Genomic DNA, 64845 nt, shown 5'->3' on the forward strand with positions numbered 1-64845 from the left:
CATTGATAGTGCTCATAATAAGGCTAGAAGATGTTTTGATGATTTTAAAAATCAAAGACAGAGTGTGTCACATGTAATGTCACAAGTGAGTAGGAAACAAGAAGAAGAATATTTGAGACGTCTTATTATTGTCTTAGGTGTTATCAGATTTCTTCTATTGCAAGGTCTGGCTTTTCGTGGTCATGATGAGTGTACTAGCTCAAATAATAGAGGCAACTTCTTAGAAATGTTTGAATGGTACAAAATGAAGGATTCAAGTGCTAAGAAATTGTTTGATAGCACTCCTAAAAATTGTATGTTGACATCACCGGAGATTCAAAAGCAAATTTGTGAGGCTTGTGCAGAAGAGACCAAAAAAGTCATCTTAGCTGAAATTGGGGATAAGAAATTTGCTATAATCATCGATGAGGCCCGAGACACATCTATCAAGGAACAAATGGCTTTGATTTTGAGGTAAGTTATTGTTGTAATTATTAAATTTTTATAAACAGTGCTGGTAATTTTTACTGATTTACTTTCCCATGTAGATTTGTCAACAATCAAGGCCAGGTGATTGAGAGATTTCTTGGAATTGAACATGTTACAGATACAAGCTCATCTTCACTTAAACAAGCTTTAGATGGTATGCTCTCTAAACATAGTCTCTCTATAAAAAACTTACGTGGGCAAGGATATGATGGAGCATCAAACATGAGAGGGGAATTCCATGGGTTACAGAGAAGGATATTGGATGAGAACCCCTATGCCTTTTATATTCATTGTTTTGCCCATCAATTACAATTGGTAGTTGTGTCTGTGGCCAAGTGTTGCTCTTCAGTTATGGATTTCTTCAACTATATCAATTTGATTGTCAACATAGTTAATGTTTCTTGTAAGAGACATGATCAACTTGCCTAATGTCACCATGATAATCTTGTTCAAAGGTTAGAGAATGATGACATGTTAAGGGGGAGGGGGAGAAACCAAGCAACTAATTTAACAAGAGCTGGGGATACTAGATGGGGATCACATCATAAAACCTTATGTCGTCTTCAACTCATGTGGAGTGCTGTCTTAGAGGTGTTAGAGAATGTATGTCAAGATGCCACTAATCTAGCACAAAGAACCACAGCGACAGGTTTATTAGAGAAAATGGAGAGCTTTGAGTTTGTTCTTGTGTTACACCTCATGATCAAAGTTTTGGGTAAGACAAATGACCTGTCACAATGCTTGCAAAAGAAAGATCAAAATATTATTCGTGCCATAGGATTGGTTGGTGTCACATTGCAAAAATTAAATGAGATAAGACACCATGGTTGGGATGCTATTTTTGAAGAGGCCAAGGATTTTTGTCTCAAGCATAATATTGTTGTCCCGGATATGTCAGCGGAAATAGTTAGAAGAGGATGTTCTAGAGGCCGTAGAGGACAGTTGGTTACTTATTATGAGCATCTTCATCATGAAATATTCAATGTGGTGTTGGATCAAGTTATAGTTGAGTTTAACAATCGTTTTGCTGAAAGGTCTACTCAACTCTTGAGATGTGTTACTTGTCTTGATCCTAGTAATTCTTTTGCCAACTATGATGAAGATAAGCTTGTTGAACTTGCACAAATTTATGTTGATGACTTCACAGAATATGATTGTATAGTTCTTAGAGACCAACTTGATACATTCATTACCGAAGGAAGAGAAGATTCAAGTTTCCTATCATGTTGTGATCTTGGTAATCTTGCTATGAAGATGGTTAAGACAGATAGACAGACTGTATTCCCATTGGTTTATCGTCTAATTGAATTGGCTTTGATTTTGCCTGTTGCAACTGCAACTGTAGAAAGAGCATTTTCAGCCATGAAAATCATCAAGACAGATTTGCGAAATAAGATGGGTGATGAATGGATGAGTCATTGTATGATTTGCTATATCGAGAGGGATATATTTGCAAGTATTGAAGATCGTCAAATTATAGAGCATTATCAAGCCATGAGAACACGAAGGGAGCAAATACCAAAGACAAGTAAGAGTGGTACATTTAGTTCAAACAATTCTATACTTTGTAGTTTGTTTTCTTTGATTACTTATGTAATAACGTAATGTCATTCAATTTCAGGAAATATTTCTATTGTTGATGAAAGCAATCTAAGTAATTGATGAATTGGTCATTGAGACAAAGATCTATCATTTTCTTAATTAGGTAACCACTTGTTTTAGTCAATTTTACGTTATTTTAGAATTGTTGTGTTCATATGAATCTTATATGTGTCATTATCTATGCATTTTTATGGTTTAAAATTTTTAGCCGATACAAATATTTTTTAGTGTTATTTTCGGCCCTACCCTTAGAAGTATCCTGGCTCCGCCACTGGTGACAATGTAGCAACAATAATAGACGTAGGATTCAATCTCAACTGCCATAACATCTGGAACCAATGGAATATCTGCTTTACGTATGAGCAACTCATGGAACATCTACTTTACTTTGAGCATGCAGCAACCGATCTGCTCCCTACTTTGAACAGCAAACATCTTCTTTACTTCGACAACCATCATGCATCGCTGTGGACAGATTCCAAGACCAGCTGTGTCGATCGAGAACCTAAAAAAAAAAGACACAAACACAAAAACCCACTGTCAGCTCAGCTCTCTTCTCATTAGAACGTCTGCTTGGTGTTGAGAATAGCAGCATCGTCTCTTCCACAAATCGATTATGTGATTAGAAGAAAGTCATGGAGGCGACGGCGCTGAGCTTGGGCAAGGCAGTGCTGGGCGGAGCGCTCAGCTATGCCAAGTCCAAGGCCGCAGAGGAGGTCGCACTGCAGCTCGGCGTCGAGGACGACGTGACCTTCATCACGGACGAGCTGCAGATGATGCAGTCCTTCCTGATGACAGCCGATGAGGAGCGAAGCCAGACCAAGGTGGTCACGACCTGGGTGACGCAGGTCCGCGACCTGGCCTACAACGTGGAGGACAGTCTCATGGATTTCGGCATCGACGTTGGGAAGAAGCCGATTTGGGGGTGCATCCCCCGTAGCTCGTGCGATCGACGTCGCATAGCCAAGGAGGTGAAGAAGCTAAGGTCCAAGGTCGAGGATGTGAGCAACAGGAACCTGCGCTACCGCCTCATCAAGGATGGCTCAAGATCCAAGCCTGCCGGTGCGGCGGAGCAAACTACTGCCTCTGATGGTGTAGAGCGTCAAAAACCAAAGGCAGACCTGCTGCAGCTGGTCACTAGCAAGGAGGTCGACCTGAGGGTCGTGGCTGTGTGTGGAACAACCGGTGATCGTGGGAAGACGGCCGCCATCCATGAGGTCTATGATCACCCAAGTGTGGCATCAAAGTATGGACTCAGGGCATGGGTTAGGCTGATCCACCCTTTCAATCCAGAAGAGTTTCTTCGTAGCATGGTACGGCAATTCTTGGAGAATTTCCATGATAAGCCTCAAGGTGGAGAAGAAGCAACAAATGTTGGGGCTACTGTCCTTCTGAAGATGGACAAGATGAACCAAAGTGATTTAGTGCACACGTTTACTACACAGTTGAGTAGCAATAGCTATCTAATTGTAATAGATGACCTATGCACAGTAGAAGAGTGGCAACGCATCAGAAGGTTCTTCCCTGACAACAAGAAAGAGAGCAGAATCATAGTGTCCACTCAGCAAGTTGAGGTTGCAGGCTTATGTACAGAGCAACCATACCAAATGTCCGAGTTTAAGCAGCTCCCGTATGACCAAACACTTTATCTGTTCCATAGGAAGGTAAGTCTCCATCTAACAATTCCTTCCGGTTATTGTTCTGTTTATTAAATTGCATGCACCAACCAGTTCAATCCAAAAGTTTAATTTGATAGGAGGAGGTGAACAATTCACTTATATTATATTCCTTATAGTTAATGGGTTTAGTCTCAAATTTAATTGTACTGAAACAGGAAACAAATTCAATCATTTAACACAACTATGGTTATTCTTTCTTCGTCATGCATGTCATGTCCTCGATTCCTCATAAATGTGTGTGTTCATCAGGTTATTAGTGAGATACAGGAAGAATATCAACCACCAAAGAGTACAGGAAATAGTTTCTCTACCTCAACTACTGGCAAAAAGTTTGATCGCATGAGGACAATGACACTGAATGATGATGTACTTGTTGGGAGAAAGACTGAGAAATCTGAAGTTATTGATTTGATTGGTCAACCTTCGGACAAGCTCTGTAAGGTGATCTCTGTGTGGGGAATGGGAGGACTTGGGAAAACTACTCTTGTCCGAAGCATCTACAGAAGCCAACAGCTTGATGACTGGAACTGGAAGCGCGCTTGGGTCACTGCTACGCGTCCTTTCGACAATGAAGTGCTCATCAGAACCCTAGCTTCGCAACTACTCCACGATTCTAATACAGCAAATATGAAGTTGGATGTCTTAAGAAAAAAGATAGACCAGCTTCTACTGAACGAGAACTATCTCATTGTTCTTGATGACCTATCATCTATTGAAGAATGGAACTTGGTTCGAGACCAATGGGCAAAGGCTAAACGCATCATAGTCACCACAAGAGAATATAGTGTTGCCAAATATTGTTCGGGAGGAGACATGAACACGCACAAACTTCAAGTCCTACAAGAAGAGGATGCACTTGCCCTCTTCCTAAAGAAGGTACTTCTGAACATTCCTCTGTCAATTATTACTATTAGTCCATCAACCCGTGCTCTCACACCGGATAAAATTTTAGAAGATATAAGTATATTGTAATGCCAAATAATCCTTTCGTTCTAAGTTATAACATATTTTGTGTTTTCTAAATATATATGTTTTTAATATATCTTGATAGTACATCTAAATATATAGCAAAAGCTAAAAAACTTAAAGCATCTTATAATATAAAATAAAGAGAGTACATTTCACTGATAAGAATTACTTATTTTTTTTATTTATTTTCTAATATGATAGATATAATAGATACTTTATAGTCTATGTCTAGTTATCATGAACATATTAATTACTATATATTTTAAGGCACTAAGGCTGCCCGCAGTGGAGGACTGGGTGCTGGACTCTATCCCATATAGCGTAAAGAAACACCTGCAGCGGGTGACTGGGTGCTAGACTCTACGCGTGATCGAGCTGCAAATGTAGAGTTCGGACGCACATGCGCTAAACGAGGCATGCAAGCAAGCAGCCGGCGGAGGCAGATGCATGCATGCACGCGGAGGTGGGGAGGCGGGCCCACATGCATGCACGCGGCCGTTCACAGCACATGCATGCACGCGGAGTGGGAAAAATATAATATAATATACGGTAGTTGGTATAGGGTTGGAATATAGAGTAAATATGAGTGCGGAGGATTGTGGTATAGAGTGCTGATCAGGACAGAATATTCTTTTTAGGGTAGAAATTTAGAGTAGTATGAGTGCGGATAGCCTAATTATATATTTTTATCCATATACACATCTTTACTGTTCTGTGGCATCTCTCTATATTTTGATAGCAATTACTTTCAAACCTTAACATTAAATGGTGGCTCTTATTGCATCATAAATCAAATCTAAATTTATATTTTTGAAATTTTATTCTTTTCTATTGATATTGAAATTTTCCTCTCTTCAAGTTAAGTTGAAACTCTTGTGCCTATTTTATTTTTCATTAACTCTTTTTTCCATTTTTCTCTACTATATTAAAGATGTTTTTGAGACCGCTCTAGGTTTCAGCTTCAGCGTGGAGCTATTGTTTATAATTTAAATTTTAAATAGTTTATTTAAATTTAAATAATAAATAAAATGACATATCTAAGGATCTGTTTGGTAAACTCCAGCACTTTGTTTGGTACTCGGAGTAGCCGTGTCATACGGGTGTTTTTTAAACTGATTCTCACATAAGGATTAAGAGTCGTTTTGAAAAAACCTGTTCTCCCTCGTCAAAATGGCTTCTCAACCAACCAACTATAAATCTCTCCTTAGAATTTACTCGAAATTACCCGCACCTGCCATCCAACAAACATTGAGCGCCTCTCTCCCGTCCCGTCCGTTCGGCGCTCATCCCAACAATTTTTTTTTTTTTGCGTCGCCGCCTGGGATTCCTCCCCCGTCTCTCCACCTGCGTTCCCCACGCCGGCCCTCACCTGCGCTCCCCTGCCTCCCCCGCCTGGCGTATCAGCAGCGCGACCATGCCGGCCAATCAAAAGAGCTCCCACGCTTCCCAGTACGTTCTGTCCAGGCCGAAGCCGCCAGTTCTATCCAGCAACAGGTGCGGTTCTCTCTTGGAGAGAGTGGTTCTACCCAATCAAAAGTCGTTTCGTATATGCATTCTTGTTATTGGTTTGAAACTAAGTTGTACTGCAAAATGGTAAAATAGACAATTGCAATAAACCACAACTCTCAGACGTCAAGAATTAGTTTACTTGGCAAACAGTTTTTTTTAAAAAAAAATGATTCTGATTCTCTAGGAGAATCAGGAGTATCAGCTTTCAGCTCCTCAGGAGGATTAGGATCTGGAGCTAAGAATCAGGAGCTGAAGCTGTGCCAAACAGGTCTGTCATCTAAAGGTTCGCAATTTCAGCTCCACGATTTTCTAGAACACCTAATGTCCTACTCCACCAACTCCACTAAATTTCGAGGAGCTGGAGCAGTCCTAAACACCACCTAAAGCACCAGCTTTCTCAAGCCCCCCATATTTAAATAAAAATGCTAAAATTATGTATAAATAGAGATTTGAACCATTGTTTTTAACTCTAAACCTACATTCATATCCATCTAGCCAACACAATACATATACTTTTCTGTTTTATATTCTATACTTAAACATAAATGGTAAGCGTAGTAACGTACGATACGTTCTTAAGTACTAAAACAGCATATGTCAATATTCAGGTTGTGGTTAAAAAAATCCCCATGGGTTCGACGTGACTCCCCATGGGGCGAATTTCAGGCTGTGGTTAAAAAAAATCCTCTCGTCTGTTCCACGCCAAAGCACGGGTCTAAGGCTCAACCCCAGCCGCGGTCGTTCTCACATGGGCTTCGATGCCGCGTGTGTATGAGTGGCGCAGGGGTTTGGGGGTTTTCTCGACCTGTGTGAGAAGGTCTTCTTCTTAATATAATACTCGGGGGCTGTCTTACCCCCGCAGGTCGAGTTTTTCAAAGCGTCCTATCTCGCGCATCGCGGACGGTCCGACATTTTTGTCCAGACATTCCGGAGCCAATGCGGACTACTATTAGAATGGAATTAAATTCCAAGAATCCAAATGGTGCGTTAGGAAAAAAATTGGATCAGAGATAAATGTCGTTGAGCTCACATGTACAGTGGCGACCTTTCTGTATTTGAGTTCACATGTACGGTGGACTTAAAAAGATAAACTAGAATTTATGATGTGAAAGTGTTAAACACTTTAACATGTTAATTAATGCCAATTATCTATTATTTGTTATATACTTGTGAATTTCTGGATTATGCCTAAAAGAGATGATATGTTGTCGATATTTTTAAAATTGTGTTGTTGTTTCTATAATTTTCTTCGTGATTAGTAACTTTGAACTGCATGATGTCAGTTTTATCGGTTTACTTTTCTATATTTGAGCTATCATGTACATGATTATATATTTCTTATTTTATTTGTTTGTTGGACGGTTGGGCAATTAATATTATCAGGGCGAACTACCCAACAAATATCTGTTATCTACCCAAGTAATATCCGTTATATGTTTCTTACCCGCCTGAATTATTATTCGGTCCCGTCTTGTATCCGTCTCGAATTTTAACTACCCGTATCCGATCATGTATCTGAGAGAAATATATTAGGGTAGGATACAAAATAACCCCATATCCAAATGTATCTGTCTTGTTTTCACCCCTATTTAAAACTCAACCAAACATCAATGGAACATATATAGCTAGGTTAGCTTCATGGTCTAGAATAACATAGAGATTGGGAGAACTAGAATAGGGATGGGAAGAACACGAGGTGGCGTTGGAAGATAGGATAGTTATAGAGAATCCAGTTATCTTTTATCTGTTACTAACCTTAGGATTGACAAATGATGATTAGTCCCTAAGGACTATATAATATATATATAGGCAGTAGACCTGGGCCTAATGGGCCTTAACACCCCTCCTCAAACTCAATGTGGAAATGGAGGATCTGAAGCATTGAGTTTGATCAAGTGGAACTGATGTTGTGCTCTTGTTTGTGCTTTGGTGAAGAAATCTGCTAATTGAGATTCTAAGGGTACATATTGAAGATCAATAGTCTTCTGCTGACAATGAGACCGAGTAAATGATGCATCAACACCAATGTGTTTAGTAAGTTCATGCTTCACTGGATCATGAGAAATCTATATAGCACTCAAGTTATCACATAACAGAGGTGTAGGAGTGTCACAAGAGACACCAAGATCAGCCAATAGCCAGCGGAGCCAAATAATTTCAGCAGTGGTAGTAGCAAGGGCACGAAGTTCGGCTTCCGCACTGGAACGAGATATGGCCGCTTGCTTCTTGGATTTCCAAGCAATAGGAGAGGATCCAAGAAGAATACAGTAACCAGTAGTAGAACAACGATCAACAGGATCACTTGCCCAAGTGGCATCAGAATACGCATGTAGCCGAAGGGGGCTATCAGAAGCATAGAGTAAACATCTGGATCGTGTCCCACGTAAATATCGAAGCACCCGAAGCAAATGACCATAATGAACTGAAGTTGGTGTAGATACAAATTGACTCAACATATGAACAGCATGAGCAATATCAGGTCTGGTGATGGTGAGATAAACAAGACTACCCACAATATGACGATATCGAGTGGGGTCTGCTAGAGGTGTCCCATCCTTCGGACGAAGTTTTAAATGAATATCCATTGGTGTTGCAGCTGTGCGAGTATCAGTAATTCCAGAGCGATCAAGAAGGTCTTGTATATACTTGGACTGCGACAGGTAAAAACCTTTTGGAGTCTGCTGAACTTCAATGCCCAAGAAATAGCTAAGTGGACCCAAATCAGACATCTGAAATTCCTTACTAAGATGCTGCTTGACATGAGAAATATGTTCTGAGTTATCGCCTGTAATCAGCATATCATCCACATATAATAGAAGTAAAGTGCGGCCTTTTGGAGAGACATGAACGAACAATGCAGGATCATGTTCACTAGAAGAAAAACCAGCAACTGTGATGGCAGAGATGAATCTCTCAAACCAAGCATGAGGAGCTTGTTTCAGCCCATACAATGCACGACGGAGACGACAAACGTGCCCTGATGGAGTATCAACCCCCGGAGGAGGATGCATATAAACTTCTTCATGTAGATCACCATTGAGAAAAGCATTCTTAACATCCATCTGGGAGATAGTCCAAGAAGATGAGGTTGCAACTGCAATCAAGGTTCGAACAGTAGTCATATGTGCAACAGGTGCAAAAGTCTCATCATAATCAAGTCCTTGAGTCTGTTGGAAACCACGAGCCACAAGACGAGCTTTATACCTCTCAATGGAACCATCGGATTTTGTTTTAACTTTGAAGACCCATTTACATGTGATAGGAACAACATGTGAGGGTAAAGGAACAATATCCCATGTACCAGTGCGTTCAAGAGCAGCCAATTCATCAATCATTGCTAGCTGCCACTCAAGAATCCCAGAAGCTTCCTGATAAGTAGTGGGTTCAACAATTGCCACAGCAGTCCGAGGGAAACCATAACGATCTGGAGGTTCAATAGTACCACGATCACGAAGACGATATCCCTGATTAAAAAAATCATTAGACTCAGAGTTGTTAGTACAAGACTCAGGTACAGGATCAGTATCAGGACCAGCCGTAGGGATAGAGCGGGAACGACGAATGTAGGTTTGGATGATAGGTGGTTTGGAAGAGAAAGAGGTGGATGACGTGGAGGTGGAAGGTGGTGTTATGGGAATGAGAATATCAGATGTGGATGTAGAAGATGATGGTTCAGATGGAGGAATGGAAGGAAGACACATGAAAGAAGTAGATTCTGTGGGATAATAGGTGGAGTGAGTAGACTGGTTGTGAAAGAAGGGGCGATTTTCATTGAAACTCACATCTCTAGAAATCCGAATACGACGAGTAGATGGATCATAACAACGATAGCCTTTGTGTTCAGGACTGTATCCAAGGAATACACACTCTACAGATTGAGCAGTCAATTTAGTCCGCTCACGTGGTGGTAACAAGACATAGCATATACATCCAAACACTCGAAGATGATCATATCGTGGAGAAGTCCCAAAAAGAACTTCACCCGGTGATTTACCAGAAAGTTTTGATGAAGGTTGTCTATTAATGAGATACACGGCAGTGGAAACAGCTTCACTCCAAAAGTGTGAAGGCACAAAAGAAGATATCAAAAGAGTACGAGCACTCTCAATAATATGACGGTGTTTGCGTTCAGCAACACCATTTTGGGCATGAGCACCAGGACAAGAAAGTTGAGCTAGAGTACCCTCTATGGTCAATATCTGGCGAAAATGATCAGATAGGAATTCACCACCAGAATCTGAACGAAAAACTTTAATAGTAGCAGAAAACTGGGTGTGAACCATGCGAGTGAAGGACTTGTAAATAGAAGGCAATTCCGAGCGACGTTTCATGAAGTAAAGCCAAGTATAACGAGAATGATCATCAATAAAAATGACATAATATTTATGACCACCTTTAGAAACAAACGGAGCTGGACCCCAAACATCAGAGTGAATTAGATCAAAAGGTTTAGCAGAATGGGAATTACTAGTAAAATATGGAAGTTGTATTTGTTTTCCAAGATGACAACCTTTACAATGAAAACTAGACTCAACATGAGTAGAGCCTAAACATCCTGACTTTATTAGAGTAGACAGACGGGATCCACATAAGTGACCTAGACGATGATGCCACTGGGCGAATGACGTCGTGGGGCCCGAAGCAGCGAGCACATGAGGTGTAGTTGTAGGGGATGAAGGAAGGCGCAAGGTGTCCAAGATGTAAAGGCGAGGCGAAGATTTACGGCGACGGCCAGTCCCAATCACATCCCCTGTTTTGCGATCCTGTACAAAACAAGATGAGTCATCAAATCCAACAAAACAATTGTGATCGGTAATTTGACCAACTGATAGTAGATCCATGGATAATTGAGGTACAAAAAATATATTTGGGACAGTATAAGTTGAATCAGAAAGAGAACCCTTGTGGGTGACATGACATAAAGTACCATCAGCAGTCTGAACAGAAGTACCCTCGGTGACAGGTGTAGTAGACGTCAGCCGTGACTTATCAGATGTCACATGAAAGGAAGCTCCAGAATCAAGAACCCAAGATGATGACAAAGCACCAGCAGATGAAGTAGCAGCAACCGCAACTGAGCCTCTAGAAGATGGTCCTGTACCACGACCACGAGTAGCACGACGGACACGAAAATCAGCCAGCTTCTCTGGAAACTTAGCAAAACAGTTCTCAGACCGATGAGTGGTCTTTTGGCAGTGTTCACAAGGCGGAAAGGAAGTGTTCCTAGACCTCTGAGTAGCAGCCAACACACTATGAGAACTCACACCAGTAATAGAGGACATAGACTTCAGACGAGTCTCTTCAGCAAGCAATTCGGACAAAGCCTGAGCCATGGTGAGAGTATCTGAACTGTGAAGGAGCCTTGCACGAAGGGAATCAAATTCAGGTCGAACTCCCATAACAAATCTGTAGGTAAAGAACTTGTCAATGAACTTGTGGGCTGGACAAGGCACAGCGGTACAAGCGGGCACCATGGAGGTCAATGCACTCATAATCCGATCAAAAGCTGAATAATATTCATCAATGGACATATCATGTTGCTCAATCACATGAGTCTGTTGCATAAGGGTATGTAGAAGAGCACCACTATCCTGAACAAATCGATCCTTCAGATGTGACCAGATAGCCTTAGCAGTGGTAAATTTGGACAGACTCATAATCATAGTTGGTTTAGTGCTGTTGACCATTGCAGCCATTACCTTGCCATCATTTATCTGCCAAGTCTTGATTGCAGCAGCATTGCTTCTATCAGCTGCTAAAACTGGAGAATCTTCAGTCAAATGAAATAGTAATCCGTGACCTCTTAATGCAGTCTCGACACAAAAAGCCCATTCTGGATAATTCTGCCCATCAAGCACAATATTGACAACAATAGCGTTGGTCGACATAGTGAATAGCAATAAAATGCTGAAGATTAGCAGATCTGAAAAAAAACTGGCTTGATGGTATCGAGAGTCCGAGACTGTGCGAAGTCACAGGACAGCAGCAGATCTCACGGGGGCTGCTGCAGCAGATCTGGCCGGGGCTGCAGCAGCAGATCTGACCGGCGCTGCAGACAGTGCACAGGCCTGTGTGCGGCTGATGGCACGCAGGAGTCCGGACGGATCCGTGCAGGAGCCTGCGGGGACAGCGCGCAGGAGACTGCAGCGACAGCAACGGCGCAGCAGACGGGCAGAGATCCGCGCAGAAAGAAGGATCCGCGCAGGGGCAGAGATCCGCGCAGAGTGGCGGGGCAGATCCACAACGGTGCAGGCGACCAGCGCAGATGGATGACGCAGAGCAGCGGGGCGGAGATCCGTGCAGGAGATGGCGCCGCAGAAGCTAACGGCGCAGCGCGGGGCGGAGTCCGCGCAGGAGCCGCCGCAGAAGCCGACGGCGCAGCGCGGGGCGGAGTTCGCGCAGGAGCGGCGGCACCGGGTGGCCGCGACAGCAGGCCGCAGCAGCCGACGGCGCAGCGCAGGGCGAAGATCCGCGCGGGCCGCAGCGCGGGACGGAGATCCGCGCAGGGACGGCGGCGCCGCGACTGCAGCGGAGGATGGGGGGACCGCGACGGCGGCTGAGGATGGAAGGCCGCGACGGCGGACGGCAGCTGAGGATAGGGAGGCCGCGACGGCGGCCGGCGGCTGAGGATGGGAAGGCCGCGACGGCGGCCGGCGGCTGAGGATGGGAAGGCCGCGACGGCGGCTAAAAAATTAGGAAAAACCCTAATCGTAACCTGCTTGATACCATGTTACTAACCTTAGGATTGACAAATGATGATTAGTCCCTAAGGACTATATAATATATATATAGGCAGTAGACCTGGGCCTAATGGGCCTTAACATTATCATGTACAGTGGCGACCTTTTTGGTGTCATTTTAGTTGTCGTTTAGACGACATTGTCTCCAAAATATAATTTTGTCCAATGTTTTTTTGCTGAAATATAAAAATAAACTCTTAAGACATTTATACTTCTATAAAAGTACTTTTTAAGAGAAATCGGTTTATATAAATATTAGGTTTCAAAACTAAATAACAAAGTAGTTATTTGTAGTCAAAATTTTATAAGTTCGACTCGAATCTTGTCCAAAACGACAACTAATAGGACATCGGATGGAGTACTCTCGTAGTACTCCTCTTTAATACAATAGGCTCAAAACTAGTTTCTCTTTCTACTGTCCTGGACGATGTCCTTTCCGCTCCCGTCCCTTCCGCTCCCGTCCCTTCCGCTCCCGTCCCCTGACCTTCCACCTCCGGCCGACGCCTCAGCCCCTCCAACCCACAGCCTCACGCCGGTCATCCTCCCAAGGCCGGCGGCCACCCAACCTGCTACCCCGGCGTCGGCCTCCTCTCCTCTCTTCGCCCAGTCTGTAGCGGTTCTTCCTGGTGGCCGTTCAAAGGCACAACGATGGTTTATAAGGAGGCGTTGGTGGACGGAAGGTCCACTGCCTGCGGCGCTGATGTTGGTGACGGTGGTTGGGTGAAGGTTGTGGGACGTCGGTCTCGCCGTCGAAGTCCCTGCCCCCCTCTTCCCTTGCACCCCCAGACCCGTTCCTGTTGATTTACGTGGGAAGTGCTTCAACTGTTTCTCACCGTCCCACCGTGCGGCTGACTGTGGCAGTTTGGTGCGGTGCTTCCATTGCCGCCTGCCTGGGCATCGGGTGCGCGCGTGTCCACGTCGGAAGAAGACTCTGCATCACCCAGCGAAGGTGTTGGTGTGGCGTCCAGTTCCCAGGAAGGTCGTCCCGGAGAAAGTTCCTCTCTGTGATATGGAAGGTGTTTCGCGGGTCGGCGGTGATGGTGATGGAATGAAGAAGATGAAGCGCACTCGCCGTGGACAGAGGCGTCGAAGGATGGACCGGGAGGACTTGGGCGCACCTGGTCGGGTCTCATCATTGGCTTCTTCTTCCTTGCCTTCGGTGGTGCACCCCCCTCGCTCGCATATCCTTAAGCATTCAAGGTTGATCGACCAGGCGGAGGAGGATTTTCAGCGTGCTCTGATCGTCAATGTTCTTGGCCAAGAGGGTTCTGACTGCGCCGCTGTGATTTTGGAGGCGCTCGCCTCGAAGTATGGTCTTGAGGCTGATGCGCTCCAAATCCGACGTGCTGCGTCCAACTTGTACCTGGCTTTCTTCCCCTCCGTGGAACACGCTGTTCGCGCCTTGGCTGGTGGACATTCCTTTCAATACCCCCCCTCCGGCTGCATCTTAGGAGGTGGTCACGTCAGGCATCAGCTTCTGGTGGAGGTGCCCTCCCTGTGCTTATGGATGTTGAACTTGGCGGGATTCTGGCACACCTCTGGGGGATTGATACGGCAGAGCATCTACTCGGTGGACACTACATTGTTCAGGGATTACATCCGGATTCTGTTGATGGGACGGATTTGTCAGTTCTGAAACTGAAGGCTTGGGGTTTCTCTATGGATTGCTTGCCCTCTCGCTATGATCTCCATGTTGAAGAGCCGACGTCTATTGGTGAAGATGGATCCTGCTTCCCTCGCACATTGATTTACTCCGTTTCGGTGAAGGTGACTACTCCGGTTGCATTGCCGGTTGAGGAGCAGCCTCTGTTTTCCTCCCCGGATGATGATGAAGATCGGGATAGCAAGCATCAGCGTCAGAGGAAGCACCTTCCAAATCATCAGTTCTCTGCGGTCCGGACCTCCGTTCATGCACGGTTGGGACCACGTATCACTCCTTATGGGGGAGGTGGAACAGTTGATGCCGCTCCTCTTCCAAATTCCTCGGTTGATGAGTTGCAGGCGCCTGTTCACTCCGTCCCTGGCAATCCTTCATCTCCTGCATTAGGGGCGCCAATTATTGCCAATATTAGACCCCTTCCTGCTTCAGTTGGGGATTCTGTAGTTTCCACCGGTGGGAAGACTGCTGATATGACTTTGGCCATTTTCCGGGAATGCTCTAGTTCCTTTGGAATCAACATTTAATTTGGAGGAGCAATCTGAGTCAAGATTTCTGGTTTCTTCATGGGACTACAATATCAGGGCCAAACCTCCCTGCTTCAAGGTTTATGCTCGTAAAAAAATCTCGGTTCAGCTAGCACAGTCTGAGGAGATTGGAACTTCTACTCCTTTGCAGAAATTTAAAGATGGAATTACAAAACAGATCAATGGAATCCTGCCAGCCCCTATCCAACCAGTCAAACGAAAGAGAAAGCTGATTCCTAGCAATTTCAACCAAAGGCGAAGCAGGAGGGTGGCCAAGATACCACCTGAATTAGGCTCTCCCTCTGCTGCAAAGGTGTGCAAGCATCTGGGGTTCTGTGACGAGAGAGAGAATATTTCCTTCACGGATGCAAGAAGATATGCTAAACTGTTTGATTCACCTCTTTCTAGAGAGCATATTACTGCGCTGGCAGCCCTGTTCGGTTGGGAGGTGCCCCCACCTGGGCAGTCCTGAGCTGTGCGTTTTGGTGGAGCTGGCTGAATTTGTTTTTCATGGATTCAAATGGTATTCTGATATGGAATGTGAGGGGTCTCAACGATCGTGTTAAGAGAGACTCTATTAAATCTTTGGTTCTTGACACAATGCCTTCTATTGTGTGCCTGCAAGAGACCAAGCTGTCATCCATCTCTGATTTTGATATTATTACAATTCTTGGGTCGGCATATGGTAATTTTATTTTTAGCCCCGCCATTGGAACCAGGGGGGTATTCTTGTAACATGGCGCGACAGAACTCTTTCCACTGGAGTTTCTGTCATCAAGGAGTTCTCAGTGTCAGTTCAATTTCAGTTGCTGTCAGGTCAACTCTGGTGGTTCACAGGTGTGTATGGGCCTCATCAAGATAACCTCAAACTAGCCTTTCTTCAGGAGCTCGGTGTGGTCAGGAATGAATGTGAAGGGCCATGGATCATTGCTGGGGATTTTAACATGATTTATAGAGCAGAAGATAAGAATAATTCCAATATTAATCGACCTTTGATGGGAGATTTCAAAAACTGGATCAATTCTCTGGAATTAAAAGAAATACCGTTATGTGGGAGGAGATTCACCTGGTCAAATCAGAGAGAAGACCCTACCCTTGTCAAGCTGGATCATGTATTCTGCACTAACAGCTGGGAAGAGTTTTTTCCGGATTGTATGCTCTTTAGTAATGCCACTGAGGCCTCTGATCACTGTCCCTTGACTCTCAAACTCAAGATGGATCTTAGGGGGAAGCGCAGATTTCATTTTGAAAGTTTTTGGCTTAAGCTCCCTGAGTTCCTTGAGGAGGTTGCTGCCTCCTGGAATCAGCCAGCTCATTGTTACTATCCTCTTGAGAAAGTGTCCATGAAGCTGAAGAGATTGTCCAAAAGACTACAGTCTTGGGGGCATAAAATGGTGGGTAATGTTGAGACTCAATTGGGTTTGGCTCGCGAGGTGTTGCACAGACTGGAGATTGCCCAGGATATTAGGACCCTGGCTGTGGAAGAGGTTTGGTTGCTGCGAAAACTGAAACAACATTGTCTCGTCCTAACTTCTTTACAATGGACAATCGCCCGATTAAGGTCTCGGATCCAGTATTTGAAGGAAGGGGATGCAAATACAAGATTTTTTCATATGCAGGCTTGCTTTAGAAAAAAAGAGAAACTTTATTTCTCATTTGGAGGATGAGGGTAGGACTGTGACTAACCATGACCAGATGCAGGAGCTGTTGGATAGTTTCTTTTCAGATCTTTTGGGGACTGAAATCCAGAGACCTTTCACTCTTAATTTGCTAAATTGCCACAGGGATCCAGTTGACCTAAGCGATTTAGAATCTCCTTTCTCCGAAAGGGAGGTTCAGGATACGATTGCAAGCCTTCCCAATGATAAAGCACCTGGCCCTGATGGTTTCACAGGAAGGTTTTACAAATCTGCTTGGCACATCATTAAGACATATATTATGGCTGTGCTGGAATATCTTCGTTTTGGAAATGCTCACAGTTTGGGGCTGCTGAATTCAGCATATCTTGTGCTTATCCCCAAAAAAACGGATGCCTTGTCAGCCAGGGATTTCCGGCCTATTAGCCTAATTCACAGCTTCGCTAAATTGGTTACAAAGTTGCTAGCTAATAGGCTCGGCCCCCACCTTCAGAAGTTGGTGGCTGCTAATCAAAGTGCTTGTGAAAGGAAGATCGATTCATGATAATTACATGATGATGCAACACTCTATTAAATCTCTTCACAAAAAAAGAGTCTCAAGTTTATTTTTAAAATTGGACATCTCCAAGGCTTTTGACTCCGTTTCTTGGGCTTTTCTCATTGAGGTGCTTTCTCACCTTGGATTTGGAAATATTTGGCAAAAATTGATTTCGAATCTGTTGGCTTCATCTTCCACTCAAGTGCTGCTGAATGGGTCTCCTGGTCTTCCTATTAGGCATCGGAGAGGGCTTCGCCAAGGTGATCCCCTTTCCCCCATGCTATTTGTGCTAATCATGGATGTCCTTAGCAGTATGTTTTTGCTAGCCGAAGATAGGGGGTTGCTTCATAACCTTCAGGAAGGGAATGTCCAAAACAAAATTTCTATTTATGCCGACGATGTGGTTCTGTTTGTTAAACCTATAGTGGAAGATCTGAACTGTGTTAAGGTAATATTGGACTGCTTTGGTTCAGCGTCTGGACTGGTGTGTAATATGAACAAGAGCTGCGCCATCCCAATTAAATGTAGCGACCAAGCTGTGCAGCAGGGATGCAACCTTCTCCTTTGTAGCTCGGCGTCCTTCCCTTGTACTTATTTGGGTCTCCCAATATCAGATAGAAAGCTCAGAAAGGCAGATCTTATGGACTGGGTTTAGAAGATAGCAGATAGACTCCCCAATTGGAAGGCTTGGCTACTTAATCTCGCTGGCAGACGACGTTGGTGCGTTTTGTTCTCTCTGCCATCCCTATTTATCTTCTCATTGCCATGAGTATTCCCAAGTGGGTGATCAAATCGATTGATAAGATTCGCAGAGGGTTCTTATGGAGAGGCAGAAAGGACGTGAATGGAGGTAACTGTTTAGTCTCTTGGGATGTCGTTACAAGGCCGCTTTTATTTGGTGGGCTTGGGGTCCCAAATTTGTATTATCAGAGCTGGGCACTGCAAGCTAAATGGCTGTGGCTGGAGAAAACAGATTCAAATAAGCCCTGGCATGGGCTTAAGCTGCCTGTGCCTTTGCAGGTCAGGAAGTTCTTTCATGCTTCGGTTATTACTGCGGTGGGCAACGGAAACAGAACTTTATTTTGGACTGATAGATGGATAAATGGCGGCTGCATCAATGATTTTGCTCCTAATGTCGTTTCCAAGGTTGATAAACTTATTGTCTCCACTAGAACAGTGGCCCAGGCTCTTGGAGGACAGCAATGGATCAGTGACATCTTGACACCTCTTTCCTGGACGGGGATCCGACAATTTTTGCTGATTTGGGATGCTGTAAGCAATATTGTGTTAACACAGGAGGCGGATATTCACACCTGGCTGCATACTTCCTCTGGTCAGTTTTCTTCTAGGTCTTGTTACAGGGCTTTTTTTATGGGAGCTATTATTTTTGAACCTTGGAAGAGGCTTTGGAAATCGTGGGCTCCCCCAAAGTGCAAGTATTTCTTGTGGTTGGCTATTCGGAATAAATGTTGGACTTCAGATAGATTGGAGAAGAGAGGTCTGGACCACCCAGTGTCTTGCCTACTCTGCGATCTATCGCAGGAAACCATACAACATATTTTGTGTACCTGTGTCTTTGCAAGACAGTTTTGGCATTCCATTCTGTTCGTGTTGGATGTAGGTAATCTCTCTCCATCAGGAGATGAGACCTCCTTTGCTGATTGGTGGCGAAAAACAAGTAAGAAGATTCATAAAAGTAAGCGAAAGGGCATGAACAACATCATCATTTTGGGGGCATGGTGTTTATGGATCCACCGCAACAAAGCTGTCTTTAATGGGGAGACCCTTTCGCTAAGCTCTATCAGATGCGTCTTTCTTGATAAGATTGGGTGTTGGATTACGGCTGGAGCCAAGCATCTTCAGAGCTTTGGCTTAGAGCTCGCGCATAACCTTCACAGGTTCTAGGGAGTGGTGTGAGTTTTTTGTTTTTTGATTAAGCCTGCTTAGGGCATTGTACCTTGGTCCATTATGGACCTTTTTTCTTCTCTAATTAAAATGATGCGCAGTTCTCCTGCGCTTTCGAAAAAAAATACAATAAGCTCTACCGGCATTGTGATCTCTACAGCGCAGCTGCAACTATGGCTTAGAAATCACAACCAAAAGTTGACATACTGTTCTTTTAGACTCAAAAGTTGGCATGCATACTTAAACTAGAAAACTAGGACACGTTCAGTCTGGTGGCTCCCATATAAGTGGCAAGAATGGAATAACCGAGGTAAGACCTAATCCATCATTTTGCAAAGAGACTGCTCGAACCTAGGACCTTTTGGCTCAGTAGGAAGACTTCTCACCACTGAGCTTTCTAACTACGAATCTATTAATGTTAAATACGAATAAGCGGTTACACCAATTAACTTTGAGCTAGATAGCCTAATAGTTTAATGACCATTTCGGTTTCAATAACTATGATTTGGTCAAGTCGTCATCTTATTGTTCTTACATTTGTTTCACTCTAATGTTTGCTCCCCAATAATGCTAGTAGAAAGGCTGTGCAAGCTTGTAGAGTAAGACAGATCCCACAGTTTTTTTTTTAATGTTGCTTCAGCTTCACAAAAATTATTGGTCAAACAATGACATGCATTTTGTATTTTCAGTTAAAAACAATTGTTTTTTCCATTTCATGTTGTATTTAAGCTTAGCTACATTTGCTGCAGGTGTTTAACAACCACACTGAAAATACAAATTTAGGTACTGATATGTTGGATCAAGCAGCACTAATCATTAAGAAGTGTCATGGACTTCCCCTTGCAATATCTGCAATAGGTGGATTCCTAGCTAATAAGCCCAAAACTGCTACTGAATGGAGGAAGGTCAATGATCGCATCAGGGCTGAATTGGACATGAATCCGGAACTTAGGAGTATAAAGACAGTTCTTATGAGGAGCTATGACGGTTTACCATACCATCTCAAGTCCGCTTTCTTATACATGTCCATATTTCCAGAAGATTACAAAATTAAGCGGAAACGTTTGATAAGGAGATGGATTGCTGAGGGTTACTGTAGAGGAATGCATGGCATGAGTGCAGAAGAAGTTGGTGACAGATATTTTGAGGAGCTTTTGGATAGGAGCATGATCCTGCTGTTGGAAGAGGACACTAAGTATGGTGGGGCCATTGATTCTTGTCAGCTTCATGATATCATCCGTGAAATATGCATACTAAAGGCTAGGGAGGAAAACCTTGCTTTTACTCTGGAGGAAGGGTGTTGTTTGAGCGACGCACAAGGTACAATACGTCATCTTGCTATAGGCAGCAACTGGAAAAGAGATAAAGATGTACTGGTGGAGAGCATGCTGGACTTGTCGCATGTGCGGTCATTGACCGTGTTTGGAGAATGGAAACCATTTTTTATTTCTGATAAGATGAGGTTTCTCAGAGTGCTCGATTTGGGTGATACATTTGGGTTAAGAGATCGTCATCTTGATCAGATTGGCCAGCTCCTTCACCTGAAGTACCTGTCTATACGAGGATGTTACGATATCTGCTGCCTTCCAAGTTGTTTGGGAATGAAATCTGAGGCACCTCCAAACTCTGGATGGTAGAGGTACAAGAATAGCTAGTTTTCCATCTGCGATCACCAAGCTACAGAAGCTAGAGCAACTTCTTGCATCTGGTGCTGATGATGGATTCGCCTATGACTATCGCCATGATTCATCTAGTAAAAGCTGTCTCATTCCAGATTTCGAGAATCACCTGATATATGACCCCAGATCTGTATCCCATGATGCCATGCCGAGGATAGTCCAAGATGCTTTTCTTTTGTGGCATAGTGAAATGTCAGATGGCTCCAGACGAGTAAGGGAGTATGTTCCCATGAGAAAGAATAATTGCTGCACATCTTTGCTATACCACATCCGTATGGGTCTACTACGGTTCATCTTTGGCTTGTCAATTTGCTATTTCTGCTGGAGGCCAGAAGCTATGGGTGCAGGTTTCAACAGGCGAGATGTATTCAACTTCAACATGATATCCACCTTAAATATGATTCTATTTGGGGGCGTTAAAGCTCCTAGAGGAATCAGGAAACTGAAAGCCCTGCACACACTAGGAGTTGTCGATGTTTCACGGAGCAAGACCGCTCTGAAAGAACTTGAAGAGCTTACTCAGCTACGTAAGCTTGCTGTGGCTGGGGTGCACAGCAAATACAGCAACAAGTTCTGGTCTGTCATTTCCGCTAACAAGCAACTCCGATCTCTGTCAGTGAAGGGTTTAGGGTTAGATAGTTGTTTCGGTGGGGATTTGTTGCCACCAATACACCTTGAGAGCCTCAAGCTGGAAGGCAAGCTGGTCAGAATAAATGAGTGGATCCATAAGCTTCAGAATCTATCCAAGTTGCAGCTGTATAATACCAAAATTGACTCAGCTGATCCCATGCAAGCTATTGGACAGCTACCAAATCTTACAATGCTGACTCTGTGTCATGGTTCTTTTATGGACAACAGCGAGCTCCTTTTCCATGGTCCATCTTCTTTCCCGGAGCTCATGGTGCTGAAGCTCAAAGACGTAGATTGCGAGATAGTATCTTTTAAAGAACAGGCAATGCCGAAGCTCGAGCTGATACACGCTGATTTTCAGGGGGGAATTTGTGGGCTAGCATTTCTCGCGAGCCTCAAGGAAATTCGGCTGGGTACTAGAACCAGAGACACATTGAAGAAAGATCTGCAGAAGCAGCTCACAGGAGATCTAGAACGTGTCAGTCTGAAGCTGTTGTAACTGATCCAGCCGGCAGGACAAACACCTTGCTGTTTGTGACAACGGTTCTGAGGTTGGACCGTTGGAAAAGGTCCAGACTAGGGGGTGGAAAAGGTCCAGACTGATCCCGTTCTGCCATTTCTACATTCAACCTGCTCAAATTCGTATTTGCAGTTATCCCAATCGTTTTCGCATTTTTTTTATGTATTTGGCAAATTTGAGAACAGGATATAAACGACGCAACTGCTTTTTTTTTAACGAACTTAGACATGTTCATGTTTAATTTAGTCCTAAAAACTGTAACATGTTTATGACAACATATATGCATGTATGTAATATAACTACTTAGAATGGTTGCAAGCACATGTATGGACTCTATTTACCGTAGTACCCTCTCCGGTGTCCTATTATTTATCGTTTTGGACAAGGTTTTAGTCAGATTTTAATTATAAATAACTGTTATATTAATTAGTTTTGAAACCTAATATTTATATGCACCAATTTATCTTAGAAAGTACTTTTATCAAAGTATAAATGTATAGAGTTTATTTGTATTTTAACAAAAAACATATTGTTCAAAGCTATTTGGAGACTGTGTCGTTGTCCTAAATGACAAATAATAGGACACCGGAAGGAGTAGAAATTATATTGAACTAGAACATTGGGGGGCGTGTTGTGCGCCTCACCTAGGCTCAATATCTATAAATGTTGAATTCTGGTTCTAAAATGGAGGGAGATCCTGAGCAGTTTGTGTACTGAAATGTTGCTTTGTGAGCAGTTTGTGTACTGAAAAGTTCTTTGCTTGATTCTGGTGCTGGTATGTTCACAAGAAGATTTGATGGTTCAGTTGATTTAGATATAGGACTTGAAGGTGCTTGCTTGATCTCCACCTCACCATCGTCATGCCCTGCATGTCAAAGGCCCGCTAGTGAAACTGCGGTGACTTTTTACTGCAAGGTATTCTATAATGGAGAACTAAATTCATATTGTTTAGAAATTCTTTCATAGGCACACAACGGTTTTGCTAATTACTAACTCTCAATTTAATGCCAGATGAAGAAAATTAACACTTTGTACAGGTGCAAGGTTCTGATGAGCAAGGTATAGGCAACAGAGCATGTTAAAGATACAGTAAATTCAATGAACCGATCCATTCCACGTCTCCTATGTTCAGCTTCTCTGGGATCAAATTCTTCTCTGCTCACAACTAGCAGGCCCATGCTTATTCCCATAGCGTTAACTGCCAGTTCAGAAAGATAACATGAGTGAGTTGTAGCTACAGCGTACTTAGCAAACCTAAAGTTGCTGCTAAAGCGTGCTTAGCAAACCTAAAGTTGCTGCTACAGCGTACTTAGCAAACCTAAAGTTTAACAGCAATACCAGATGACCATTAAAAGTAAGAGAACATATCTGGTGCACATGGAAGATTGGCGCACATGGTGCACATATTAAATTAGCACCACTCATTTTAAATCTAATGTCTCTAGTTGTTTGATATATTTTGTTAAGAACAACCTTTATCGTGGTGATGTGTAGTGGTGGAAGGTGTTATTTGTAAATTGAATGATCAACTAAAGACATTAGATCTATAATGAGTGATGATGATTTAATATATACAACATGTGCACCAATCTTCTATGTGCACCAGATATGCCCTCTAAAAGTAAACACAAAACCTGTTATTGAACATACGAAACAGTTTGATATACCATGTAACACTTACGCAAGGATTTTCCTTCGAATGAAAATAGAGGAGCCACAGCTGACCAGACAGAATAGGATATGGAGCTGAAAGGGTAAAGATCACTAGCAGGGAGTGAAATATCTTTTGTGGCTGTTTGGTTCAGCTTCTCGCGGGATTCTGGCCGCCAGAAGCTGAAGCCCTTCCCAAACGCGCGGCTTCTGCTCCCGCTTCTCTCCGGCGCGCTTGGCTGAGAAGCCAGCCGACTACGCGAAGACAGAAGCGCCCCTGAGGTCGCTTCCGCGCAAAGCCGCATCAGTTGGGTAGGGTTCGCACCCGCGCCGCTCCTCAACTCTCTCGTCCCCATCGCTAATCCCATCGCCGCCGCCGGTGTCCTCCATCGCATCTCCCTCCGCCGCGCGGGTCCTCTTCGCAGGTAAGCTACCTCTCATCCATGCCGCCGTTCGTCCGCCGCCGCACTGGTTTTCGCTCCGTAACCCGTTCTCAGCGCTAGGGTTTCACCGCGGACCCGCAAATCCTTCGTGACCTCCCTCTGCTATCGTCAACCAGTGGACTCGTCCCCCCCTTTCCTATCTCGGCGACGACGCAGGTACAATCTTCCTCTTCGCAACTCCTATTTTGATTATCCGGATCCGTTGCATCCCCATGACTTCATTAGGGGTTAGGTTTCATTTACGTCCTTGGTTAAGATGTTACTGCCTCGTGTATTACCTCGTAGCAACGTCATGCACATATGCAAATAATCGATTGTTGGTTACGGTTGAGTGGAAATCATTGATTGGTGTTCATGTTTGTTGCAGCCGACCCAATATTACATTTCAATAAGTGCATACTAGTAGGTTCACACATGTCAAGTTTTTGAGTACATGAAAACGGATTACCATCGACTTACTTACGTTTATGTTCTTCAGATTTCCCCAGCAACTCGGATTATTCGTCTGAGGATCCAAGAGCCACTTCAACCAAGGTTTAGCCCTATTCTTTGCTCATGCTTTGTTTCTTTGGTTTGTCAATGTAGTGATTACGAATTCTGGTCATGTTTTGGGTAATCCATGCACAGTGTGTTCTAAGTTTTACTACTACACAGTTGCCTATTTAATTGTGGTAATTGTCCCCTACTTTGGTAGCAGCCTAGGCACAGGACATGGGACTACACCTTTTTTTGTAGATAGTCCCCATGTCTGCTATACTAACGACCTAACAAATCCACATCAGATGGACTCAGCAGACTCCATAGCCGACAAGGCAATTGGAAGGATGCAAGAGATTTCCGACAAGATATTTTCCGTAGCGAGGGAAACAATCCGGCCTGGACGCGGGTTGACCTCATTTGATGCTACCAAACTACGTGTAGCTTTGGAGGAGATAGCTTGCATGCTGGAGCAAGACTCCCTGGTGTTGCAAGAGCATTTGGACATCGTGAACAACTTTAACATCCCGGTTGACAGCAGCTATGAACCTTCTACCTTGTCGTCACCACCCCCATCTGACGACGACCTGACTCCACATTGGGACTTTACGGAGCATTTCGAAAACTTCTGGGGAGTTGAATATGACTCCGATCAGATGCCTTCGTTTAGTGACAATGATGTTTAAGGAAGTAGGGAGTGAACCTTGCAGTTAGGTCTTTGAATAACAGGGTTGAAGTCCCTTAGCTTTTGTGTAGTAAGGGCGTAGGAAACAGGGAATCAGTTTGTTCTTTTGGTTAATGGGCTGCTGTAAATGTGTTCCCTGTCATTTTGTGTCCAGTTCGAGTTTATTTAAGGTTCTAGTTCTGTAAGTAAGGAAATTGGAATATTCGTACGTATGGTTTTATCTTACCATAATGTGGCCAGTATATTATTCATCGTTTTGCTGTTTTTGAATCCGACAACACTAGTACCCTATGTTGAAAACTGTACACTTGTTATGCACTAGATGGACAAGTCCGGCAAAGTGATTGCTAAGTGGGATAGTAGAGCAACCAAAATTTTCACAGAAATTTGTGTAGAAGAGGTCAATGCTCGCAACAGGCCACAACAATTCCTAAATGCAGAAGGGTATGCTAACCTGATAAGGAAGTTCAAGGAACGCACTGGTCGCACTTACACCAGGGATCAAATGAAGAATAGGTGGGACTCGTTGAAGAGAATGTTCACCCAGTGGAAAACTCTTAATGAAAGGGCTACAGGTCTTGGTCGAGACCCTCATACTGGTTCAATCAGTGCGCCAGATGAGTGGTGGGCGAAGCAAAATGAAGTAAGTTCATATTTTTTTCGTAGACTATCATTAGTATTGGCCATCTAAAAGTAGGACTACGAATTGGTGCAGGCAATGCCAGGTTGTATTATGTTCAAAACAGGCCCCCTAGAGAATGAGGACGAGCTAAAGGTTATGTTTGGACCCATTGTCTGCACAAATGAAAGAACCCTGGTTCCTGGCGTGGAGGACGCTAATTCATCATCTGATGATCATTTGGACCACACTTTTGGTGGGGGTGAAAACAGCACACCTGACCCCTGCACAAATACAACTGGTAAGCGTAAGATGCGCCATGATTCCCCTAAACCAAAGAAGAAAAAAGATTCGAGGGAAGAGTACATGAAAAGACTTGTGGAGGCTTTTGAGTCCCGCTCAATGACCACGAACAAGTCCATTACCTCTTCTGAGAATGACCCGGTCCGATTAGAGATTAAAAAGCAGTTGCTTCAAGTAAAGGAAGATGGATCACCTGAAGGGAGCGAACTACATTTGTTTGCGACTCATCTTCTGATTCATAAGAAGTATAGAGATGTTTTTGCAAACTTGGAGACAAAAGAAGGAAGAATCGCTTGGCTTCGCAATGCTTACGAGTTAGAAACTAAGAAGACCACTTAGCTGCTGGACGTCCGACAAGAGTGTCCAACATGTTTACTATTGTCGTTCGTTGTTTTTTAATGAGTCATGTCGTACATGGTCCTGGTCAGACAACTGAGGCTTATTTGTTCAGTCTGTTAGTTCTGTCTGCTTAATGAGTCCTGTCGTGTCTGTTTTCGTTAGTACCATTTTTGCTTTGCAACAATTTTCCATAAATTCGAGTTGACCATGTATCAGAATAATATGAGTTGTATGTTTGTGAACTATGTGAATGTGTGAACTTCTTATGCCTGTAAAGTCTTGCACTAGTTGAGTATGTGAACTGTGGTTGCATATGAAATTGTGGCTCTTGGTTGTCTCCATGCAGATGTCTCATCCTGATGAAATGGATGCACACTCATCTGATGATGAAATGGATGCACACTCATCTGATGATGAAATGGATGCACACACATCTACTGACGAAACAGATGGAGAATTTCTTGTTGCTCTTTATGCTGTTGACATTTGGGGTAGGCATTTGAGTCGGGCTCCTAGAAGAACATTGGTCGAATCTGGTATTCAATGGGTCCAAAGAACGTTGGAGATTAGTAACGACTGTTTTGACATGTTTCGGATGCGAAGGACTGTTTTTCGACGATTGCATGACACTTTGGTACAAAATTATGGTCTGCTACCAAGTAGGGGTGTGAGTACTATGGAAGCTCTTGGCTTATTCTTGTGGGCATGCGGGGGTCCACAATCATTTAGGCAGATCAGAAATAAATTTGGCCACTCATTGGAAACAATTAGCCGGAAGTATAGTGATGTCCTTAACGCACTTTATAAGATGTCATCGGACACAATCAAGCCAAAAGACCCCCATTTTGTAGAGATTCATCAGCGTTTGCGAGAGGCGAGGTTTTGGCCACACTTCAATGATTGCATAGGAGCAATAGATGGTAGTCACTTCCCAGCGGCAGTCCCGGCTTCAGAACAAGCGAAATATATAGGCCGACACGGTTACACGTCGCAGAATGTAATGGCCGTATGTGACTTCGATATGAGGTTTACATTTGTTGTGACAGGATGGCCAGGTTCCGTACATGACACAAGAGTACTACAGGATACATTATTAACTTATGCGGACAGGTTCCCCCATCCACCGGAAGGTATATACATATTATGTTCTTTAGTATTATACACTACTATTTTATGTCATATGTACGTAACATTTGTATGTTGAGTTTGTGCAGGTAAATACTATCTTGTCGATTCGGGTTATCCAAATAGAAAGGGGTACCTTGCACCTTATAAGGGTCAGAAGTACCACATTACGGAATGGCAAAATGCGAGGCAACCTATTGGGAGTAAAGAAGTTTTCAACTATGCGCACTCATCCCTACGAAATGTTATTGAGCGATCATTTGGGGTGCTAAAAATGAAGTGGAGAATTCTATTAAGTCTCCCTTCATTTTCGCTTGAGAAACAATCGAAGATAATTATTGCATGCATGACACTGCATAACTTCATTAGAGATAGTGCTCTACACGATAGAGATTTTGATGAAGTAGGACCTAATAGCCTAAGTCATGATGTACCTTCAGGTGAGAGTAGTACTAGCACATCTGATGAGTTAGACATGAGTGCTTTTCGAGATGCAATTGCAAATGCATTAGTGTCGTAGTTACCTTAGCGCAATTGTAACGGTACTTATGATGTAATCAACTCCACTAATTAGTTTGTAATGAACTTTATCTGCGTTATGGGTTTCATTGTATCGTTTGTTTCAACAGAATCTGCAACTTGAGAATCTGTATCCAAACACGTAGATTCTGACGAACAGCTTTTCTGCACAGCTGGCGAACCAAACACCTAAATTCTAACCACCAGCTTTTCCCAACAGCCAGCTTTTCCCCACAGCCAGCTTTTCAGATAAGCTGGTCAGAAAAAAGCCGAACCAAACACGCCCTTTGTCTAATATATGAAGTGATGATAATCTTAGCAGGTAAAACAAGAAAGACCACCCAAACTTCGAAGCACTTTTAGTCCTGTAATACAAGTTTAAATAAACATAATGTGAAATGAAGGAAGGTACAATGTGGCAATGTGCATGAATAGACACAGCAGAAACATATACACAACCTCATCGCAGTTTGTGTTATCAGGTTTATCGATAGGCTTTTGCAAGTCATCAACTCTGTTGGGAAATAAAAGGATTGAATATGTATGACCATCTTAGCTTGGTGGTATTCGAAGTTTAAATAAGCAAGGATTCAGGTATAAGAAATACAGCTGTAAAACAGAGTGACCTAGAGCATTTTCTAAGCAATGTTGTCCCACAAATGGGGCTAGTTTTCAATGTTAGGAGCGCTGAAACACAGTGAAAACTTTGATCAAGGAAAAACATATTCTTTTATGGTGTTTCCTGAATCTTATAACACCTTCAAACTGACCAGAATGAAGTAAAACTGAAAGAAAAAAAATTAAATCTTGCTGACATTATAGATAATATAGCACTGTCCTGAATCATGATTGAGAGTGCACAAGAACTTCAACTTTGCACAGGGATAATAAGTTCTGCTTGTGATGCGTTTTTACAAAACATGTAAAGAAGCAGACATGGATACCAAAACACGGAGTGACGAGGAGCCAAGGCAGTGTAATATAGTATTTTAGTTGAGAAAACAGACAAAGAACTTAACTTGATTTTTTTTATGAGAAAGGTAAAATGTAGTAATTTACCAACCTCAGAACCATTAGGCCTTGTTTGGTTATTTTCAATCCATATGATTAGAGAGGATTGATACGAATTGGAGGGGATTTTGACTTACTAGGGATTGAAACCCCCTCAATACCTCTCAATCCATATAGATTGGGTAGAACCGAACAAGCCATTAGAGGGAACGAAACCAAGGAGTACCCCATAATTTATCTAGGTACTTTAGATGACACATCCTTCATAGGAGCATCATCATAATCTGCAAAATGAATGAATGCTTGACATTTCACGAACCAAATTGAGAAAACTTCAATTACACAGAAACACATTACACCGGAGGCAAACTGCAAATGTGACTCTTTGCATATTTTTGTCCATGTAAACTTGAGCAATATAGCATTATCTAAAACATTGGAATGAATGACAGAGCAATAACTTTTGTACTATCTAAAACATTCAAGATCATGTTCTTTGTCTCACCTGAACACCTCAGAAGTGTTAGATTGACTAGTTCAAAATATGAGGTTGGATGACTTAAGAAAAGAGTTAGTCCAGCTTCTAGAAAAGCATAAGAACTGTCTCATAGTTCTTGATGACCTATCCTCTATTGAAGAATGGAACTTGGTTAAAGATCAATTGGAAAAAGCTAAACGGATCATAGTCTCCACAAGACAAAATAGTGTTGCCAAATATTGTTCGGGAGGAGACAATAACACGCACAAACTTCAATACCTGAAACAAGAGTTCGAACAACTGTTCCAAAGCGAACGGCGCCAAGAGGAGGCACTTGAACTCTTCCAAAAGAAGGTACTTTCTGAACATTTCTTTGTCAATTATTATTTACTAGTCCATCAACATGAACACTTACGCAAGGATTTTCCTTCGAATGAAAATAGAGGAGCCACAGCTGACCAGACAGAATAGGATATGGAGCTGAAAGGGTAAAGATCACTAGCAGGGAGTGAAATATCTTTTGTCTAATATATGAAGTGATGATTACCAGTTAAAACAAGAAAAACCACCCAAACTTCGAAGCACTTTTAGTCCTGTAATACAAGTTTAAATAAACATAATGTGAAATGAAGGAAGGTACAGTGTGGCAATGTGCATGAATAGACACAGCAGAAACATATACACAACCTCATCGCTGTTTATGTTATCAGGTTTATCAACAGGCTTTTGCAAGTCATCAACTCTGTTGGGAAAGAAAATGATTGAATATGTATGCCCATCTTAACTTGGTGGTATTCGAAGCTTAAACAAGCAAGGATTCAGGTATAAGAAATACAGCTGTAAAACAGAGTGACCTAGAGCATTTTCTAAGCAATGTTGTCCCACAGATGGGGCTAGTTTTCAATGATAGGAGCGCTGAAACACAGTGAAAACTTTGATCAAGGAAAAACATATATTCTTTTATGGCGTTTCCTGAATCTTATAACACCTTCAAACTGACCAGAATGAAGTAAAACTGAAAGAAAAAAAATTAAATCTTGCTGACATTATAGATAATATAGCACTGTCCTGAATCATGATTGAGAGTGCACAAGAACTTCAACTTTGCACAGGGATAATAAGTTCTGCTTGTGATGCGTTTTTACAAAACATGTAAAGAAGCAGACATGGATACCAAAACACGGAGCGACGAGGAGCCAAGGCAGTGTAATATTTCTATTTCTATTTCTATATATTAAAGCCGAGCGCAAGCCTGAGCGCTCGTGCGTCCACGTTATCCAAAGTTCTATACACGGTCTGATGATAGAATGACGGCTAAGAATGCAAGTGCTAAGTTGTCCTCTTTTGCTTTTCAGCGTTTTATGTGGCCGTGGCATCCACCGGCTCCTAGAAGCATCACTGCCTCCAAAAAAAAAAAAAGATTGAAAAAAAGACACAGGTCGCTCCTGAGTTTGCCGCTCCCTGCATTACCGCCGGCCCGCCACGCTCACCGGTGGCCTCTCCCGCTCGCGCCGCCGGCACCCATCCCACCGCACGCTGCACCACCGTCCGCCTCTCCAATTTGCCTCGCAGGTCCCCGTCAATGTCGATTGCCGTCTGCCTCTCTATCCGTGCGGCCTGACTCCATCTCCATTGGTTGCTGCTCCCCAGTCCAACACCGTGCGACCTCCTCCTCGGCACGTTTGACAACCCGAATTTCGTCTGCTCTCTCATCATCTCGCCTAGCTGCAGGTATGAACACTCTTCGAAATGTGCCTTCTCCGTGTTAGGGATTTCCTTCTATTCGAAGTTGAGCCAGAATGGGGGGCAATCTTGGTTCTAGCGAGGAAGAGGACGAGAGGTTCCTCCCGCCAATACCTAGGGTTTCGGTCGCAGATCGAGCCAACGGCCCCAATCTATGCGCGAGCGAACATTTTTTGGATAATTATTTTTCTCTTCCCCAATCCCTTGGTGTTGATTTTGTTTTCCTACTCATCGACGAGCAATTGCGGCCACAAAGCAGGCGTCAACACACACGTTCTCATAGCTCCCTCCTCCCCAGTTCATAGATTGCTTTCAGCCAACCTTAGAAGAAAAGCAGGGTCTAGAACAGGGGACGACTGAACAGACAATGGCGAAGGCTGACGAGACTGCGACGCTGCAGTTCACACCGACTTGGATTGTGGCGGCAGTCTGCTCCATAATCGTGCTCATCTCCCCCGCCGCTTAGCAGGGCCTCCATCACCTCAGCAAGGTACGTATATGTATAGCAGGTCGTAGGTAGGGCTGGGCGTTCGGGTATACCCGAAAATTCGGGTCGGGTAGTTCGTGTTTTTAAAAATTTGGGTATTCAGCAGTTGAACCCGAACTCAACCCGATATTACTTGATACCCGAAATTTCGGGTACCCGAAATTTCGGGTTCGGGTTCGGGTTAAACCGAGATACCCGACATCTTACCGAGGCAGTCTGTACTCCTAGGCTCCTGGCTTCTTCATTGTTCATGTCGTTCTTCAGTGTGCTTCACTATAGTCCCGTTGCCCCCTGCAGTGCAGTCCTGTACATGTATAGTTGTGCTCCTGCTCCAGTCGGTTGGCGGCGATGCACGGGCAGGCACTGGGCGACATGCTGATGGACAGTTGGTCGGCGGCGATGCGCAGGCAGCAGCATGCAGGTGAGCAGCATGCAAGTGGAGCAGCCGAGCTAGCTAGGCATCTAGCTGCGTTCCTGCGTGTAGCGTGTTGCAGGCAGCAGCATGCGGGTTGTCGAGCGAGCTAGCATGCGGGCGCCGAGCGACGAGCTGGAAGGAAAGCACCGGCGGCCGGCGGCTAGCTGTGGCGTGCTGCACTGCTGCGTGTGGAAGGCAGGTGTCGAGGACTTCTTATTTCTGAAATACACTGAGTATATGGATGTTCGGGTAATTCGGGTACTTCGGGTACCGGTTTGTTTAACCCGAAATTTCCTAAATAATTTCGGGTACCGGAAGTTGCTACCCAAATTGTAGTTCGGGTTTTTCGGGTTCGGGTTGTTCGGGTTCGGGTTCGGGTTTTTCGGGTTCGGGTTTCGGGTATCGGGTTTTTTTACCCAACATTCTACATAGGAAGAGATGAACACGAGATGCATAAAGAGTAGACATGCTTCTCTAAAAAAGGCATATTTCCTGTAGTATTCACATGTCGTTTTGTTGTGGTCTTCAGACCAATATTTTGTTGTTTCAGTGAATATATATATATATATATATATATATATATATATATATATATATATATATATATATATATATATATATATATGCTGCCAAGTGTGTTGCTTCATGAACTCCCTATGAACTTCCTTTTGGCACTCAGTTATTTTGTCAAGACTACAAATAATAATTCTATTGGTTCACACAGTACATTGTAATATAATTTCCAAACTACTCATGGCACTATGCTTGCAAACTGCAAGATTTCATTGCTACATATATATATATAACTGATTATATAATGTTGCCGTCACAATGTAACACACTTCCATGATTCCATATATATACCTATAAGTTGTCGATGTATATCTATAACATTTTTTTTCTTATTGTATACATTGACAAGGTCAGCTCTATGTACCTTTCGGAAAAACAAAAACCCGCACAGGGCGCGGGCAATTTACTAGTAGTATTTTAGTTGAGAAAACAAACAAAGAAGTTAACTTGATTTTTTTATGAGAAAGGTAAAATGTAGTAATTTACCAACCTCAGAACTATTAGGGCTTCTTCGGTTATTTTCAATCCATATGGATTGGAGAGAATTGATACGGATTGAGAAATTTTTTGACTTGCTAGGGATTGAAACCCCCTCAATCCCCCTTAATCCATATGGATTGGGGTACAACCGAACAAACCCTTAGAGAGAACGAAACCAAGGAGTACCCCATAATTTATTTAGGTACTTTATGCTGCCCATTTTGAGGTTTTCACTTTATTTTTTTAAAAAAGGAAGGCCAGCCGGGTGGGCCGCTACAAGGCCTGGTGGTCGAGCAGCCCACCAGGAGACACGTTCCTAGGGCAGGCGGACGACACGCGCGAGGAAAAGCTAAGCTGCTGCTCAGGCGGCGGCGCTGAACGGCTCGGCGACTCGTTCGCCGCTCGTCCGATTTCTACGCCGCCCCCGCGCAACCTCCTCGAGGTCGGCTCCTTAAGATGGGCGGGCTATCCCCTGGCTGGAGGCATGGGCTCTTCCTCTGGTCCGCTCGGCATACTGTTGTTCTTCCTCCTCTCTCCTGGCTTGCTGATCCGGTGACGAACTCTACCGGTTCAATCGTTCTATGGTGTGCGTCTCACTGGTGAGCAAGTGAAAGAGGGAAGAGTTTCCTCTGTGCTCGTCGAGTTTGGCATACCTGTGCTCTGTTGCCGGAATCGTGCATCTGTGTGGTGTTGCGGTTCTTCTCTGGTCTCTATCCACCGTGGCCTGGTGCTTGAGCTCCCTGCTGCGCGGTGTTCCTCTTCTCGGGCTAGTGCCGTGGACGTCTCCCTCGGCTCCGGCAGCGGCTCTAGTATCTCCGTCAACCTCCCGCCGTGCAGGTCCGGACGTGGGCGGCGGAATTGGTTTTCTGGGACAGAACCTTGTGTTCGCTGAGCTGGTATTCCCACGTAGACAATCTACGTGCTGTGAGTTACATGTTGCCTCTCTATATTTATTGAGTAATTTTGTGCAATCTGCTAGTAATTTTACTTCGGTGTGATTACACAATTTGTGGGCGAATTTGATTGCTCGATGATAATAGCGGTGTAGTGAGATGACATGACAATCTGAGTTTTAGTGTGTTGTTATTTTCAGCATTAATAGTATTTATGTTTAGTTATTTCTTTCACTATTGTGCATGCTGATTATTTAAGTTCATTATTGTTCTTTAATTCTTGTGCACACTATTTTGATCTTGATAATCATGCTTGATTTCTAGGCGTATAATATTTGTTCTAAAACCCGAATTTGGTAAGGTAGGACTGTCACGTTAGTCGAGAATCTATGATCACCAATTAGCGTTGGAGGGCTATCTAGTGCAGCAACCCGCTATTTTGATAGCAATATCTTAATATAAAAAATTATGTTTATGTGTTTAATCTGCATTCTTCATCTACAAGCCATGTTTAATTTACAAATGGACCTGAGTAGCTATGTTTCATGTTTTCATTTACTGTAATTGCTACTGTTCATTGCTGTTATAATTACATATGGCATTTATCTGAGTTATATGCTTGTTTTATTCGGAATTAAAATATTTAATATAATTAAATATGTTGGAAGCATGTCACTTATTTCTCTAAAATTACAACAATCCAGAAAACCAATCTGTGTAATGGCCTCCAGTTCTGATGTCATTAAGCCTGAAGCGTTCGACGGCACAAGCTTTAAGCGCTGACAGATTAAGACTCGCATGTGACTCACTGACCTAAAATTATTTTCGGTAGTGATTTCGGCTGTTCCCGAGGCTGCATCAGATAATGCTGATGATGCAGCGAAGGCCACCGCACTAGCGGAGAAGGCCAAGTGGGACGAAGCCAATGAGGCATGCTTGTCTCATCTGCTGAACGTCTTGTCGAACCGCTTATTTGACGTGTACTCTAGTTTTACCTCCGCTAAGGGTCTATGGACTGAACTTGAGAACGAGTTCTCTGAAGTTGACAATGACAATGAGTCATTCACAATGAAAAACTACCTCAACTATAAAATGGCTGAGGGAAGGTCTGTTATGGAGCAGCTAAAGGAGATTCAACTCCTTGTTAGGGACTTGGTCCAATATGGCTGCGTCCTACCAGACAATTTTCAGGTGAATGCAATACTGACAAAGTTGCCACCTTCTTGGCGAGACTTTGTGACTTCACGTTGCCACATGAAGAAGCAAATAACTCTCACTGAGTTGTTTGCTGCTATAAATGTGGAAGAGCGTGCAAGGGCCAGTAACAAGCCATCCCAGCAACTTCAAGCTCACGTTGTTGAGAAAGGCGGAGATAGAAAATTCCAGAAGAAGAAGAACTCTCCATAGAAGAATCTGAACCAACCTAAGTCCAAAAAGATGAAGAATAAAAAGGAGGACTTTATCTGCTACATTTGTGGTGTCTCCGGGCATACATCTCGGAGGTGCAAACTTAGGAAGGGAAAAGATCCTCCACCTCAGCGCAAAGAAGGGAACGTGGTGGTTAACTCCACCCCAGGGTATGCACCTTAGGCCTTTATGGCAAGTCCATCAGATGACTGGTGGATGGATTCCGGTGCTACTGTTCATATTTGTGCTGATCGATCCATGTTCTCTTCATTCCAGGGATACAACAGCGCACCAGTCTTGATGGGAAATGGTGTTCCGGCAGCAGTTCGAGGTACTGGACAGGTCTACCTGAAGTTAGCTTCAGGGAAGACGCTCGTGCTGAAGGACATACTCTATGTGCCCTCGATGAGCCGGAACCTCATATCAGTGTCGCTACTATGTCGACAGGGTCTCAAATTAGTGTTTGAGTCTAATAAAGTGGTTCTGTCTAAGTTTGGTATTTTTGTTGGAAAGTCATATGAGTAGGGCTAGGCAAAAAACCCGTAACCCAAAACCCGAACCCGGAATACCCGAACCTAAACCCAAAATACCCGAAATCCAAATTTTGTTCGAGAATTTCGGGTAGCAACTTACAAAACCCGAATTTATTTCGGGTAATTCGAGTATCACAATCGGGTACCCGAAATACCCAAACTTTCCTGTGTCATGTACTCATGTCATGCTTAATTATTAATTTGTACATCTATAATTATCTGTAAGTGTGCATAACTTGTGATTATAGATTGCTTGTGTTTTATATGTCCATGTATATCATGATTCAAACTATATTTTTATACTAATTTAATAGGGTGTATGTGTTTTTATGAAGCCAACACAACAGTTCGGGTAGTTCGAGAATATCCGAACCCGAACCCGAAATTCCGGGTACCCGAATTTTTGGGTATTGTAAAACATGTTGTAATTTCGGGTATCAATTCTCAAAACCCGAAATTTTAAATACCCGAATTACCCGACCCGAAATTTTTGGGTAACCCGAACGCCCACCCCTACATATGAGTCAGGCGGTTTGTTTCGTCTTTCTGTTTTGAACAATCATTCTTCTTACCATGTTAATGTGGTCTATAATAACGATTCCATTAATGATATATGGCATTCCCGTTTGTGTCATGTGAATTTTGAGGCCATTAAGAGATTAAGTGACATGTCTTTAATTCCTGAATATAAACATGCTAAGGGTGCAAAGTATGGTATTTGTGTGCAAGCTAAGCAGCCCAGGAAACCGTTTCATACGGTTGAAGGCAGAAGTACCACTCCTTTAGAATTAATTCACTCAGATGTCTGTGAGATGAATGGTATAATCACAAAAGGCGATAAAAGATACTTTCTTACCTTGATAGATGATGCTACTAGATTCTGTTATATTTACTTACTTAGAACCAAAAATGAGGCACTAGAACACTTTATAGACTGAAGTTGAAAACTAGTTAGACAAGAAAATTAAAAGGCTACGATATAATAGAGGAGGTGAATACCTTTCCAACCTTTTTGATGAGTACTGCAAAGAGTGTGGAATCATTCATGAAACCATCGCTCCATATTCACCTCAGTCAAACGGGGTAGCTAAAAGGAAGAACCGAACGGTGTGTGACCTAGCTAATGCTTTGTTGCAAAGTTCGAGGATGCCTAACATCTGGTGGGGCGAGGCAGTACTCACAGTGTGCTATGTCCTAAACAGGGTGTCGCCTCGTAACCGTGAGGCCACGCCCTATGAAGGATTTAAAGGAAGAAAGCCAGATCTTTCGCATCTTCGGACATGGGGCTGCCTTGAAAAGGTGAATGTCCCGTTGCCAAAGAAGAGAAAGCTAGGACTTAAGACCATAGACTGTGTCTTCCTGGGTTATGCACATAACAGTGCATCTTATAGATTTCTAGTGGTCCATTCCGAGACGAGCGAAGTCGTTGTAAATGTCATAATGGAATCTCAGGATGTGACATTCTTTGAGAGCATCTTCCCTATGCGGGATAAGGAAGTAGTAGCCCTAGATGGTCTATCTTGGACATATTCTCTGCCCTTGAGTGTCCATGACCAGTCTCCAGATTTGGAGTTAAGGAGGAGTAAGAGACAAAGGACTGAAAAGTCCCTGGGTGATGATTATATTATTTATCTTGTGGATGAAGAACCACGCTCTCTCATAGAGGCATATACATCTATAGATGAGAGTACTGGAGGGAGGCTGTCCGTAGCGAGATGGATTCAATCATCTCGAACGGAACCTAGGAGATAACTGATCTCCCGGCTGGTTGCAAGCCTGTGGGCAGCAAATGGATCTTTAGGAGGAAGAGGAGACCCGATGGTACTATTCAAAAGTACAAGGCCTGTCTTGTGGCTAAGGGTTTTACTCAAAAGAAAGAGGAGGATTATTTTGATACATATTCTCCAGTGGCTCGATTGCCCACAATCCGTGTGCTCTTAGTGCTGGCGGCTGCTTATAAACTTCTTGTCCATCAAATGGACGTAAAGACAACATTCCTAAATGGAGAGCTGGAAGAGGAAATTTATATGCAGCAACAAGAAGGATTTGTGGTTAAAGGACAAGAGAGCAAAGTGTGTCGCTTTATTAATTCCTTATACGGTCTTAAGCAAAGCTCCCAGACAATGGCATGAGAAGTTTAATAATACTCTGACCACTGTCGGGTTTTGTGTAAACGAAGCTGACAAGTGTGTGTATTATCACTTCTCTGGGGGCAAAGATGTCTTCATGTGCTTATACGTTGATGACATATTGATATTTGGGACCGATTTGGAGGCTATCATGGAGACAAAAGTATTCCTCTCCAAGAACTTTGATATGAAGGACTTGGGTGAAGCTGATGTAATATTGAACATCAAGCTAATAAAGGGTGAGGATGGGATTACTTTGTCACAATCCCATTATGTGGAAAAAGTCCTGACTCGCTTTGGACATATGGACTGTAAACCAGTCACCACGCCCTATGATCCATCCTACACGCTCAGTAAACATGAAGGCGAGCCTGTGAACCAACTACTATATTCGTAGATCATCGGATCTCTCATGTACCTGAGCAATGCAACTAGATCAGATATCTCATATGCAGTATGCAGACTAGCTCGTTATTCGGCCAGTCCAAGAGATAGACACTGGGTAGCCTTGTACAGAGTGCTTCGGTATTTGAAGGGAGCGATGAATCTTTGTATTAAATATACCGGATTTTAGCCAGTACTTGAAGGATTCAGTGATGCAAACTGGATCTCTGACTCGGATCAAATGAAGTCTACAAGTGGCTATGTGTTCACTTTAGCTGCTAGGGCCGTGTCGGTACCCTAAATCAGGGGTACCCCCTACTACAGTATGAAGACACGGTGCCTGTGCGGCTATCTCTAGCCATGCGGTGAACAACACCCGACCCCACCATGTGGGCAGCCTCAAGGGCATCACATGGACGGAAGAAGGTGGAATGCTCCAGGACACCGACAGTAAGTCCGGATCCCCATGGGAGGGCGCTGGACCCCCATGGGAGGGCGCCGGACCCCTAAGGGAGGTCTGTGACCTCCACGTGTGCAAGACGGGCCCCTGGGGTGGGATCCGGACCCCTCCGCGTGGGGTCCGGACCGCACGCAGCAGGGTCACGGAACCCCAAGGCAGAAAATACTTAAGCCCTGGTCAAAGACCAGGTAGGGGTCCGGTGCTAACACGTGTCCGGACCCCATCCTACACGCTTCTGCTCCCCGCCCAGGCGGAGACCTGATGCTGCCACGTGGCCCACGGCCCGTGACGTAAGCCAACAGGCGGAGCATGACGTAAGACCTCCGCGCCGCGAGCCGCGCCGCATGCTACGCTACAGGCTACGCTGCCTCTGCATTAAATGCGGATAGGGCGCGCCACCTGTGCACCCCACTGACGGCCGATGTGCCGCCCCAGCATTTAATGCGCCCAGTCCACTCCGCTGGCAGGCGGACGTGCTTGCCCATTCCGTAGGCAGGCAGTGTCCAGTCCCATCTGCTGGCAGGCGGTACGCTCAGGCTGTACACCCCTGCTGCCACACGCGTCGCACTCATCATAACTCGCGCGTTAACAAGGGAAGCTTCTGCTGCACACCGAAGATACGCAGATCTTGGACGGACGATAGGACCCAAGGGGATTGCTTCGGCAGCAAATATTTATAGTCCCAATGATATTCTATGTCCCTGAGCCCACATGTTGGGGCTCAGTACTGTTGTGCATGCCCCCTTCAGCTATAAAAGGGGAGGCATGCAGCGTTACAAAGGGAAAACAAGTTTTACACACTCACAAGCTCAGCTCTCAAGCAATACATCACACAGTGGAGTAGGGTATTACGCCCCGGCGGCCCGAACCACTCTAAACCCTTGCGTGCTCTCGCGTGTTCTCGTGTGTTCGTCCACCATCCTCGTAACAAGCAAAACGCTTAGGCCCCTCCTCATTTTAGGAATTAGGGCGGGTGCAATCCGCCACCCGGCCGGAGAGATTTACCCTCCGACATTTGGCACGCCAGGTAGGGGGCAACTTAGGTTTTTGCTTGTTTTCTTGCTCGGCATGATAGTGCAGATCGTCGAGCACCGCACCGACACTTTGGAGGATTTCGTGGTGGAGGAAGAAGCTACATCCTCTGCACCACGAGTATCCAGCCGCCCTGTGTCTAGGGGTTGCTGCATCCTCTTCGACGGGCCCACCCGCCAGCAAGGTGGCGGCGCTGGGATGGTCCTCATCGACCATGGCAAAGGTCAGGTGAAGGATCCGCTAGCTCCTCGTGAAGGGGGACTCCTAGCTGGTCATCAAGCAAGCCCGCGGGAAGTATAGCTGCAACGGGCCCAGGCTCACAGCTTACCTCCTTCACGGCCCTGGAACTGCAACATGTTCCTCAGACTGACAACTCGGCGGCAGATGAACTCTCCGTGAGGGCATCAACTTGGGCACCCGTGCCCGAGGGCGTCTTCAAAAGACGGCTGCTGACACCCACCGCCCAGCCTGCCGAACTGGGTGAAGGGGGCGAGACTGGCACCTCGAAGCCGGCGGTCCCGGTGGCGTCCTAGAATCCACCGAAGGCTGTGTGTGCTCTAGGGGAACCCGCCACCCCCTTAGCGCCGCAGCCGATAGCTCAGAGTGGTCCCGATGCATGGATCTCCGAGATCCGGGACTACCTGAAGGAAAATATCCTTCCTGAAGATCATGTGTCCGCAGAGCGCATAGTGTGGTTGGCTAAACGCTACACGGTGGTGGAAGGGGATCTCTACTGCCGTGACGCTAATGGCATTCTCATGCGGTGCATCACCCAGGAGGAGGGCCATGAGCAGCTCACGGAGATCCATGGAGGAGAGTGTGGAAGTCATTCTTCATCCCGCACGCTGGTCGGTAATGCCTTCCGGCATGGCTTTTACTGTCCAATCGCTCTCCAGGATGCGGCCGAGCTGGTAAAGTCCTGCAAAGCGTGCCAGTTCCATGCAAAGCAGATACACACACCGACCCAGGCTCTGCAAATGATTCCGCCCTCCTGGCCATTCGCCGTGTGGGGGGCTGATACCCTGGGACCATTCCCCAGGGTCGCCGGCGGGTACCGTTCTTCCGCCCGTGCTGTGGAGGAACCAGACCACACCCAGCCGAGCTACCAGGGAGACCCCGCTCTCCCTGGTCTACGGGGTCGAAGCCTGCCTTCCACCAGAAATCATTATGGGCTCCCCACGGGTCCAGTTGTTTGATGAAGTCTATGCAGGAACGACCATGGCGTGAGGACGTGGACTTCATCGATGAACGCAGACGGCGAACGACGATCCGAAATGCACGGTACAACCACGCGCTCAGGCGTTACCTCCAACAGTTCGTGCATAGTAGGAAGCTCGGGGTCAGGGACCTACTCCTAAGGCAAGTACTGAACCAAGAAGGGCACCATAAACTCTCCCCCGGTTGGGAGGGACCCTTCAAGGTGACGGAAATATGCCGCCCCGAGTGCGTCCGCCTTGCCACAACTGCGGGAGTGCCTCTTCCTAACCCGGAACATAGTGCATCTTCGCAAGTTTTACCTATAAAAGCAAGACTGGGGAGTTCAGTTTTCTTCCTTTGTAGCTAGGCTGCGTATACATATACGTCAACCCGGTGAGGTCCGCCCTCATAAACCCGGTCTGTTGGCCTACGCTCATATACGCCAAGTTATAAGGAAGAGGTTCAACCCCCAGATTTTCTTTTCTGATGGTTTTCATTCTACCTCAGTTTACAGACGTTATTTTTCTAACCCACCCATATAGTTTCCTACCCTTGCTGGTATGATGACGTCCGAATTGAGTAGCCAGGCTTGCAGTTTAGGATCCCTCTACCAAGGTAGGGGGGGTCCGGCAGCCTGGGGGCCAGTTCTAGAGAACGGGCGCTCGTCTCCTGGGGTGGTTTGGAGCTGTAGCCGCTTAGCCTGGTTCCGTACCCTAAGCCTACATGTTCCACCACTCTGTGACGGGTGTCCTAGTATTTGGAACTATAGTCCTGTAGGTCCGGCAGCCTGGGGGCCGGTTCTAGAGAACGGGCGCTCGTCTCCTGGGGTGGTCCAGAGCTGTGTAGCCACTTAGCCTGGTTCCGTACGCTAAGCCTGCATGCTCCACCACCCTGCGATGGGCGTCCTAGTATTTAGAGTTGTGACCTAGGGGGTCCAAGAATACGACTTGGCTTCCCAGGCTAAATACTGCCGGTCCTGTTACATGAATCAAAGGATGAAAGATACCAGGCGGGAGGGGTCCTATGGGTGTGCTACTAAAACTTCCTGGCTGAAGCTATGTATAGGCCTAGGTCCTAGTCCAGACTACCTCCAGGGGGCCGGATCACCTATTGTTTCTTTGGTATGCTGGTAGCCAGCCTCGTCGCGTCGTGCATACCTCTCAGGGGGGCCAGGTACTAAGTGGAAGTTGGTGACATCACACATAGCAAAGAGCAGATGACATACAGATAAATTCTGTTACTATTAAAGTAATGGTTCTCAAAAGTACCTTATCTGTCCAAAAATTGTTACATCCGCTTTCAAGTGGAGCCCTAGCCTAATCTTTGCAGGAGCAAACTACTGGGCGTCGGCAGGATCGCGCAGGAAGCGCGCGGCCACCGTCCCCACGATGACTTGAGCGCTCTCCCAGACGGCGTCTTGAGCACTCTCCCAAACAACGTCTTCTCTGGCGGCCACTGGACCAGCGATCACCGGCTCCAGGGGCATGGCCGAGTCGTGGCTCCGGAGGCACGTCAACACATAGTCCACCACTGCCCGGCAGTGCCTACCGCCCTCGGCCTCCATGCAGGCACGTGGCGCTGGACCCCGGCGCAATGCCCCACCTGAAGGTCTTCAAGGGCCTTCCTGGTGGCCTCCACCACCTGGGGGCCCGGTGTCGCCTGCGCCGCTTGGAACTGTCGGATTCGCTCCTCCAGCTCCTTCTCCTTCTTCTCCACCTCGTGCTCGTGCTTTGGCCCCACATGCAGGCTCATAACCTCCCCTGAGGCGGGCCCGGGGGCCACTGTCGGTACCCTAAATTAGGGGTACCCCCTACTACAGTATGAAGACTAGGTGCCTGTGCGGCTATCTCTAGCCGTGCGGTGAACAACACCCGACCCCACCATGTGGGCAGCCTCAAGGGCGTCACATGGACGGAAGAAGGTGGAATGCTCTAGGACACCGACAGTAAGTCTGGACCCCCATGGGAGGGCGCCGGACCCCTAAGGGAGGTCCGGGACCTCCACGTGTGCAAGACGGGCCCCTGGGTGGGATCCAGACCCCTCCGCGCGGGGTCCGGACCGCACGCAGCAGGGTCCCAGAACCCCAAGGCAGAAAATACTTAAGCCCTGGTCAAAGACCAGGTAGGGGTCCGGTGCTAACACGTGTCCGGACCCCATCCTACACGCTTCTGCTCCCCGCCCAGGCGGAGACCTGATGCTGCCACGTGGCCCACGGCCCGTGACGTAAGCCAATAGGCGGAGCATGACGTAAGACCTCCGCGCCACGAGCCACGTTGCATGCTACGCTACAGGCTATGCTGCCTCTGCATTAAATGCGGATAGGGTGCGCCACCTGTCCACCCCACTGACGGGCGATGTGCCGCCCCAGCATTTAATGTGCCCAGTCCACTCCGCTGGCAGGCGGGCGTGCTTGCCCATTCCGCAGGCAGGCAGTGTCCAGTCCCATCTGCTGGCAGGCGGTACGCTTAGGCTGTACACCCTGCTGCCGCACGTGTCACACTCATCATAACTCGCGCGTTACCAAGGGAAGCTTCTGCTGCACACCGAAGATACGCAGATCTTGGACAACAGGACCCAAGGGGATTGCTCCGGCAGCAAATATTTATAGTCCCAATGATATTCTATGTCCCTGGGCCCACATGTCGGGGCTCAGTACTGTTGTGCATGCTCCCCTTCAGCTATAAAAGGGGAGGCATGCGTCGTTACAAAGAGAAAACAAGTTTTACACACTCACAAGCTCAGCTCTCAAGCAATACATCACACAGTGGAGTAGGGTATTACGCCCCGGCGGCCCGAACCACTCTAAACCCTTGCGTGCTCTCGCGTGTTCTCGTGTGTTCGTCCACCATCCTCGTAACAAGCAAAACGCTTAGGCCCCTCCTCATTTTAGGAATTAGGGCGGGTGCAATCCGCCACCCGGCCGGAGAGATTGACCCTTCGACAGACCGTGTCATGGAGATCGTCTAAACAAATAGTGTCGACATGTTCCACCAAGGAGGCTGAATTAGTTGCACTTGATTCAGCAGCATTGGAGGCTGAATGGTTGAGAGACCTGTTGTCAGACCTTACAATGCTAGCAAAGCCGATACCAGCTGTCCTAGTATACTTTTGAAAGGGAAATGTGCCCTTAGGCCATTTCTATAAGTGTTTTGGTGATTAGATGTCCAACACATATTGATTGAGTCCTTAAGTGCTAAATAAGTGAGAAGTGCAAATCAAAGAACAAGGTATGTTTCTAGACTTAGTAAATTGTTTTTCAATACTAACGTGTTTATCTAAGTGCTAGAAACAGTGACAAGAGAAGAAGAAAATAAATGGAGCAGAATTGGCTAAGTCAACCAAAACCAGCTACAGCCTAGCACACAGGACTGTCCGGTGGTGCACCGGACAGTGTCCGGTGCCCCAGACTGGCCCGACGGTGAACTAGCTGCTCTCGGGAATCGGCCGGGCAACTTCGCTAAATACCACCGGACTGTCCGGTGGTGCACCAGACTGTTCGGTGAGTCATCAGTGCCCGCGCCACTCTTCGGCGACGAACTCGTCGCTCTCGGGAAAAGAATAAAGCGTCGCGACTAAAATTCACCGGACTGTCCGGTGAGCCAGGTCGGCTGCGTAATCATCGGGTGACGCGTGGCCCGCTCCAATGGTCGGTTGGGCACACCAGACTGTCCGGTGGGCATCGAACGGTGTTTGGTGCGCCAACCGGTCCCGAGGACCAACGGTCGGCTGCGCCCGATATGGAAGGAAATCGTGCACCGGACATGAACAGTAGCTGTCCGGTGGTACACCGGACTGTCCGGTGCGCCACTCGACAGAAGGCAAGATTTGCCTTCCAAGTTGATCTCCAACGGCTCTTAACTGCCTTGGGGCTATAAAAGGGACCCCTAGGCGCATGGAGCATAACACCAAGCATTCACTAAGCATCCTAAGACTCCTAGACTCCGCCTCCACACATTTGATTGACTGTGTTAGTGATTTGAGCTCCGTTTGAGTTGTGAACTCTCTGTGCCGTGTTTCGAGCTCAAGTCTTGGCTTGTGTGCGTGCGTGTGCTGCGGATTTGAGTCTTGTGTGTGTTGCTCTCCCTCTCTTACTACTGTGCTTCTTATGTGATCATCATTGTAAGGGCGAGAGGCTCCAACTTGTGGAAATTCCTCGCAAACGGGAAGAGTACTCTAAAAGAAAATACCATGGTATTCAAGTTGATCATTGGATCACTTGAAAGGGGTTGAGTGCAACCCTCGTCCATTGGGACGCCACAACGTGGAAGTAGGCAAGTGTTACTTGGCCAAACCACGGGATAAAACACCGTGTCTCTTATGCTGCTTTTCTCTGTGATTGTTTGTTAGCAAGAGCTCGCTTCATAGGAACTTGATTAACTCACACTAACACTTTTATAATCAAGTTTGTGGCTATTTAGTGTTTGATTTTACAGGATCACCTATTCACCCCCTCTAGGTGCTCTCAATTGGTATCAGAGCCGTACTCTTCATTTAAATGTCTAACCGCCCGAAGAGATGGATCCTAAGGGTAAGGGGATGGTGGTCAACGACAAGGAGGAGTCCCTCTTCAACGAGCCAAGAGACGACAAGCCCACTGACTTAGGCTCGAGTCACAAGAAGAGGGACGGGAAGAAGAGGCACATCAAGAAGATCATATACTATGACAGCGACGCCTCCTCTTCCTCACCAAGGGATGACGACGATGACTTGTCCAAAAGAAAGACAGTTAATCAAAACTACTCATTTGATTACTCTCGCATCCCTTATAACTCAAATGCTCATTTGCTATCAATTCCACTTGGGAAACCCCTACACTTCGATGGAGAAGACTACTCTTTCTGGAGTCATAAAATGCGTAGTCATTTATTTTCCCTCCATCCTAGTATCTGGGAGATTGTTGAAAATGGAATGCAATTTGATAGCACTAACAATCCCGTTCTCATAAATGAGCAAATTCATAAAAATGCCCAAGCTACTACTATCTTGCTAGCATCTCTTTGTAGGGATGAGTACAACAAAGTGAGTGGCTTGGACAATGCTAAGCAAATCTGGGATACTCTCAAGATATCACATGATGGTAACGACGCCACCATGATCACCAAGATGGAGCTGGTGGAAGGCGAGCTGGGGAGGTTCGCGATGATCAGGGGAGAGGAGCCAACACAGACCTACAACAGGCTCAAGACCCTGGTCAACAAAATTCGAAGCTACAGAAGCACAAGATGGATGGATCATGATGTCGTCCGACTCATGCTCAGGTCATTTACAGTTATTGACCCCCATCTTGTCAACCTTATTCGTGAAAACCCTAGGTACACCAAGATGACACCCGAGGAAATCCTTGGAAAATTTGTGAGCGGGCGCATGATGGTGAAGGAGGCACGATACGTGGACGATGCACTAAACAGTCCACTACCCGTCTACGAACCACAACCCATTGCTCTCAAAGCAACAAGCAGCAGGGAGGCGCTACCGAGCAAGGTAGCACAAGTAGAGGCTACCGGGCTAAATGAGGATGAGATGGCGCTTATCATCAAGCGCTTCAAGACCGCTCTGAAAGAACGCAAGGAGTACCCCCAACAAGAACTTAACCAGCCAAAGGACTTCCGTTCTCAACAAGGAGAAAGGGAAGACCCCGATGGCTAGTAGTTCTCAAAAGAACCATGCCTATATTTATGATAGGAAATTCACTAGTCATGCTTATAATGATAGATGATATGATCGTATTGGTTCTCATGATGCTACATTTAATTCTCATGCTATGTTTGTATCTAGCTCCGCTTTTGTTCATGGTAGAAGTAGGCCTAGGAGAAATTATGTTCCTTCTCATGCACCTAGGAAAGTTTGCAATGGACCTACTACTGTTTATCATGCTTGCAATGCTTCCTATGTACTGTTATGCAAGAATGCAAAAGTAGTTGCTAGGAAGTTGGGATCCAAATGCAAGGGAGACAAAACTTGCATATGGGTTCCAAAAACTGTTATGACTAACCTTGTAGGACCCAACAAGAGTTGGGTACCTAAGACCTAAGCTTAAATTCCTTGCAGGTTTAAGCATCCAGGGGCTCAAGCTGGATTATCGACAGCGGATGCACAAACCACATGGCTAGGGAGAAGAAGATGTTCACTTCCTATGTCAAGAACAAGGATTCCCAGGATTCGATCATCTTTGGAGATGGGAACCAAGGCAAGGTCAAAGGATTGGGAAAGATAGCCATCACATCCGAGCATTCTATCTCTAATGTGTTTTTAGTTGAATCGCTCGGACCTTGTGCAGCATGCCAAGCAGGGAAACAGGTGGGAAGCACTCATCATAGCAAAAATGTGATGACGACATCAAGACCACTAACACTTCTTCATATAGATCTCTTCGGTCCCATTGCCTATCTCAGCATCGAGGGAAGTAAGTATGGTCTTGTTATAGTTGATGATTTTTCCCGCTTCACTTGGGTTTTTTTGCAGAACAAATCCGAAACCCAAGGGACCGTAAAGCGCTTCTTAAGGAGAGCTCAAAATGAGTTTGAGCTTAAGGTGAAAAAGATAACAAGCGACAATGGGTCTGGGTTCAAGAATCTACAAGTTGAAGAGTTTCTTAAGGAGGAAGGCATCAAGCACGAGTTCTTCGCTCCCTACACACCACAACAAAATGGTGTGGTAGAGAGGAAGAACAAGATGCTAATCGACATGGCGAGAACGATGCTTGGAGAGTTCAAGACGCCTGAGCGGTTTTGGTCGAAAGCTGTGAACACAGCCTGCCATGCCATAAACCGGCTCTATCTACATCATCACCTCAAGAAGACCTCCTACGAACTCCTTACTGGTAACAAACCCAATGTGTCTTACTTTCGTGTATTTGGGAGCAAATGTTACATTCTGGTGAAGAAAGGTAGACATTCTAAATTTGCTCCCAAGGCAGTAGAAGGGTTTTTACTAGGATATGACTCAAATACAAAGGCGTATAGGGTCTTCAACAAATCATCGGGATTAGTTGAAGTCTCTAGCGACGTTGTATTTGATGAGACTAATGGCTCTCCAAGAGAGCAAGTTGATCTTGATGATATAGATGAAGATGAGGTTCCTACGGCCTCTATGCGAACTATGGCGATAGGAGATGTGCGACCACAGGAACTATAGGAACAAGATCAACCTTCTTCCTCGACACTGGTGCATCCCCCAACTCAAGATGATGTACAGGTACCTCAAGAAGAGGAGCATGATCAAGGGGGAGCACATGAAGAATAGGTTATGGAGGAAGAAGCACCATGGGCCCCTCTAACCCTCACTCGAGCGACGATCAAAAGACATCCCCCGTCGATCAGATTCTAGGTGATATCAGCAAGGGAGTAACAACTCGCTCACGATTAGCTACTTTTTGTGAGCATTACTCATTTGTCTCTTCTATTGAGCCTTTTATGGTAGAAGAAGCCTTGCAGGATCCGAACTGGGTGTTGGCCATGCATTGTCACACCCGGTTTTAGAAGCCAAACCGAATGCGAACCATGTACGTGCCAGGATCAGCAATTCACGTACACAACAGTTACATAACTGGACATCATCACACAGTGCTCAAATAATAACATAAAATGGTAATAATATTCGATTACATCATATGTCAAAGACATCCACATAGTCTTTATAATAATCAAAGTGCGGAAAAGAAACGTAGATACACGTGGCCTTCACAGGCAGCGACTGGGGGTTGCCGCTAACCCACGCCTAGAACTCGTCGTAATCTTGGAACTCCTGGAAGTCTCCTTCCACGGCTTCATCTTCTCCTGAGCAGTGGTTGCAATGCGGACAACCTGGGGGGGGGGGGTTGGTGTGTAGAGCAAGGGTGAGTACACAATCAACATACTCAGCAAAATATCCCATTTGGCTGTAGTGGACTAGCTTTATGTGGGGGTAAGTCAAGCAGTTGCTTTTAGTTGGTCAGATTATTATTACTAGTAGAGAAAGCCAAGTTTTAGAATTAACCCAGGTTATTAACTCAAACATACCCTTTCCAAACGGAAGGAGTACCACTTACCATTACCAGAGTCAATACCAAGACCATCATTCTCATTGCCACCTGTAATCCGAACATCTCTGATCAAGTATCACTAATCACTGGAGCTCCCTTGGCCGCTCATAACCGCGAGCACGACTGATATATCAGTTTTCAAACACTCTGCAGAGGTTGCGCACTTTACCCACAAGCCGTGATTCCCTTTCTGCCCGGAGATCATGACTCTCCATTGATCACTACCAAGGTGACCCAACCGTGCATCACTACGTAGCCTTTACAAAGATTCCCCGGGGCTGTAGCCTCCCGTTAGGTTTCCTAAATGTACCGCACTCCTCCCCAAGGGGCAAACCAACCTTGGCAGAGCGAGCCGCATACACCGAGCCCCATTGACGGCACGATGGCTAAGCGAACTACACCCCAGTTCCTCTAATTATTCAGCTAAGGACGTCCCATTCCACCCTCATGGTTGCACTATTTTCCCGGGCCGTCATCGAACGAACATGTCCTTATGGAGAGGCACTCGAGAAACCGCTCGAGCCCCCTTGAATGCCACAAGTATAATATCATAATAAAGAAGGAAAACAGCGTATCATTGATAAATCTTATCATGTTCATTGATTAATATTAAGCACTAGCATAAAGCTAAACAATAATAATCCAACCCAAATAGGTAAACAAGGACATGGATAACAAAAGTTAGTCAATCCTTAGGTATAACTATGTAAATGCGGGTAGTGAATTATAGAATGTATAGGACAAAGATAGGTCAAGGGACAATTGCCTCCACCAACCAGCTGCTGCTCAGGGGCTTCTCCTGCGAGTTCTTCGGGTTCCTCAACCAGATCGTTCTCTATACGAGTTCAAACATGCATTCCACACATTTAATACCAAAAGAACAGTACACCATACAATGGAATGCAGTAAATAAACACACGTTCAACGCAGGGCTCGCAATTATGGTTAAGTGAGAAAGAGGAAATGACAGTCGAGTCTACGGTCGAGAAGCGATCACGTTACACAATTATAAATTAAACTACTCGTTTAAACAGAAGGGTATTAATTTGGACACTGCGTTTAGCATAAAGTAAGGTCATGTTCCATATTTCATCATTATAAGCAGATAAAGGTGAATTAAAAGAAATGGTCGCGCGGCGAGACGCGCGACGCAACATTTAAATGGAATTAAGAAATAAACGACTCGTCGCGCGACAGAGCACACAACGAGATTCTTGCATTAATTATAGATAAACGTTAAGCGTTGCGCGACGAAACGCACGACGGCTTACGTCAACAGAACTGCATTAAAAACGAATCGTCGCGCGACGAAGCGCGCGACACAACACCTTAATAAATATAAATTTAAAATGAATCGTCGCGCGACGAAGCGCACGGCACATCGCATTAATAAAGACGAATTTAGAATGAACCGTCGCGCGACGAAGCATGCGACGCAGCACATCGATTAAACAAAAATTAAAATGAATTAAGACGAGGGTTGAACACAGCGCGACTACGGTTGCACGCGTGAGAGCACGCTGTGCGTGCCGAGGGCACGCAAGCCGTGCAGGCGCGCGTGGCGCGAGGCTGCCGGGGCACAGGCACGGGCAGGGGCGCGCGAGGGCGCAGCCGGGGGCATGGCTGGGGCACGCGGCCGAGGGCGCGCGGCCAGGGCGCAGGGCACGGGGCCGGGCGCAGCCGCCGGGGACGGGCTAGCGGCGGGGGCAGGGTTCGCCGGGGAGCAGGGGCTCGCGGCGGGGCGGGGCTCGCGGCGGGGCGGGGCTCGCCGGGGGCGGAGGTCGCCAGGGGTGCGTGCGGGGAGGGGCTCGCCGGGCGCGGGAGGCGCGGGGCCGGGCCGAGCCGCCGCCGGGGGCGCGCGGCGGGGAGGGGAGGGGAGGGCACGACGCAGGCCGCCGCCGTCGGGGGCGGGGAGGACGCGGGGACGTGGGGCTGGGCGCGGGAGGGCACGGCGCGGCCGAGCCGCCGCCGGGGGCACGCGACGAGGAGGGGAGGGGCGCGGTCAAGGGGAGGGGAGGGGCGCGACCAAGGGGAGCGCGCGTCTAGGGGAAGAAGAAAGGGAGGGGGAGGAAGAGAGAGAGAGAGAGAGGGAGAGGGATGGGGAGGGGAGGGGAAGCTCACCTCGGGGATCCTAACTCCGGTGATCACGTCTCCAAACCCTAGGGCACCACGGGGGAGAGAGTGAGATGTGGGAGAGTGTAATACTCAAATTTGTATATAAAGAATATAGCGAGATCTTCTTATTTTATGTGCCATATTTGCATCATAAAAAGAGCATACATGTAATTAAGAGGGATTAATCAAAACAAATGATTCTAAAATAAAATAAAGTGCATATTGTTGGAGTTTTATATGTTTGTGCATTAATAAAATGATAAGGATAATAAGATAATAAATACTAGAAGTTAAATCAAACCCTAAACCAAAATTAGTTTTTTTTGAAAATGAGAAGAAGAGAAATGATGTAAAAATATAAATAATATAATTATATTTTCAAAACTTGTATTTTAATTTCACAATATGATTTGATAATAAATTTGGCCCAAGTTTGAATTCAAAATTTGTAATTCAAATTGAATTTGGGAATAGAGAAAAGAGAATAGGAAATTAAATAGAAAAAAGAGCAAAAGCCTTCACGGGCCGACCAACCACCATTCTGGCCCATCTCACTCCCCCTCGTGCACGGCCCACTAGCACCACAGCAATGCGCACTGACACCGTGGGGCCCGCTTGTCATTCGCCCTACGCACTGCCGCTCTCACCAGCGCCCACTCTGACCAGTGGTCCTAGAGGGACAGTGACACACTTCACTGGGACCCGGTAGTCAGGAGCATAACGGATCCCGCCGCAAGGACCGCTTCCACCTCGCGCGTGAAGCTCGCCGGCGATCTCGGTACACGCGCGACTGCCGCGCCCCCGCACGTCTTAAGGCCATGACCCCATCACCGAAGCCCTTGACTAGCTTTCGTTCGCTTAAACCCAGTTTACCAGCTACCATCTACGGGGTGTCGGACTTGGTCCGCCGCTGCCGCCCCTGCGATTCACCCAGATGCTCGCCGCTCGGGTTTCGTTTGTGCGTGTAGTAGTCGTCTCTGGAGCCGGGGACTACTTTGCGGTGGGTGGTAACCCGAGCGGTTGGCTGGCGACCACGTAATTCCACATCGGAGCCGGGCGGGGACGCGGATCCGCCGTAGAACTCTTACACAAATTCTCCCTCCGTCCTCGGTAAGCTCTCGATTTCTCACCCTCGACCTAGTACTTTCCTTAGTTGATGTCGCGCCGTCGCCAATTGCGTGCGGATTGGGGCGAATTCGGCCTTTTGGGTCGGGAATTTGCCTGGCGCCACCCGTATCGTGGTCAGTAGGGTTAGACCGTGTGGTGATTGGAGCAGTCATTCCCCGTGGGTTCGCCATAGTCTTAGCTTCGTGGGGAGCGAACTTCCTTCTGAGTTGGGGTAGCCGGGGCTCGCCGGGATTTTCCCGGCCATGGTGTCCGCCGCGGGCTCGCGCTCGCCGCCGGGCTGGGTCATCGGAGCGGAGGAACGCGCAGGTGCCGTCTGTCGGTTGATCGATGGTGGAGATTAGAATTAGGCTTACCCCTTCGCGAGATCAAATGTGGACCGTTTGATGAGATCGTGCGGTTCTAGTGGAAAACCGATTCAATAAAATCGTGCCGTTGATTCCTGATCTAGTGGTAGGTGCTTCATACCGATTCACGCGGAACCTAGATCTAATCAGAGCCCTCAATTTCTGATCGGGCGGCTCAGTTTCGCCCGTACCCCTTCACTTAACCGGTTCGCAGAAGAGACCCTGGAAACCCTAGGAATTATCCCGCCGTCCAACGCGGCAACCCTCTGTGTCTGTGGAAACTTGCGCCAGGGCCCCTGACTTTTCTGAAAAATGAGACCCAGTCCAGAGATAATTAAAAACCGAGAATTGATTATAGAAATTCGTTTTTAATACAAAAACAAATCTAGAAACTTGTAAAATGCATAGAAAATCCATTTTTAGTCCAAATCACTCCATTCTAGTTCCTAAAATTTTGTAATTTTATTCTCCATCATCTAGAGTCTCTGTTTCTACATGAAAAGAGTAAGAAAATTAATTTATCATTTAATCCTATTTCAAGCACATTAAACCTTAAGAAATTCATAACTTGAATTCTATAACTCCAAATTTAGTGATTCCAGTTCCTATGATTTCATTTTAATGTGTATATTTTTACTGTATATTTTATTTACATGTTTGGTGTGATGTTGATTTTGGCTATACCATGTATGTATTGTGTTGATGCGAGTAGACGAGCAAGCCACTGTGGAAACTGAGGTTCAACAAGTAGAAGTAGCTGAGCAGGAGCTCATTGAAGGCAAGTTGTGCCCTTGATCACTTACTTTCCCAGCCATGTTCTTATTAATTTTAATGATCTGCATAGGATAATTTTGATGGGAGCCTTTATGTTACCCCAGTTTTGATTACCTCTATACCTTGTTCACCCCTGAAATATTTTTGGGTAGTACTTGCTATTGCTTTATGTGGATTGGGTATGGAGATACACTATTCATGATTATTCTGTTATTAACTTGTTATTATTATTGTTCATGTTAAGATCATTAAATTAATGGGAACATGGAGCGACCACCCGGGAAAACAGTGCTACCACAAGGGTATAATGGGACGCCCTTGGCTGACTAATTAGGAAAGCTAGTGGAAGACTACCTTACCCGAAAGGGGCAAGGGCAGTAGGGGAGAGGTCAGTGCGGGGAGGTCCCTGGTTGATTTTGCTGCGATGGCTGTCAGCCAGGAACCCTGTACTGGATCTTCCTATAAACTGTAGCGGGTTTTCGGAAGCTAGTGGAACTTTGTAAAGGCCTCGTAGTGGATCCCTAGCCATTCACCTCGGTAGTGTCTAAGGGCCTTGCAAACCCAGGCAACATGGGATACACGACTTGTGGGTAAAGATGCGCAACCTCTGCAGAGTGTAAAACTAGTATACTAGCCGTGCTCACGGTCAAGAGCGGCTCGGACCCTCACATGATTAATTATGGAACTTAAATTCAATTTGACATTTGCATCGCATTTGGGATTATTTTACTATTATTGTTCTTTATTATTATTAAGGTTTGGTATTTACTTACACTTAGTAATTGCTAATAAAATTTTGACCAACTTATAAAAGCAATGCTCAGCCTCAGCCTTTATTCCATTGATTAGCCTTACACTACATGAACTCCCACCTTTGGTGAGTTTATGCCACATTATTCCCCACAACTTGTTGAGCGATGAACGTATGTGAGCTCACTCTTGCTGTCTCACACCCCCCCCACAGGAGAAGAGCAGGTGGTTCAGGAGGAGCTACAAGGCGAGGAGTTTGATCTGATCTAGGTGGCGTTTCTCAGTCGACATTGGCGCCGACGATCCTTAGTTCGTTTTATGTTTACACTTTTATTTTGTAATAAGTCTTCCGCTATGTAATAAGTACTCTGATGTTTTATGACATTTATCTCTATACACTCTGTTATTATATATGTTGTCTTCTTGGCGCATGTATGAGATGCACCCGGTTTAGTCCCTTTAAAACCGGGTGTTACAGAAGTGGTATCAGAGGAAATGTTGACTGTAGGACGAAACCTAGATAGAAATGGACAACCCTTATCTACTTATCTTACTCTGATTCAATCTATACTTACCTTATCTTGATCCTATCTCACCTTCTACTGTTCTACTCTGATCATCCTTATCTTTTCTACTCTAAGACAAGATGGATTTCACACCTTGGAATCCCTACCCCTATGACCTTCTTAAGAGATAGGAGACCTAAGACAAATTAAAATTATTTTTTCTATTAAAAATGTTGGTTGATTGTTCTGATGATCAATGCTTGATTTGCTTCTTTGATTGATTGAAATATTATATATGGACATCTTAGTATGTACCACCATAAGATAATGAATTAGCTATGGTAGGTAAAACATTAATCTGCTTAGCTAATAAATCCCCCAAAGTAACATGCCTCGTAATTACATGCCTTGTCTATAATCCATTCTTTCGTACCCCGTGTTTCTAACCCAGATGAACTACCCCTATACTGCTAGAAGAGAGCAGTATAGACTTGATCCTTGGTATGTCGTGGTTAAGAAAGGTAAAGGCAGTTTATACACTGTGCTAAAGGAACCATAGAACTCATCAGTTCTAAAGGAGAAAGATTTGAAGTTGGAATTGCAGTAACTACCGCCACCAAACTAGCGGCATTCTTAGTAGATGAGAAGGTTGTTGGTGACAACATCCGGTTGGTTAGAGATTTTCTGGATGCCTTTCCAGAGAAGTTACCAGGGATGCCACCAGATAGAGAAGTTGAGTTTGTCATTGATCTATTACCTGGGACTGCCCCTATTTCTAAACGGCCATACAGGGTATCCGTAGAAGAACTAAAGGAACTTAAGAAGCAATTAACGGAATTACAAGAGGCTGGATACATTCATCCGAATTCTTCACCTTAGAGAGCACCGGTTTTGTTTGTACAGAAGAAAGATGGATCGCAAGGGATGAGCATGGATTATAGGACCCTTAATGATGTCACTGTGAAGAACAAGTATCCATTACCCCGCATTGAAGATTTATTTGATAAGATGAGAGGTGCAAAGGAATTCTCGAAGATTGAGCTCCGATCAGGTTACCACCAAATGAAGATTCATCGGATATTCCCAAGACGAATTTCTTGACCCGATATGGTTTATATGAGTTCACCGTTATATCATTTGGACTAACTAATGCACCAGCCTATTTTATGGATCTGAAGAATAAGGTGTTCATGATCTGGACAGATTCATCGTGGTTTTCATCGACGATATTTTTATTTATTCCAAGAGTGATAGTGATCATGAGGAACATCTGTGATTGGGCTACAGAAGCTACGAGATAATCAACTCTACGCCAAGTACAATAAATGCGAGTTTTGGATTGGTGAGGTGCCATTCCTTGGACATATTATTTCTAATGGAGGAATATCTGTGGATCCTGCTAAAGTCAAGGAGATAATGGAGTGGAGCATACCCATTACAGTTATGAAGGTTCGGAGTTTCTTGGGACTTGCAGAATATTATTGGAGATTTATTGAAGGATTCTCTAAGATTGCCAAGCCTATGACCTCGCTTCTGGAGAAAGGAAGAAAATTTAAGTGGAATGAGAAATGCCAAGATAGCTTTGATCAATTGAAGAAGAGATTGATGTCACCACCAGTGTTGATTATGCCAGATCTACAGAAGGGATTTGACATTTATTGTGATGCATGTGGCCAAGGATTGGGATATGTGCTCATGCAAGAAGGACATGTGATCGCCTATGCGTCTCATCAGTTGCAGAAACATAAATTGAACTACCCCACTCATGACTTAGAACTGGCAGCCGTTGTGCATGCACATAAGATTTGGAGACACTATATTATGGGAACTAAGTATCAAGTATACATGGGTCATAAGAGTTTGAAGTATATATTCACTCAGAAGGATCTCAACCTTAGTCAACGTCGTTGGTTGGAGCTTATTAAGGATTATGATTTGGAGGTTCACTATCACCCGGGCAAGGCAAATTTGGTTGCAGATGCCTTGAGTCGGAAGGAGCATGTTCACTCTGCTTGTGTCGTCCAACTGCCCGATGAGTTAGCTAAAGATTTTGAGAGACTCAACCTGGGAATTGTTACACATACGGAAGGAGTTACTATTGAATTGGAACCTACCTTGGAGCAAGAAATTCGTAAAGGTCAGGTTGGTGATGCCAAAATCCAGGAGATCAAGGATCTGATAACCGAGGGTAGAGGCCCAGAGTTCACAGAGGATGAGCAAGGCACGATATGGTTCAAGAATCGGATCTGTGTTCCCGATATCGATAGTCTTCGGAAAACCATATTGAAGGAGGCACATGATTCAGTTTATTCTATCCACCCTGGGAGCACCAAGATGTATCAGGATTTGAAGTAAAAGTATTGGTGGTATGGACTAAAGAGAGATGTGGCTGCACATGTGGCTATGTGCGATGTATGCCAAAGAGTTAAAGCTGAACACCAGAGGCCAGCCGGATTATTGCACCCACTGAAGATACCTGAGTGGAAATGGGAAGAGATTGACATGGACTTCATTGTTGGATTACCCCGCATGTCTGCTGGATATGATTCTATATGGGTGATTGTGGACAGGCTAACTAAAGTAGCCCACTTTATTCCAGTGAAGACCACGTATTCAGGAGCCAAGTTGGCAGAGTTGTACATGGCACAGATTGTATGCCTACATGGTGTGCCAAAGAAGATTGTGTCAGACCAGGGATCACAGTTTTACCTCGCGGTATTGGAAGAAGTTGCACGAGTCATTGGATACGAGATTGAATTTTAGTTCGGCTTACCATCCCCAAACTGATGGGCAGACAGAGAAAACTAACAAAGTGTTAGAAGATATGTTAAGATCTTGTGCCCTTAAGCATGGTGGTAGTTGGGATAAGAGTCTACCATATGCTGAGTTCTCTTATAATAATAGCTATCAGGCCAGTTTGAAGATGTCATCGTTCGAGGCTTTGTATGGCAGAAAGTGCAGGACTCCATTATATTGGGATCAAATTGGTGAAAGGAAGTTGTTTGGACCTGAGATTATACAAGAAGCAGAGGAACAAGTTCAGCAAATAAGGGAGAATTTGAGAACTGCACAATCCAGGCAGAAAAGCTATGCTGACACCCGGAGAAGACTGCTTGAGTTTAAAGAGGGAGATTATGTCTATTTGAAGGTGTCACCACTCCGGGGTATGAGAAGATTCAAAGTCAAAGGAAAGTTGTTCCCTCGCTTTATTGGACCCTTCTTGATTTTAAAGCGAGTGGGAGAGGTTGCATACCAATTGGAGTTACTAGATCATCTTGCAGATGTTCATGATGTATTTCATGTATCTCAGCTGAAGAAATGTCTCAGGGTCCCTGAGGAACAATTACCAATGGAGGAGCTCAGTGTTCAAGGTGATTTGACTTACACGGAATATCCTATTAAGATTATTGTCACTTTGACTAGAGTTACAAGAAATAAGGTGAGAAAGATGTGCAAAGTGCAATGGAGCTATCATGGAGAGGATGAAGCAATTTCGGAAAGAAAAGAAGAGCTTCGCATAGATTTTTCCATCTTTTTCCTCGTTCCTCCTAAATCTCGAGGACGAGATTATTTTTAAGGGGGGTAGGATTTGTAATACTCAAATTTGTATATAAAGAATATAGCGAGATCTTCTTATTTTATGTGCCATATTTGCATCATAAAAAGAGCATACATGTAATTAAGAGGGATTAATCAAAACAAATGATTCTAAAATAAAATAAAGTGCATATTGTTGGAGTTTTATATGTTTGTGCATTAATAAAATGATAAGGATAATAAGATAATAAATACTAGAAGTTAAATCAAACCCTAAACCAAAATTAGTTTTTTTTGAAAATGAGAAGAAGAGAAATGATGTAAAAATATAAATAATATAATTATATTTTCAAAACTTGTATTTTAATTTCACAATATGATTTGATAATAAATTTGGCCCAAGTTTGAATTCAAAATTTGTAATTCAAATTGAATTTGGGAATAGAGAAAAGAGAATAGGAAATTAAATAGAAAAAAGAGCAAAAGCCTTCACGGGCCGACCAACCACCATTCTGGCCCATCTCACTCCCCCTCGTGCACGGCCCACTAGCACCACAGCAATGCGCACTGACACCGTGGGGCCCGCTTGTCATTCGCCCTACGCACTGCCGCTCTCACCAGCGCCCACTCTGACCAGTGGTCCCAGAGGGACAGCGACACACTTCACTGGGACCCGGTAGTCAGGAGCATAACGGATCCCGCCGCAAGGACCGCTTCCACCTCGCGCGTGAAGCTCGCCGGCGATCTCGGTACACGCGCGACTGCCGCGCCCCCGCACGTCTTAAGGCCATGACCCCATCACCGAAGCCCTTGACTAGCTTTCGTTCGCTTAAACCCAGTTTACCAGCTACCATCTACGGGGTGTCGGACTTGGTCCGCCGCTGCCGCCCCTGCGATTCACCCAGATGCTCGCCGCTCGGGTTTCGTTTGTGCGTGTAGTAGTCGTCTCTGGAGCCGGGGACTACTTTGCGGTGGGTGGTAACCCGAGCGGTTGGCTGGCGACCACGTAATTCCACATCGGAGCCGGGCGGGGACGCGGATCCGCCGTAGAACTCTTACACAAATTCTCCCTCCGTCCTCGGTAAGCTCTCGATTTCTCACCCTCGACCTAGTACTTTCCTTAGTTGATGTCGCGCCGTCGCCAATTGCGTGCGGATTGGGGCGAATTCGGCCTTTTGGGTCGGGAATTTGCCTGGCGCCACCCGTATCGTGGTCAGTAGGGTTAGACCGTGTGGTGATTGGAGCAGTCATTCCCCGTGGGTTCGCCATAGTCTTAGCTTCGTGGGGAGCGAACTTCCTTCTGAGTTGGGGTAGCCGGGGCTCGCCGGGATTTTCCCGGCCATGGTGTCCGCCGCGGGCTCGCGCTCGCCGCCGGGCTGGGTCATCGGAGCGGAGGAACGCGCAGGTGCCGTCTGTCGGTTGATCGATGGTGGAGATTAGAATTAGGCTTACCCCTTCGCGAGATCAAATGTGGACCGTTTGATGAGATCGTGCGGTTCTAGTGGAAAACCGATTCAATAAAATCGTGCCGTTGATTCCTGATCTAGTGGTAGGTGCTTCATACCGATTCACGCGGAACCTAGATCTAATCAGAGCCCTCAATTTCTGATCGGGCGGCTCAGTTTCGCCCGTACCCCTTCACTTAACCGGTTCGCAGAAGAGACCCTGGAAACCCTAGGAATTATCCCGCCGTCCAACGCGGCAACCCTCTGTGTCTGTGGAAACTTGCGCCAGGGCCCCTGACTTTTCTGAAAAATGAGACCCAGTCCAGAGATAATTAAAAACCGAGAATTGATTATAGAAATTCGTTTTTAATACAAAAACAAATCTAGAAACTTGTAAAATGCATAGAAAATCCATTTTTAGTCCAAATCACTCCATTCTAGTTCCTAAAATTTTGTAATTTTATTCTCCATCATCTAGAGTCTCTGTTTCTACATGAAAAGAGTAAGAAAATTAATTTATCATTTAATCCTATTTCAAGCACATTAAACCTTAAGAAATTCATAACTTGAATTCTATAACTCCAAATTTAGTGATTCCAGTTCCTATGATTTCATTTTAATGTGTATATTTTTACTGTATATTTTATTTACATGTTTGGTGTGATGTTGATTTTGGCTATACCATGTATGTATTGTGTTGATGCGAGTAGACGAGCAAGCCACTGTGGAAACTGAGGTTCAACAAGTAGAAGTAGCTGAGCAGGAGCTCATTGAAGGCAAGTTGTGCCCTTGATCACTTACTTTCCCAGCCATGTTCTTATTAATTTTAATGATCTGCATAGGATAATTTTGATGGGAGCCTTTATGTTACCCCAGTTTTGATTACCTCTATACCTTGTTCACCCCTGAAATATTTTTGGGTAGTACTTGCTATTGCTTTATGTGGATTGGGTATGGAGATACACTATTCATGATTATTCTGTTATTAACTTGTTATTATTATTGTTCATGTTAAGATCATTAAATTAATGGGAACATGGAGCGACCACCCGGGAAAACAGTGCTACCACAAGGGTATAATGGGACGCCCTTGGCTGACTAATTAGGAAAGCTAGTGGAAGACTACCTTACCCGAAAGGGGCAAGGGCAGTAGGGGAGAGGTCAGTGCGGGGAGGTCCCTGGTTGATTTTGCTGCGATGGCTGTCAGCCAGGAACCCTGTACTGGATCTTCCTATAAACTGTAGCGGGTTTTCGGAAGCTAGTGGAACTTTGTAAAGGCCTCGTAGTGGATCCCTAGCCATTCACCTCGGTAGTGTCTAAGGGCCTTGCAAACCCAGGCAACATGGGATACACGACTTGTGGGTAAAGATGCGCAACCTCTGCAGAGTGTAAAACTAGTATACTAGCCGTGCTCACGGTCAAGAGCGGCTCGGACCCTCACATGATTAATTATGGAACTTAAATTCAATTTGACATTTGCATCGCATTTGGGATTATTTTACTATTATTGTTCTTTATTATTATTAAGGTTTGGTATTTACTTACACTTAGTAATTGCTAATAAAATTTTGACCAACTTATAAAAGCAATGCTCAGCCTCAGCCTTTATTCCATTGATTAGCCTTACACTACATGAACTCCCACCTTTGGTGAGTTTATGCCACATTATTCCCCACAACTTGTTGAGCGATGAACGTATGTGAGCTCACTCTTGCTGTCTCACACCCCCCCCACAGGAGAAGAGCAGGTGGTTCAGGAGGAGCTACAAGGCGAGGAGTTTGATCTGATCTAGGTGGCGTTTCTCAGTCGACATTGGCGCCGACGATCCTTAGTTCGTTTTATGTTTACACTTTTATTTTGTAATAAGTCTTCCGCTATGTAATAAGTACTCTGATGTTTTATGACATTTATCTCTATACACTCTGTTATTATATATGTTGTCTTCTTGGCGCATGTATGAGATGCACCCGGTTTAGTCCCTTTAAAACCGGGTGTTACAGAGAGGGAGAGGGAGGTTACTGTGCGGGAGAAATCAAATGAGAGGAAGAGGGGCTAGGGGAGGGGGCACGTGCATGGGGAGGGCAGGGGCGCCAGGGGCGCGCGGGCCGATCTGGGCCAGGCCGAGCTGGGCTGGGCCACACCGCAGGTCAAAAACTCGTGGCACACACAACCACAGATCGGAAGATCAATCCACGAAGCAAAATCGGAAACGAGACTACGCAACACATGCGATTAAGCACGAAATCAGACGAAGAAATATGATTCAGCATGATGCAACACCCATGTCAACTTAGGTTTTGTTTTCACATGACATGGACACCGGTCACTATACTGCTTTGAAATTAGGGACGAAGGAGCAAAACGGGAAGAGAAAAGAGAGTAACGCCTGAATTTGGTGAGTAAAAAGAATAAAAAATTCTACCCCCGAATTCAGGGCATTACAAACCTACCCCCCTTAAAAGAATCTCGCCCTCGAGATTCAAGGTTGGCCAGCAAAGAGTTCAGAGTATTTAGCCATCAGATCATCTTCACGCTCCCAGGTTGCTTCTTCCTCAGAGTGGTGACTCCATCTGACTTTGCACATTCTTATAGTCTTCCTCCGGGTGACTCTATCTGTAGTCTCAAGAATCTGCACTGGCTTCTCTATGTAGGTCAAGTCCTCCTGGACCTCCAGACCTTCCACTGGCAATTGCTCTTATGGCACACACAAAGACTTCTTCAACTGAGACACATGAAAGACATCGTGCACTGCGGACAAGCCTTCTGGCAAACTGAGTTGATAGGCCACTTCTCCACGCCTTGCGAGAATCTGATACGGACCAACATAGCGGGGCGCTAGCTTGCCTTTGACTCCGAATCTTCTGACTCCTCTGATAGGCGACACTTTCAGATAGACAAAAATCTCCAACTTCGAAACTCAGCTCTCTTCTTCTGGTGTCTGCATAGCTTCGCTGCCTTGATTGCTCTATCTTTAGATTCTCCCTGACCATCTTGATGTTCTCTTCAGCTTCAAGCAGAATGTCTGGCCCGAACACTTGCTTTTCTCCAGGCTGATCCCATTGCAACGGAGTTCTACAACTCCTTCCATAAAGCGCCTAAAATGGTGACATCCTCAAGCTGGCCTAGTAACTGTTGTTATAGGAGAACTCTGCATATGGCAACCTCTTTTCCCATCTGGACTGATCTTGCAACACACAGGCTCTCAACATGTCTTCAAGGATTTGATTGGTTCTTTCGGTCTGACCATCTGTCTGCGGATGATAAGCTGAACTGAAATTCAGATGTGTACCCAAGGCTTCATGTAACTGCAGTCAGAAATGAGAGGTGAACTGCGTTCCTCTATCTGACACTATCTTCTTTGGCACACCATGAAGACAAACGATCCGAGACATGTACAATTTTGCCAATACTGCACTGCTGTAGTTGGTCTTGACAGGTATGAAGTGGGCTGACTTGGTTAAGCGGTCCACCACTACCCAAATGGAATCGTAGCCGGCTCGAGTGCGAGGCAATCCGACTATGAAATCCATATCGATTTCATCCCATTTCCACTGAGGAATCCACAACGGTTGCAACAATCCAGCTGGCCTCTGATGCTCTGCCTTGATCCTTTGACAACTGTCACATATAGCCACATGCTCTGCGATCTCCCTTTTCATTACATACCACCAGAATTTCTTTTTCAGATCCTGATACATCTTCTCACTTCTTGGGTGTATCGAATAAGCTGACTCATGAGCTTCCTCGAGGATCAACTCCCGAATAGACTGGACATTGGGAACACACAAGCGGTCTTTGAACCATATCACACCTTCTGCATCTTCCCGAAATTCTTTGCCTCTGCCGTCTAGAATCAATCGCCGGATTTCATTGATCTTCTCATCATTCTTCTGTGCTTCTATGATTTCCCGCTCCAAGGTGGGTTCTAACTCAACTGTCACTCCTCGCATATTGTTCAGAAATTCGAGGCTCAACCTGTCAAACTCTTTGGCCAACTCATAAGGCATCGGATGAGCGACCATCAGGTTAACCTGACTCTTCTTGCTCAAAGCGTCTGCCACTACGTTCGCTTTGCCTGGATGGTAATGAATCTCCAATTCATAGTCCTTGATTAACTCTAACCATCTTCGTTGCCTCATATTCAGCTTTGACTGAGTGAATATGTACTTCAGACTCTTGTGGTCAGTGTAAACATCACATTTCTGCCCATACAGATAGTGTCTCCATGTCTTTAGTGCGGGAACCACTGCTGCCAACTCTAGGTCATGGATTGGGTAATTCTTCTCATGAACCTTTAGCTGTCGGGACAAGTAAGCCACAACTCTTCCCTCCTGCATCAACACGCATCCCAATCCAGTATAACAAGCATCGCAATACACCGAAAAGGGCTTGTGCACATCAGGTAAGACTAAGACAGGCGCTGTAGTCAACTTCTCTTTCAGCGCTTCAAAGGCTTCTTGACATTTCTGGGTCCACTTGAACTCAACTTTGTTGCCTAGCAAAGCTGTCATTGGTTTCACAATCTTCGAAAACCCTTCAATGAATCGCCAATAATATCCGGCCATTCCAATGAAGCTCTTGATTCCTTGGGCATCTGTTGGTGCTTTCCAGTTCAGAGTATCTGCCACTTTCTTTGGATCCACAACCAATCCTTCTTTGTTGATTATGTGACCCAAGAACAGGACTTCATCAATCCAGAATTCACACTTGCTCAACTTTGCATACAGCTGGTGCTCTCGCAATCTCTGCAATACCACCCTCAAATGATCCACATGCTCCTCTTT

The 64845-nt window shown here is 45.3% G+C and overlaps 3 protein-coding genes across 3 annotated transcripts; 2 read left to right on the forward strand and 1 right to left on the reverse strand.

Moving 5' to 3' along the window:
• Nucleotides 1–2557: 2557 nt before the first annotated feature.
• LOC103642293 (probable disease resistance protein RF9) lies at nt 2558–22381 on the forward strand. The gene is given in 4 exon segments (XM_020545712.1): nt 2558–3734; nt 3999–4625; nt 19981–20832; nt 20834–22381. Coding segments are annotated over 4 exon segments (3714 nt in total). The 5' UTR covers nt 2558–2705; the 3' UTR covers nt 22040–22381.
• LOC109943008 (uncharacterized) lies at nt 10575–12193 on the reverse strand. The gene is made up of 2 exons (XM_020545713.2): nt 11155–12193; nt 10575–10990 (listed from the first exon to the last, which is right to left on the reverse strand). Exons 1-2 carry the CDS (start codon nt 12113–12115, stop codon nt 10947–10949), a joined length of 1005 nt encoding a protein of 334 aa, XP_020401302.1. The 5' UTR covers nt 12116–12193; the 3' UTR covers nt 10575–10946.
• A 2957-nt stretch (nt 22382–25338) lies between the features above and the next one.
• On the forward strand, nt 25339–26909 carry LOC111590298 (L10-interacting MYB domain-containing protein-like). The gene is made up of 2 exons (XM_023301225.2): nt 25339–25958; nt 26031–26909. The coding sequence occupies exons 1-2, from the start codon at nt 25638–25640 to the stop codon at nt 26574–26576; spliced, it is 867 nt and encodes a 288-aa protein (XP_023156993.1). The 5' UTR covers nt 25339–25637; the 3' UTR covers nt 26577–26909.
• The last annotated feature ends 37936 nt before the right edge of the window (nt 26910–64845 follow it).

This window comes from Zea mays, chromosome 10, assembly GCF_902167145.1.
Source record: "Zea mays cultivar B73 chromosome 10, Zm-B73-REFERENCE-NAM-5.0, whole genome shotgun sequence".
NCBI lineage: Eukaryota > Viridiplantae > Streptophyta > Magnoliopsida > Poales > Poaceae > Zea > Zea mays.

Excerpts from the sequence above, each read along its gene's own strand:
- LOC109943008 (XM_020545713.2), bottom strand. The coding sequence starts at position 12,115 with ATGTCGACCAACGCTATTGTTGTCAATATTGTGCTTGATGGGCAGAAT. Across the intron at positions 10,991-11,154 it reads TTCTGTTCAGACTGCTGATG|GATCGCAAAACAGGGGATGT; the intron begins GTACTTTATGTC and ends TGTTTTGTACAG.
- LOC111590298 (XM_023301225.2), top strand. The coding sequence starts at position 25,638 with ATGGACAAGTCCGGCAAAGTGATTGCTAAGTGGGATAGTAGAGCAACC. Across the intron at positions 25,959-26,030 it reads GGTGGGCGAAGCAAAATGAA|GCAATGCCAGGTTGTATTAT; the intron begins GTAAGTTCATAT and ends GAATTGGTGCAG.